Source organism: Balaenoptera ricei, chromosome 6 (assembly GCF_028023285.1).
Source record: "Balaenoptera ricei isolate mBalRic1 chromosome 6, mBalRic1.hap2, whole genome shotgun sequence".
Taxonomy (NCBI): Eukaryota; Metazoa; Chordata; class Mammalia; order Artiodactyla; family Balaenopteridae; genus Balaenoptera; species Balaenoptera ricei.
The window spans coordinates 32,864,273-32,934,750 of NC_082644.1; positions in this window are offsets into that span (position 1 = coordinate 32,864,273).

A 70,478-nucleotide genomic window follows, 5' to 3' on the forward strand; every position below is an offset into this window, starting at 1 on the left:
ACCCCGCTACTTGGCATATCAGGGCCCACCTTGGAAGTGAGAGCTCCCTTTGAGTTTCCCTTTAGCTATAAAACAGGACAGGATGCGCTCTGACTCGGAAACTAAAATACCCTGTCTCTTCGTGTAACCTCTTTTTCCTCTAACAGTCATGCCTGCAATGAGTATAAGCCTGACAACAACAGGGTTTTTAAGGGAGCTTCAAGGCGCATAAGAGGAGCTTTCAAGGTGGGAAAACAAGGCCAGTCCCATCAGGCACCATCTCCAGGTTGACACGCAGCGTAAGTGTCTCTGGCTTCTGGCAGGTCCAAAGAGACCTAGCTACCTCCCTGGCTCTTCCCTCATTCAACTTTTCTACACAGGGTGCTCTGCGTGTAGTGAAATGCCTAGACGAAAGAGTGCCCTAGGTCTCCTAGGGTCCTGTGCCTCTCCCAAAAGCCTGAATTGTTCCACAGAAAACAGTGTTGTAGTGGAAGTTGCAATGCAATCTGCCTTTAATCTTGAGATACGGTGACTTGTTATGAGGTCCTAGAAGGACTTGTAAGCAGAGAGTTTTTCTCAGTACAGCTGAGACTAGGGTCACGAGGACGATTTCCATGGTATGCTGGATTTTCTAGAACTGTGTTCATGAAACCTTTCTGTAGCTGGGGATACCTAGCTCCCCGAATGAAGCGTGCAGTGTGTTACCCTTTACTCCGCCTACCCATGGGCACCCTGACAGGCCTACGGGTCTGACTGTGGCCCAGCAAGCCCAGGGAAGCCTTGGAGTACTCAGTGTCCTTGTACGGAAACGAGTGCTGCCGCGAGGGCTCTACGAGTCCTGAAAAGCTTACTAGCGTTCAACTAAAGCAGAAGAGCGACTAAGGCCTCATGGAAGCCTTTGCACGCCTACTCCACTGCATGGCGTATCAGGGCCCTCCTTCGAAGCTAGGCCTCACTTTGAGTTTCCCTTTAGCTAGAGAACAGGACAGGATGAGCTCTGAATCAGAAACTGGAATACGTGTTTCTTCGTGAAACCTCTTTTTCCCTCTCACAGCCATGCCTGTCGTGAGTATAAGCCCGACACCAACAGTGTTTTTCAGTTAGCTTCTAGGCGCATAAAAGGAGCTTTCATGATGGGACAGCAAGGCTAGCCCCATCAGGTCCTGTTTCCAGATTGACACACAGCATAAGTAGCTGTGGTTTCTAAGAGGTCAAAAGAGACCTGGCTACCTACTTGGCTCTGCCCAGAATCAATATTTCTGCACAGGGTGTTGTACGTGTAGTGAAGTGCCTAGACAATAGACTGCCCTAGGTCTCTAAGAGCCCTGTGCATGTCCCAAAGCCTGAAGTGTTACACAGAACACTGTGCCGTAGTGGAAGTTGGAATGCAAGCCGTCTTTCTCCTTGAGATACGGTGACTTCAGGTACGAGGTCCTCGAAGGACTTCAAAGCAGAGAGTTTTACTCAGTACAGCTCAGAATCGGCCGATGAGGCAGACTTCCATGGTTTGCTGGCCTTGCTAGAACCGTGTTCCTGAGGCTGATGGTGAGCTGAGGAAATCTAGCTTTCCCAAGAAAGAGTGCAGTTTGTTATCTTTCACTCGGCCTAAAAAGGGGCACACTGAAGGGCCTACGGGTCTGAGTGTGGCCCAGCAAGCCCAGGGGAGTCCTGGGGTACTCAGAGTTCTTGTACGCAAATGGGTACTGACACGAGTGGGCCTGGAGTCCTGAGAAGAGTAGTACCTTTAAACTAATGCAGGACTGCGACTAAGGCCTCAAGGAAAATGCTGCACAACTACCCTTCTGGAGGGCAAATCAGAGCCTTAGGTCGAGGGTAGGGCGCACGTTGAGATTCCCCTTAGCTCTAGTGCAGGGCAGGATATGCTCCCCACCAGGGCCTGGAAGCACCCTCTTTCTTTGGAGAAAACTCATTTTCTTCCAGAGCCATGCCTGGAGTGAGGACAAGTCCGACAACCACAGTGTTTTTCAGGTAGCTTCAAGGCCGCATGAATGGAGCTTTCAAGACGGGAAAACAAGGCTTGTCTCCTAAGGCCGCCATTTCCAGGCTGACACGCAGAAGAAGCATCTGTGGTTTCTAGCAGGTCAAAAGAGACCTAGCTCCTCACTGGGTCCTTGGAGAATCAACTTTTCTCTGCAGGGTGTTCTGCGTGTAGCGAACTGCCTAAATAAAAGAATTCCCTAGGTGTCCTGGGCTCCTGGGCATCTTCCAAAAGCCTGCGGCGTTACACCAGAAAGTGTGCTCTAGTTGCACTTGGACCACAAGCCGACTCTCTCCTAGAGGTTGGTTGACTTCAGCTAGGAGCTGGTAGAAGGAACTGTAAGCAAAGAGTTTTCCTCAGTACAGCTCGGACTACTGTAAGCAGGCAGACTGGCATGGCATGCTGCACCTACTACAACCGTGTTCCTGAGGCTGTTGGTGAGCTGAGGAAATCGAGCTCCCCCGAGGGAGCGTGCATCATGCTGCCCTTCACTCGGCACAGACACGGGCACTCTGAAGGGCCTACGTGTCTGAATGTTGATCTTCAACTCAGGGGAGCCTGGGGGTTACTCAGTGTCTTTGTACGGAAACGGGTGCAGACGCAAGGGAGCAGGAGTCCTGAGAAGATTAGTACCGTGAAACTAATGCAGAAGTGCGACTAAGGCCTCATGGAAGCTGCGCACTCCTACCCTGCTGCATGGCATATCAGGGCCCTCCTTCGAAGTTAGGCCTCACGTTGAGATTCCCTTTAGCTATAGAACAGGACAGGATGAGCTCTGACCGAGAAACTGGGATACCCTGTTTCTTCGTGAAACCTTTTTTTCCCTCTCACAGCCATGCCTGCCGTGAGTATAAGGCTGACAACCACAGTGTTTTTAAGGGATCTTCAAGGCGCATAAGAGGAGCTTTCAAGGTGGGAAAACAAGGCCAGTCCCATCAGGCACCATCTCCAGGATGACACTCAGAGTAAGTGTCTCAGGGTACTGGCAGGTCAAAAGAGACCTAGCTAGCTCCCTGGCTCTTCCCTGATTCAACTTTTCTACACAGGGTGTTCTGCGTGTAGTGAACTGCCTAGACGAAAGAGGGCCCTAGGTCTCTGAGGGTCCGGTGCCTCTCCCAAAAGCCTGAAGTGTTCCACAGAAAACTGTGCTGTAGTGGAAGTTGCAATGCAAGCTGCCTTTCTCCTTGAGATACGGTGACTTAAGCTATGAGGTCCTAGAAGGACTTGTAAGCAGAGAGTTTTTCTCAGTACAGCTCAGACTAGGGCAACGAGGACGACTTCCACGGCATGCCTGACTTTCTAGAACCGTGTTCATGAAACCTTTCGGTAGTTGGGGATATCTAGCTCCCCGAGTAAAGCGTGCAGCGTGTTACCCTTCACTCGGCCTACCCAGGGGCATCCTGACGGGCCTACGGGTCTGACTGTGGCCCAGCAAGCCCAGGGAAGCCTTGGAGTACTCAGTGTCTTTGTATGGAAACGAGTGCTGCCGCGAGGCATTTAGGAGTCCTGAAAACCTTACTAGCGTTCATCTAACGCAGGAGAACTTCTAAGGCCTCATGGAAACTGTTGCACGCCTACCCCGCTACTTGGCATATCAGGGCCCACCTTGGAAGTGAGAGCTCCCTTTGAGTTTCCCTTTAGCTATAAAACAGGACAGGATGCGCTCTGACTCGGAAACTAAAATACCCTGTCTCTTCGTGTAACCTCTTTTTCCTCTAACAGTCATGCCTGCAATGAGTATAAGCCTGACAACAACAGGGTTTTTAAGGGAGCTTCAAGGCGCAGAAGAGGAGCTTTCAAGGTGGGAAAACAAGGCCAGTCCCATCAGGCACCATCTCCAGGTTGACACGCAGCGTAAGTGTCTCTGGCTTCTGGCAGGTCCAAAGAGACCTAGCTACCTCCCTGGCTCTTCCCTCATTCAACTTTTCTACACAGGGTGCTCTGCGTGTAGTGAAATGCCTAGACGAAAGAGTGCCCTAGGTCTCCTAGGGTCCTGTGCCTCTCCCAAAAGCCTGAATTGTTCCACAGAAAACAGTGTTGTAGTGGAAGTTGCAATGCAATCTGCCTTTAATCTTGAGATACGGTGACTTGTTATGAGGTCCTAGAAGGACTTGTAAGCAGAGAGTTTTTCTCAGTACAGCTGAGACTAGGGTCACGAGGACGATTTCCATGGTATGCTGGATTTTCTAGAACTGTGTTCATGAAACCTTTCTGTAGCTGGGGATACCTAGCTCCCCGAATGAAGCGTGCAGTGTGTTACCCTTTACTCCGCCTACCCATGGGCACCCTGACAGGCCTACGGGTCTGACTGTGGCCCAGCAAGCCCAGGGAAGCCTTGGAGTACTCAGTGTCCTTGTACGGAAACGAGTGCTGCCGCGAGGGCTCTACGAGTCCTGAAAAGCTTACTAGCGTTCAACTAAAGCAGAAGAGCGACTAAGGCCTCATGGAAGCCTTTGCACGCCTACTCCACTGCATGGCGTATCAGGGCCCTCCTTCGAAGCTAGGCCTCACTTTGAGTTTCCCTTTAGCTAGAGAACAGGACAGGATGAGCTCTGAATCAGAAACTGGAATACGTGTTTCTTCGTGAAACCTCTTTTTCCCTCTCACAGCCATGCCTGTCGTGAGTATAAGCCCGACACCAACAGTGTTTTTCAGTTAGCTTCTAGGCGCATAAAAGGAGCTTTCATGATGGGACAGCAAGGCTAGCCCCATCAGGTCCTGTTTCCAGATTGACACACAGCATAAGTAGCTGTGGTTTCTAAGAGGTCAAAAGAGACCTGGCTACCTACTTGGCTCTGCCCAGAATCAATATTTCTGCACAGGGTGTTGTACGTGTAGTGAAGTGCCTAGACAATAGACTGCCCTAGGTCTCTAAGAGCCCTGTGCATTTCCCAAAGCCTGAAGTGTTACACAGAACACTGTGCCGTAGTGGAAGTTGGAATGCAAGCCGTCTTTCTCCTTGAGATACGGTGACTTCAGGTACGAGGTCCTCGAAGGACTTCAAAGCAGAGAGTTTTACTCAGTACAGCTCAGAATCGGCCGATGAGGCAGACTTCCATGGTTTGCTGGCCTTGCTAGAACCGTGTTCCTGAGGCTGATGGTGAGCTGAGGAAATCTAGCTTTCCCAAGAAAGAGTGCAGTTTGTTATCTTTCACTCGGCCTAAAAAGGGGCACACTGAAGGGCCTACGGGTCTGAGTGTGGCCCAGCAAGCCCAGGGGAGTCCTGGGGTACTCAGAGTTCTTGTACGCAAATGGGTACTGACACGAGTGGGCCTGGAGTCCTGAGAAGAGTAGTACCTTTAAACTAATGCAGGACTGCGACTAAGGCCTCAAGGAAAATGCTGCACAACTACCCTTCTGGAGGGCAAATCAGAGCCTTAGGTCGAGGGTAGGGCGCACGTTGAGATTCCCCTTAGCTCTAGTGCAGGGCAGGATATGCTCCCCACCAGGGCCTGGAAGCACCCTCTTTCTTTGGAGAAAACTCATTTTCTTCCAGAGCCATGCCTGGAGTGAGGACAAGTCCGACAACCACAGTGTTTTTCAGGTAGCTTCAAGGCCGCATGAATGGAGCTTTCAAGACGGGAAAACAAGGCTTGTCTCCTAAGGCCGCCATTTCCAGGCTGACACGCAGAAGAAGCATCTGTGGTTTCTAGCAGGTCAAAAGAGACCTAGCTCCTCACTGGGTCCTTGGAGAATCAACTTTTCTCTGCAGGGTGTTCTGCGTGTAGCGAACTGCCTAAATGAAAGAATTCCCTAGGTGTCCTGGGCTCCTGGGCATCTTCCAAAAGCCTGCGGCGTTACACCAGAAAGTGTGCTCTAGTTGCACTTGGACCACAAGCCGACTCTCTCCTAGAGGTTGGTTGACTTCAGCTAGGAGCTGGTAGAAGGAACTGTAAGCAAAGAGTTTTCCTCAGTACAGCTCGGACTACTGTAAGCAGGCAGACTGGCATGGCATGCTGCACCTACTACAACCGTGTTCCTGAGGCTGTTGGTGAGCTGAGGAAATCGAGCTCCCCCGAGGGAGCGTGCATCATGCTGCCCTTCACTCGGCACAGACACGGGCACTCCGAAGGGCCTACGTGTCTGAATGTTGATCTTCAACTCAGGGGAGCCTGGGGGTTACTCAGTGTCTTTGTACGGAAACGGGTGCAGACGCAAGGGAGCAGGAGTCCTGAGAAGATTAGTACCGTGAAACTAATGCAGAAGTGCGACTAAGGCCTCATGGAAGCTGCGCACTCCTACCCTGCTGCATGGCATATCAGGGCCCTCCTTCGAAGTTAGGCCTCACGTTGAGATTCCCTTTAGCTATAGAACAGGACAGGATGAGCTCTGACCGAGAAACTGGGATACCCTGTTTCTTCGTGAAACCTTTTTTTCCCTCTCACAGCCATGCCTGCCGTGAGTATAAGGCTGACAACCACAGTGTTTTTAAGGGATCTTCAAGGCGCATAAGAGGAGCTTTCAAGGTGGGAAAACAAGGCCAGTCCCATCAGGCACCATCTCCAGGATGACACTCAGAGTAAGTGTCTCAGGGTACTGGCAGGTCAAAAGAGACCTAGCTAGCTCCCTGGCTCTTCCCTGATTCAACTTTTCTACACAGGGTGTTCTGCGTGTAGTGAACTGCCTAGACGAAAGAGGGCCCTAGGTCTCTGAGGGTCCGGTGCCTCTCCCAAAAGCCTGAAGTGTTCCACAGAAAACTGTGCTGTAGTGGAAGTTGCAATGCAAGCTGCCTTTCTCCTTGAGATACGGTGACTTAAGCTATGAGGTCCTAGAAGGACTTGTAAGCAGAGAGTTTTTCTCAGTACAGCTCAGACTAGGGCAACGAGGACGACTTCCACGGCATGCCTGACTTTCTAGAACCGTGTTCATGAAACCTTTCGGTAGTTGGGGATATCTAGCTCCCCGAGTAAAGCGTGCAGCGTGTTACCCTTCACTCGGCCTACCCAGGGGCATCCTGACGGGCCTACGGGTCTGACTGTGGCCCAGCAAGCCCAGGGAAGCCTTGGAGTACTCAGTGTCTTTGTATGGAAACGAGTGCTGCCGCGAGGCATTTAGGAGTCCTGAAAACCTTACTAGCGTTCATCTAACGCAGGAGAACTTCTAAGGCCTCATGGAAACTGTTGCACGCCTACCCCGCTACTTGGCATATCAGGGCCCACCTTGGAAGTGAGAGCTCCCTTTGAGTTTCCCTTTAGCTATAAAACAGGACAGGATGCGCTCTGACTCGGAAACTAAAATACCCTGTCTCTTCGTGTAACCTCTTTTTCCTCTAACAGTCATGCCTGCAATGAGTATAAGCCTGACAACAACAGGGTTTTTAAGGGAGCTTCAAGGCGCAGAAGAGGAGCTTTCAAGGTGGGAAAACAAGGCCAGTCCCATCAGGCACCATCTCCAGGTTGACACGCAGCGTAAGTGTCTCTGGCTTCTGGCAGGTCCAAAGAGACCTAGCTACCTCCCTGGCTCTTCCCTCATTCAACTTTTCTACACAGGGTGCTCTGCGTGTAGTGAAATGCCTAGACGAAAGAGTGCCCTAGGTCTCCTAGGGTCCTGTGCCTCTCCCAAAAGCCTGAATTGTTCCACAGAAAACAGTGTTGTAGTGGAAGTTGCAATGCAATCTGCCTTTAATCTTGAGATACGGTGACTTGTTATGAGGTCCTAGAAGGACTTGTAAGCAGAGAGTTTTTCTCAGTACAGCTGAGACTAGGGTCACGAGGACGATTTCCATGGTATGCTGGATTTTCTAGAACTGTGTTCATGAAACCTTTCTGTAGCTGGGGATACCTAGCTCCCCGAATGAAGCGTGCAGTGTGTTACCCTTTACTCCGCCTACCCATGGGCACCCTGACAGGCCTACGGGTCTGACTGTGGCCCAGCAAGCCCAGGGAAGCCTTGGAGTACTCAGTGTCCTTGTACGGAAACGAGTGCTGCCGCGAGGGCTCTACGAGTCCTGAAAAGCTTACTAGCGTTCAACTAAAGCAGAAGAGCGACTAAGGCCTCATGGAAGCCTTTGCACGCCTACTCCACTGCATGGCGTATCAGGGCCCTCCTTCGAAGCTAGGCCTCACTTTGAGTTTCCCTTTAGCTAGAGAACAGGACAGGATGAGCTCTGAATCAGAAACTGGAATACGTGTTTCTTCGTGAAACCTCTTTTTCCCTCTCACAGCCATGCCTGTCGTGAGTATAAGCCCGACACCAACAGTGTTTTTCAGTTAGCTTCTAGGCGCATAAAAGGAGCTTTCATGATGGGACAGCAAGGCTAGCCCCATCAGGTCCTGTTTCCAGATTGACACACAGCATAAGTAGCTGTGGTTTCTAAGAGGTCAAAAGAGACCTGGCTACCTACTTGGCTCTGCCCAGAATCAATATTTCTGCACAGGGTGTTGTACGTGTAGTGAAGTGCCTAGACAATAGACTGCCCTAGGTCTCTAAGAGCCCTGTGCATGTCCCAAAGCCTGAAGTGTTACACAGAACACTGTGCCGTAGTGGAAGTTGGAATGCAAGCCGTCTTTCTCCTTGAGATACGGTGACTTCAGGTACGAGGTCCTCGAAGGACTTCAAAGCAGAGAGTTTTACTCAGTACAGCTCAGAATCGGCCGAGGAGGCAGACTTCCATGGTTTGCTGGCCTTGCTAGAACCGTGTTCCTGAGGCTGATGGTGAGCTGAGGAAATCTAGCTTTCCCAAGAAAGAGTGCAGTTTGTTATCTTTCACTCGGCCTAAAAAGGGGCACACTGAAGGGCCTACGGGTCTGAGTGTGGCCCAGCAAGCCCAGGGGAGTCCTGGGGTACTCAGAGTTCTTGTACGCAAATGGGTACTGACACGAGTGGGCCTGGAGTCCTGAGAAGAGTAGTACCTTTAAACTAATGCAGGACTGCGACTAAGGCCTCAAGGAAAATGCTGCACAACTACCCTTCTGGAGGGCAAATCAGAGCCTTAGGTCGAGGGTAGGGCGCACGTTGAGATTCCCCTTAGCTCTAGTGCAGGGCAGGATATGCTCCCCACCAGGGCCTGGAAGCACCCTCTTTCTTTGGAGAAAACTCATTTTCTTCCAGAGCCATGCCTGGAGTGAGGACAAGTCCGACAACCACAGTGTTTTTCAGGTAGCTTCAAGGCCGCATGAATGGAGCTTTCAAGACGGGAAAACAAGGCTTGTCTCCTAAGGCCGCCATTTCCAGGCTGACACGCAGAAGAAGCATCTGTGGTTTCTAGCAGGTCAAAAGAGACCTAGCTCCTCACTGGGTCCTTGGAGAATCAACTTTTCTCTGCAGGGTGTTCTGCGTGTAGCGAACTGCCTAAATGAAAGAATTCCCTAGGTGTCCTGGGCTCCTGGGCATCTTCCAAAAGCCTGCGGCGTTACACCAGAAAGTGTGCTCTAGTTGCACTTGGACCACAAGCCGACTCTCTCCTAGAGGTTGGTTGACTTCAGCTAGGAGCTGGTAGAAGGAACTGTAAGCAAAGAGTTTTCCTCAGTACAGCTCGGACTACTGTAAGCAGGCAGACTGGCATGGCATGCTGCACCTACTACAACCGTGTTCCTGAGGCTGTTGGTGAGCTGAGGAAATCGAGCTCCCCCGAGGGAGCGTGCATCATGCTGCCCTTCACTCGGCACAGACACGGGCACTCCGAAGGGCCTACGTGTCTGAATGTTGATCTTCAACTCAGGGGAGCCTGGGGGTTACTCAGTGTCTTTGTACGGAAACGGGTGCAGACGCAAGGGAGCAGGAGTCCTGAGAAGATTAGTACCGTGAAACTAATGCAGAAGTGCGACTAAGGCCTCATGGAAGCTGCGCACTCCTACCCTGCTGCATGGCATATCAGGGCCCTCCTTCGAAGTTAGGCCTCACGTTGAGATTCCCTTTAGCTATAGAACAGGACAGGATGAGCTCTGACCGAGAAACTGGGATACCCTGTTTCTTCGTGAAACCTTTTTTTCCCTCTCACAGCCATGCCTGCCGTGAGTATAAGGCTGACAACCACAGTGTTTTTAAGGGATCTTCAAGGCGCATAAGAGGAGCTTTCAAGGTGGGAAAACAAGGCCAGTCCCATCAGGCACCATCTCCAGGATGACACTCAGAGTAAGTGTCTCAGGGTACTGGCAGGTCAAAAGAGACCTAGCTAGCTCCCTGGCTCTTCCCTGATTCAACTTTTCTACACAGGGTGTTCTGCGTGTAGTGAACTGCCTAGACGAAAGAGGGCCCTAGGTCTCTGAGGGTCCGGTGCCTCTCCCAAAAGCCTGAAGTGTTCCACAGAAAACTGTGCTGTAGTGGAAGTTGCAATGCAAGCTGCCTTTCTCCTTGAGATACGGTGACTTAAGCTATGAGGTCCTAGAAGGACTTGTAAGCAGAGAGTTTTTCTCAGTACAGCTCAGACTAGGGCAACGAGGACGACTTCCACGGCATGCCTGACTTTCTAGAACCGTGTTCATGAAACCTTTCGGTAGTTGGGGATATCTAGCTCCCCGAGTAAAGCGTGCAGCGTGTTACCCTTCACTCGGCCTACCCAGGGGCATCCTGACGGGCCTACGGGTCTGACTGTGGCCCAGCAAGCCCAGGGAAGCCTTGGAGTACTCAGTGTCTTTGTATGGAAACGAGTGCTGCCGCGAGGCATTTAGGAGTCCTGAAAACCTTACTAGCGTTCATCTAACGCAGGAGAACTTCTAAGGCCTCATGGAAACTGTTGCACGCCTACCCCGCTACTTGGCATATCAGGGCCCACCTTGGAAGTGAGAGCTCCCTTTGAGTTTCCCTTTAGCTATAAAACAGGACAGGATGCGCTCTGACTCGGAAACTAAAATACCCTGTCTCTTCGTGTAACCTCTTTTTCCTCTAACAGTCATGCCTGCAATGAGTATAAGCCTGACAACAACAGGGTTTTTAAGGGAGCTTCAAGGCGCAGAAGAGGAGCTTTCAAGGTGGGAAAACAAGGCCAGTCCCATCAGGCACCATCTCCAGGTTGACACGCAGCGTAAGTGTCTCTGGCTTCTGGCAGGTCCAAAGAGACCTAGCTACCTCCCTGGCTCTTCCCTCATTCAACTTTTCTACACAGGGTGCTCTGCGTGTAGTGAAATGCCTAGACGAAAGAGTGCCCTAGGTCTCCTAGGGTCCTGTGCCTCTCCCAAAAGCCTGAATTGTTCCACAGAAAACAGTGTTGTAGTGGAAGTTGCAATGCAATCTGCCTTTAATCTTGAGATACGGTGACTTGTTATGAGGTCCTAGAAGGACTTGTAAGCAGAGAGTTTTTCTCAGTACAGCTGAGACTAGGGTCACGAGGACGATTTCCATGGTATGCTGGATTTTCTAGAACTGTGTTCATGAAACCTTTCTGTAGCTGGGGATACCTAGCTCCCCGAATGAAGCGTGCAGTGTGTTACCCTTTACTCCGCCTACCCATGGGCACCCTGACAGGCCTACGGGTCTGACTGTGGCCCAGCAAGCCCAGGGAAGCCTTGGAGTACTCAGTGTCCTTGTACGGAAACGAGTGCTGCCGCGAGGGCTCTACGAGTCCTGAAAAGCTTACTAGCGTTCAACTAAAGCAGAAGAGCGACTAAGGCCTCATGGAAGCCTTTGCACGCCTACTCCACTGCATGGCGTATCAGGGCCCTCCTTCGAAGCTAGGCCTCACTTTGAGTTTCCCTTTAGCTAGAGAACAGGACAGGATGAGCTCTGAATCAGAAACTGGAATACGTGTTTCTTCGTGAAACCTCTTTTTCCCTCTCACAGCCATGCCTGTCGTGAGTATAAGCCCGACACCAACAGTGTTTTTCAGTTAGCTTCTAGGCGCATAAAAGGAGCTTTCATGATGGGACAGCAAGGCTAGCCCCATCAGGTCCTGTTTCCAGATTGACACACAGCATAAGTAGCTGTGGTTTCTAAGAGGTCAAAAGAGACCTGGCTACCTACTTGGCTCTGCCCAGAATCAATATTTCTGCACAGGGTGTTGTACGTGTAGTGAAGTGCCTAGACAATAGACTGCCCTAGGTCTCTAAGAGCCCTGTGCATGTCCCAAAGCCTGAAGTGTTACACAGAACACTGTGCCGTAGTGGAAGTTGGAATGCAAGCCGTCTTTCTCCTTGAGATACGGTGACTTCAGGTACGAGGTCCTCGAAGGACTTCAAAGCAGAGAGTTTTACTCAGTACAGCTCAGAATCGGCCGATGAGGCAGACTTCCATGGTTTGCTGGCCTTGCTAGAACCGTGTTCCTGAGGCTGATGGTGAGCTGAGGAAATCTAGCTTTCCCAAGAAAGAGTGCAGTTTGTTATCTTCCACTCGGCCTAAAAAGGGGCACACTGAAGGGCCTACGGGTCTGAGTGTGGCCCAGCAAGCCCAGGGGAGTCCTGGGGTACTCAGAGTTCTTGTACGCAAATGGGTACTGACACGAGTGGGCCTGGAGTCCTGAGAAGAGTAGTACCTTTAAACTAATGCAGGACTGCGACTAAGGCCTCAAGGAAAATGCTGCACAACTACCCTTCTGGAGGGCAAATCAGAGCCTTAGGTCGAGGGTAGGGCGCACGTTGAGATTCCCCTTAGCTCTAGTGCAGGGCAGGATATGCTCCCCACCAGGGCCTGGAAGCACCCTCTTTCTTTGGAGAAAACTCATTTTCTTCCAGAGCCATGCCTGGAGTGAGGACAAGTCCGACAACCACAGTGTTTTTCAGGTAGCTTCAAGGCCGCATGAATGGAGCTTTCAAGACGGGAAAACAAGGCTTGTCTCCTAAGGCCGCCATTTCCAGGCTGACACGCAGAAGAAGCATCTGTGGTTTCTAGCAGGTCAAAAGAGACCTAGCTCCTCACTGGGTCCTTGGAGAATCAACTTTTCTCTGCAGGGTGTTCTGCGTGTAGCGAACTGCCTAAATGAAAGAATTCCCTAGGTGTCCTGGGCTCCTGGGCATCTTCCAAAAGCCTGCGGCGTTACACCAGAAAGTGTGCTCTAGTTGCACTTGGACCACAAGCCGACTCTCTCCTAGAGGTTGGTTGACTTCAGCTAGGAGCTGGTAGAAGGAACTGTAAGCAAAGAGTTTTCCTCAGTACAGCTCGGACTACTGTAAGCAGGCAGACTGGCATGGCATGCTGCACCTACTACAACCGTGTTCCTGAGGCTGTTGGTGAGCTGAGGAAATCGAGCTCCCCCGAGGGAGCGTGCATCATGCTGCCCTTCACTCGGCACAGACACGGGCACTCCGAAGGGCCTACGTGTCTGAATGTTGATCTTCAACTCAGGGGAGCCTGGGGGTTACTCAGTGTCTTTGTACGGAAACGGGTGCAGACGCAAGGGAGCAGGAGTCCTGAGAAGATTAGTACCGTGAAACTAATGCAGAAGTGCGACTAAGGCCTCATGGAAGCTGCGCACTCCTACCCTGCTGCATGGCATATCAGGGCCCTCCTTCGAAGTTAGGCCTCACGTTGAGATTCCCTTTAGCTATAGAACAGGACAGGATGAGCTCTGACCGAGAAACTGGGATACCCTGTTTCTTCGTGAAACCTTTTTTTCCCTCTCACAGCCATGCCTGCCGTGAGTATAAGGCTGACAACCACAGTGTTTTTAAGGGATCTTCAAGGCGCATAAGAGGAGCTTTCAAGGTGGGAAAACAAGGCCAGTCCCATCAGGCACCATCTCCAGGATGACACTCAGAGTAAGTGTCTCAGGGTACTGGCAGGTCAAAAGAGACCTAGCTAGCTCCCTGGCTCTTCCCTGATTCAACTTTTCTACACAGGGTGTTCTGCGTGTAGTGAACTGCCTAGACGAAAGAGGGCCCTAGGTCTCTGAGGGTCCGGTGCCTCTCCCAAAAGCCTGAAGTGTTCCACAGAAAACTGTGCTGTAGTGGAAGTTGCAATGCAAGCTGCCTTTCTCCTTGAGATACGGTGACTTAAGCTATGAGGTCCTAGAAGGACTTGTAAGCAGAGAGTTTTTCTCAGTACAGCTCAGACTAGGGCAACGAGGACGACTTCCACGGCATGCCTGACTTTCTAGAACCGTGTTCATGAAACCTTTCGGTAGTTGGGGATATCTAGCTCCCCGAGTAAAGCGTGCAGCGTGTTACCCTTCACTCGGCCTACCCAGGGGCATCCTGACGGGCCTACGGGTCTGACTGTGGCCCAGCAAGCCCAGGGAAGCCTTGGAGTACTCAGTGTCTTTGTATGGAAACGAGTGCTGCCGCGAGGCATTTAGGAGTCCTGAAAACCTTACTAGCGTTCATCTAACGCAGGAGAACTTCTAAGGCCTCATGGAAACTGTTGCACGCCTACCCCGCTACTTGGCATATCAGGGCCCACCTTGGAAGCGAGAGCTCCCTTTGAGTTTCCCTTTAGCTATAAAACAGGACAGGATGCGCTCTGACTCGGAAACTAAAATACCCTGTCTCTTCGTGTAACCTCTTTTTCCTCTAACAGTCATGCCTGCAATGAGTATAAGCCTGACAACAACAGGGTTTTTAAGGGAGCTTCAAGGCGCAGAAGAGGAGCTTTCAAGGTGGGAAAACAAGGCCAGTCCCATCAGGCACCATCTCCAGGTTGACACGCAGCGTAAGTGTCTCTGGCTTCTGGCAGGTCCAAAGAGACCTAGCTACCTCCCTGGCTCTTCCCTCATTCAACTTTTCTACACAGGGTGCTCTGCGTGTAGTGAAATGCCTAGACGAAAGAGTGCCCTAGGTCTCCTAGGGTCCTGTGCCTCTCCCAAAAGCCTGAAGTGTTCCACAGAAAACAGTGTTGTAGTGGAAGTTGCAATGCAATCTGCCTTTAATCTTGAGATACGGTGACTTGTTATGAGGTCCTAGAAGGACTTGTAAGCAGAGAGTTTTTCTCAGTACAGCTGAGACTAGGGTCACGAGGACGATTTCCATGGTATGCTGGATTTTCTAGAACTGTGTTCATGAAACCTTTCTGTAGCTGGGGATACCTAGCTCCCCGAATGAAGCATGCAGTGTGTTACCCTTTACTCCGCCTACCCATGGGCACCCTGACAGGCCTACGGGTCTGACTGTGGCCCAGCAAGCCCAGGGAAGCCTTGGAGTACTCAGTGTCCTTGTACGGAAACGAGTGCTGCCGCGAGGGCTCTACGAGTCCTGAAAAGCTTACTAGCGTTCAACTAAAGCAGAAGAGCGACTAAGGCCTCATGGAAGCTGCTGCACGCCTACTCCACTGCATGGCGTATCAGGGCCCTCCTTCGAAGCTAGGCCTCACTTTGAGTTTCCCTTTAGCTAGAGAACAGGACAGGATGAGCTCTGAATCAGAAACTGGAATACGTGTTTCTTCGTGAAACCTCTTTTTCCCTCTCACAGCCATGCCTGTCGTGAGTATAAGCCCGACACCAACAGTGTTTTTCAGTTAGCTTCTAGGCGCATAAAAGGAGCTTTCATGATGGGACAGCAAGGCTAGCCCCATCAGGTCCTGTTTCCAGATTGACACACAGCATAAGTAGCTGTGGTTTCTAAGAGGTCAAAAGAGACCTGGCTACCTACTTGGCTCTGCCCAGAATCAATATTTCTGCACAGGGTGTTGTACGTGTAGTGAAGTGCCTAGACAATAGACTGCCCTAGGTCTCTAAGAGCCCTGTGCATGTCCCAAAGCCTGAAGTGTTACACAGAACACTGTGCCGTAGTGGAAGTTGGAATGCAAGCCGTCTTTCTCCTTGAGATACGGTGACTTCAGGTACGAGGTCCTCGAAGGACTTCAAAGCAGAGAGGTTTACTCAGTACAGCTCAGAATCGGCCGAGGAGGCAGACTTCCATGGTTTGCTGGCCTTGCTAGAACCGTGTTCCTGAGGCTGATGGTGAGCTGAGGAAATCTAGCTTTCCCAAGAAAGAGTGCAGTTTGTTATCTTTCACTCGGCCTAAAAAGGGGCACACTGAAGGGCCTACGGGTCTGAGTGTGGCCCAGCAAGCCCAGGGGAGTCCTGGGGTACTCAGAGTTCTTGTACGCAAATGGGTACTGACACGAGTGGGCCTGGAGTCCTGAGAAGAGTAGTACCTTTAAACTAATGCAGGACTGCGACTAAGGCCTCAAGGAAAATGCTGCACAACTACCCTTCTGGAGGGCAAATCAGAGCCTTAGGTCGAGGGTAGGGCGCACGTTGAGATTCCCCTTAGCTCTAGTGCAGGGCAGGATATGCTCCCCACCAGGGCCTGGAAGCACCCTCTTTCTTTGGAGAAAACTCATTTTCTTCCAGAGCCATGCCTGGAGTGAGGACAAGTCCGACAACCACAGTGTTTTTCAGGTAGCTTCAAGGCCGCATGAATGGAGCTTTCAAGACGGGAAAACAAGGCTTGTCTCCTAAGGCCGCCATTTCCAGGCTGACACGCAGAAGAAGCATCTGTGGTTTCTAGCAGGTCAAGAGAGACCTAGCTCCTCACTGGGTCCTTGGAGAATCAACTTTTCTCTGCAGGGTGTTCTGCGTGTAGCGAACTGCCTAAATGAAAGAATTCCCTAGGTGTCCTGGGCTCCTGGGCATCTTCCAAAAGCCTGCGGCGTTACACCAGAAAGTGTGCTCTAGTTGCACTTGGACCACAAGCCGACTCTCTCCTAGAGGTTGGTTGACTTCAGCTAGGAGCTGGTAGAAGGAACTGTAAGCAAAGAGTTTTCCTCAGTACAGCTCGGACTACTGTAAGCAGGCAGACTGGCATGGCATGCTGCACCTACTACAACCGTGTTCCTGAGGCTGTTGGTGAGCTGAGGAAATCGAGCTCCCCCGAGGGAGCGTGCATCATGCTGCCCTTCACTCGGCACAGACACGGGCACTCCGAAGGGCCTACGTGTCTGAATGTTGATCTTCAACTCAGGGGAGCCTGGGGGTTACTCAGTGTCTTTGTACGGAAACGGGTGCAGACGCAAGGGAGCAGGAGTCCTGAGAAGATTAGTACCGTGAAACTAATGCAGAAGTGCGACTAAGGCCTCATGGAAGCTGCGCACTCCTACCCTGCTGCATGGCATATCAGGGCCCTCCTTCGAAGTTAGGCCTCACGTTGAGATTCCCTTTAGCTATAGAACAGGACAGGATGAGCTCTGACCGAGAAACTGGGATACCCTGTCTCTTCGTGTAACCTCTTTTTCCTCTAACAGTCATGCCTGCAATGAGTATAAGCCTGACAACAACAGGGTTTTTAAGGGAGCTTCAAGGCGCATAAGAGGAGCTTTCAAGGTGGGAAAACAAGGCCAGTCCCATCAGGCACCATCTCCAGGTTGACACGCAGCGTAAGTGTCTCTGGCTTCTGGCAGGTCCAAAGAGACCTAGCTACCTCCCTGGCTCTTCCCTCATTCAACTTTTCTACACAGGGTGCTCTGCGTGTAGTGAAATGCCTAGACGAAAGAGTGCCCTAGGTCTCCTAGGGTCCTGTGCCTCTCCCAAAAGCCTGAATTGTTCCACAGAAAACAGTGTTGTAGTGGAAGTTGCAATGCAATCTGCCTTTAATCTTGAGATTCGGTGACTTGTTATGAGGTCCTAGAAGGACTTGTAAGCAGAGAGTTTTTCTCAGTACAGCTGAGACTAGGGTCACGAGGACGATTTCCATGTTATGCTGGATTTTCTAGAACTGTGTTCATGAAACCTTTCTGTAGCTGGGGATACCTAGCTCCCCGAATGAAGCGTGCAGTGTGTTACCCTTTACTCCGCCTACCCATGGGCACCCTGACAGGCCTACGGGTCTGACTGTGGCCCAGCAAGCCCAGGGAAGCCTTGGAGTACTCAGTGTCCTTGTACGGAAACGAGTGCTGCCGCGAGGGGTCTAGGAGTCCTGAATACCTTACTAGCGTTCAACTAAAGCAAGAGAGCGACTAAGGCCTCATGGAAGCCTTTGCACGCCGACTCCGCTACATGGCATATCAGGGCCCTCCTTCGAAGCGAGGGCTCACTTTGAGTTTCCCTTTAGCTATAAAACAGGACAGGATTAGCTCTGAATCAGAAACTGAAATACCCTGTCTCTTCGTGTATCCTCTTTTTCCCTCACACAGCCATGCCTGCAATGAATATAATGCTGACAACCACAGTGTTTTTATGGGAGCTTCAAGGCGCATAAGAGGAGCTTTCAAGGTGGGAAAGCAAGGCCAGTCCCATCAGGCACCATCTCCAGGTTGACACGCAGCGTAAGTGTCTCCGGCTTCTGGCAGGTCAAAAGAGACCTAGCTACCTCCCTGGCTCTTCCCTTATTCAACTTTTCTACATAAGGTGCTCTGCGGGTAGCGAACTGCTTAGATGAAAGACTGCCCTAGGACTCCTAGGGTCCTGTGCCTCTCCCAAAAGCCTGAAGTGTTCCACACAAAACTGTGCTGTAGTGGAAGTTGCAATGCAAGCTGCCTTTCTCCTGGAGATACGGTGACTTCAGGTATGAGGTCCTAGAAGGACTTGTAAGCAGAGAGTTTTTCTCAGTACCGCTCAGAGTAGGGCAACGAGGACGAATTCCATGGTATGCTGGACTTGCTAGGACCGCGTTCATGAAGCCGTTGGCGAGCTGGGGATATCTAGCTCGCCCAAGGAAGAGTGCAGCGTGTGACTCTTCACTCGACCTACGCAGGGCCACCCTGAATGGCCTACGGGTCTGAGTGTGGCCCAGCAAGCTCAGGGGAGCCTGGGGGTGCTCAGGGTCCTTGTACGGAAACGAGTGCTGCCGCGAGGGGGTCTACGAGTCCTGAAAAGCTTACTAGCGTTCAACTAAAGCAGAAGAGCGACTAAGGCCTCATGGAAGCTGCTGCACGCCTACTCCGCTGCATGGCATGTCAGGGCCCTCCTTCGAAGCTAGGCCTCACTTTGAGTTTCCCTTTAGCTAGAGAACAGGACAGGATGAGCTCTGAATCAGAAACTGGAATACGTGTTTCTTCGTGAAACCTCTTTTTCCCTCTCACAGCCATGCCTGTCGTGAGTATAAGCCCGACACCAACAGTGTTTTTCAGTTAGCTTCTAGCTTCTAGGCCCATAAAAGGAGCTTTCATGATGGGACAGCAAGGCTAGCCCCATCAGGTCCTGTTTCCAGATTGACACACCACATAAGTAGCTGTGGTTTCTAAGAGGTCAAAAGAGACCTAGCTACCTACTTGGCTCTTCCCAGAATCAATTTTTCTGCACAGGGTGTTGTACGTGTAGTGAAGTGCCTAGAGAATAGACTGCCCTAGGTCTCTAAGAGCCCTGTGCATGTCCCAAAGCCTGAAGTGTTACACAGAACACTGTGCCGTAGTGGAAGTTGGAATGCAAGCCGTCTTTCTCCTTGAGATACGGTGACTTCAGGTCTGAGGTCCTCGAAGGACTTCAAAGCAGAGAGGTTTACTCAGTACAGCTCAGAATCGGGTGAGGAGGCAGACTTCCATGGTTTGCTGGCCTTGCTAGAACCGTGTTCCTGAGGCTGATGGTGAGCTGAGGAAATCTAGCTTTCCCAAGAAAGAGTGCAGTTTGTTATCTTTCACTCGGCCTAAAAAGGGGCACACTGAAGGGCCTACGGGTCTGAGTGTGGCCCAGCAAGCCCAGGGGAGTCCTGGGGTACTCAGAGTTCTTGTACGCAAATGGGTACTGACACGAGTGGGCCTGGAGTCCTGAGAAGAGTAGTACCTTTAAACTAATGCAGGACTGCGACTAAGGCCTCAAGGAAAATGCTGCACAACTACCCTTCTGGAGGGCAAATCAGAGCCTTAGGTCGAGGGTAGGGCGCACGTTGAGATTCCCCTTAGCTCTAGTGCAGGGCAGGATATGCTCCCCACCAGGGCCTGGAAGCACCCTCTTTCTTTGGAGAAAACTCATTTTCTTCCAGAGCCATGCCTGGAGTGAGGACAAGTCCGACAACCACAGTGTTTTTCAGGTAGCTTCAAGGCCGCATGAATGGAGCTTTCAAGACGGGAAAACAAGGCTTGTCTCCTAAGGCCGCCATTTCCAGGCTGACACGCAGAAGAAGCATCTGTGGTTTCTAGCAGGTCAAGAGAGACCTAGCTCCTCACTGGGTCCTTGGAGAATCAACTTTTCTCTGCAGGGTGTTCTGCGTGTAGCGAACTGCCTAAATGAAAGAATTCCCTAGGTGTCCTGGGCTCCTGGGCATCTTCCAAAAGCCTGCGGCGTTACACCAGAAAGTGTGCTCTAGTTGCACTTGGACCACAAGCCGACTCTCTCCTAGAGGTTGGTTGACTTCAGCTAGGAGCTGGTAGAAGGAACTGTAAGCAAAGAGTTTTCCTCAGTACAGCTCGGACTACTGTAAGCAGGCAGACTGGCATGGCATGCTGCACCTACTACAACCGTGTTCCTGAGGCTGTTGGTGAGCTGAGGAAATCGAGCTCCCCCGAGGGAGCGTGCATCATGCTGCCCTTCACTCGGCACAGACACGGGCACTCCGAAGGGCCTACGTGTCTGAATGTTGATCTTCAACTCAGGGGAGCCTGGGGGTTACTCAGTGTCTTTGTACGGAAACGGGTGCAGACGCAAGGGAGCAGGAGTCCTGAGAAGATTAGTACCGTGAAACTAATGCAGAAGTGCGACTAAGGCCTCATGGAAGCTGCGCACTCCTACCCTGCTGCATGGCATATCAGGGCCCTCCTTCGAAGTTAGGCCTCACGTTGAGATTCCCTTTAGCTATAGAACAGGACAGGATGAGCTCTGACCGAGAAACTGGGATACCCTGTTTCTTCGTGAAACCTTTTTTTCCCTCTCACAGCCATGCCTGCCGTGAGTATAAGGCTGACAACCACAGTGTTTTTAAGGGATCTTCAAGGCGCATAAGAGGAGCTTTCAAGGTGGGAAAACAAGGCCAGTCCCATCAGGCACCATCTCCAGGATGACACTCAGAGTAAGTGTCTCAGGGTACTGGCAGGTCAAAAGAGACCTAGCTAGCTCCCTGGCTCTTCCCTGATTCAACTTTTCTACACAGGGTGTTCTGCGTGTAGTGAACTGCCTAGACGAAAGAGGGCCCTAGGTCTCTGAGGGTCCGGTGCCTCTCCCAAAAGCCTGAAGTGTTCCACAGAAAACTGTGCTGTAGTGGAAGTTGCAATGCAAGCTGCCTTTCTCCTTGAGATACGGTGACTTAAGCTATGAGGTCCTAGAAGGACTTGTAAGCAGAGAGTTTTTCTCAGTACCGCTCAGAGTAGGGCAACGAGGACGAATTTCATGGTATGCTGGACTTGCTAGGACCGTGTTCATGAAGCCATTGGCGAGCTGGGGATATCTAGCTCGCCCAAGGAAGAGTGCAGCGTGTGACTCTTCACTCGACCTACGTAGGGCCACCCTGAATGGCCTACGGGTCTGAGTGTGACCCAGCAATCCCAGGGGAGCCTCGGGGTACTCAGGGTCGCTATACGGAAACGAGTGCTGCCGCGAGGGCTCTACGAGTCCTGAAAAGCTTACTAGCGTTCAACTAAAGCAGAAGAGCGACTAAGGCCTCATGGAAGCTGCTGCACGCCTACTCCACTGCATGGCGTATCAGGGCCCTCCTTCGAAGCTAGGCCTCACTTTGAGTTTCCCTTTAGCTAGAGAACAGGACAGGATGAGCTCTGAATCAGAAACTGGAATACGTGTTTCTTCGTGAAACCTCTTTTTCCCTCTCACAGCCATGCCTGTCGTGAGTATAAGCCCGACACCAACAGTGTTTTTCAGTTAGCTTCTAGGCGCATAAAAGGAGCTTTCATGATGGGACAGCAAGGCTAGCCCCATCAGGTCCTGTTTCCAGATTGACACACAGCATAAGTAGCTGTGGTTTCTAAGAGGTCAAAAGAGACCTGGCTACCTACTTGGCTCTGCCCAGAATCAATATTTCTGCACAGGGTGTTGTACGTGTAGTGAAGTGCCTAGACAATAGACTGCCCTAGGTCTCTAAGAGCCCTGTGCATGTCCCAAAGCCTGAAGTGTTACACAGAACACTGTGCCGTAGTGGAAGTTGGAATGCAAGCCGTCTTTCTCCTTGAGATACGGTGACTTCAGGTACGAGGTCCTCGAAGGACTTCAAAGCAGAGAGTTTTACTCAGTACAGCTCAGAATCGGCCGATGAGGCAGACTTCCATGGTTTGCTGGCCTTGCTAGAACCGTGTTCCTGAGGCTGATGGTGAGCTGAGGAAATCTAGCTTTCCCAAGAAAGAGTGCAGTTTGTTATCTTTCACTCGGCCTAAAAAGGGGCACACTGAAGGGCCTACGGGTCTGAGTGTGGCCCAGCAAGCCCAGGGGAGTCCTGGGGTACTCAGAGTTCTTGTACGCAAATGGGTACTGACACGAGTGGGCCTGGAGTCCTGAGAAGAGTAGTACCTTTAAACTAATGCAGGACTGCGACTAAGGCCTCAAGGAAAATGCTGCACAACTACCCTTCTGGAGGGCAAATCAGAGCCTTAGGTCGAGGGTAGGGCGCACGTTGAGATTCCCCTTAGCTCTAGTGCAGGGCAGGATATGCTCCCCACCAGGGCCTGGAAGCACCCTCTTTCTTTGGAGAAAACTCATTTTCTTCCAGAGCCATGCCTGGAGTGAGGACAAGTCCGACAACCACAGTGTTTTTCAGGTAGCTTCAAGGCCGCATGAATGGAGCTTTCAAGACGGGAAAACAAGGCTTGTCTCCTAAGGCCGCCATTTCCAGGCTGACACGCAGAAGAAGCATCTGTGGTTTCTAGCAGGTCAAAAGAGACCTAGCTCCTCACTGGGTCCTTGGAGAATCAACTTTTCTCTGCAGGGTGTTCTGCGTGTAGCGAACTGCCTAAATGAAAGAATTCCCTAGGTGTCCTGGGCTCCTGGGCATCTTCCAAAAGCCTGCGGCGTTACACCAGAAAGTGTGCTCTAGTTGCACTTGGACCACAAGCCGACTCTCTCCTAGAGGTTGGTTGACTTCAGCTAGGAGCTGGTAGAAGGAACTGTAAGCAAAGAGTTTTCCTCAGTACAGCTCGGACTACTGTAAGCAGGCAGACTGGCATGGCATGCTGCACCTACTACAACCGTGTTCCTGAGGCTGTTGGTGAGCTGAGGAAATCGAGCTCCCCCGAGGGAGCGTGCATCATGCTGCCCTTCACTCGGCACAGACACGGGCACTCCGAAGGGCCTACGTGTCTGAATGTTGATCTTCAACTCAGGGGAGCCTGGGGGTTACTCAGTGTCTTTGTACGGAAACGGGTGCAGACGCAAGGGAGCAGGAGTCCTGAGAAGATTAGTACCGTGAAACTAATGCAGAAGTGCGACTAAGGCCTCATGGAAGCTGCGCACTCCTACCCTGCTGCATGGCATATCAGGGCCCTCCTTCGAAGTTAGGCCTCACGTTGAGATTCCCTTTAGCTATAGAACAGGACAGGATGAGCTCTGACCGAGAAACTGGGATACCCTGTTTCTTCGTGAAACCTTTTTTTCCCTCTCACAGCCATGCCTGCCGTGAGTATAAGGCTGACAACCACAGTGTTTTTAAGGGATCTTCAAGGCGCATAAGAGGAGCTTTCAAGGTGGGAAAACAAGGCCAGTCCCATCAGGCACCATCTCCAGGATGACACTCAGAGTAAGTGTCTCAGGGTACTGGCAGGTCAAAAGAGACCTAGCTAGCTCCCTGGCTCTTCCCTGATTCAACTTTTCTACACAGGGTGTTCTGCGTGTAGTGAACTGCCTAGACGAAAGAGGGCCCTAGGTCTCTGAGGGTCCGGTGCCTCTCCCAAAAGCCTGAAGTGTTCCACAGAAAACTGTGCTGTAGTGGAAGTTGCAATGCAAGCTGCCTTTCTCCTTGAGATACGGTGACTTAAGCTATGAGGTCCTAGAAGGACTTGTAAGCAGAGAGTTTTTCTCAGTACAGCTCAGACTAGGGCAACGAGGACGACTTCCACGGCATGCCTGACTTTCTAGAACCGTGTTCATGAAACCTTTCGGTAGTTGGGGATATCTAGCTCCCCGAGTAAAGCGTGCAGCGTGTTACCCTTCACTCGGCCTACCCAGGGGCATCCTGACGGGCCTACGGGTCTGACTGTGGCCCAGCAAGCCCAGGGAAGCCTTGGAGTACTCAGTGTCTTTGTATGGAAACGAGTGCTGCCGCGAGGCATTTAGGAGTCCTGAAAACCTTACTAACGTTCATCTAACGCAGGAGAACTTCTAAGGCCTCATGGAAACTGTTGCACGCCTACCCCGCTACTTGGCATATCAGGGCCCACCTTGGAAGTGAGAGCTCCCTTTGAGTTTCCCTTTAGCTATAAAACAGGACAGGATGCGCTCTGACTCGGAAACTAAAATACCCTGTCTCTTCGTGTAACCTCTTTTTCCTCTAACAGTCATGCCTGCAATGAGTATAAGCCTGACAACAACAGGGTTTTTAAGGGAGCTTCAAGGCGCATAAGAGGAGCTTTCAAGGTGGGAAAACAAGGCCAGTCCCATCAGGCACCATCTCCAGGTTGACACGCAGCGTAAGTGTCTCTGGCTTCTGGCAGGTCCAAAGAGACCTAGCTACCTCCCTGGCTCTTCCCTCATTCAACTTTTCTACACAGGGTGCTCTGCGTGTAGTGAAATGCCTAGACGAAAGAGTGCCCTAGGTCTCCTAGGGTCCTGTGCCTCTCCCAAAAGCCTGAAGTGTTCCACAGAAAACAGTGTTGTAGTGGAAGTTGCAATGCAATCTGCCTTTAATCTTGAGATACGGTGACTTGTTATGAGGTCCTAGAAGGACTTGTAAGCAGAGAGTTTTTCTCAGTACAGCTGAGACTAGGGTCACGAGGACGATTTCCATGGTATGCTGGATTTTCTAGAACTGTGTTCATGAAACCTTTCTGTAGCTGGGGATACCTAGCTCCCCGAATGAAGCGTGCAGTGTGTTACCCTTTACTCCGCCTACCCATGGGCACCCTGACAGGCCTACGGGTCTGACTGTGGCCCAGCAAGCCCAGGGAAGCCTTGGAGTACTCAGTGTCCTTGTACGGAAACGAGTGCTGCCGCGAGGGCTCTACGAGTCCTGAAAAGCTTACTAGCGTTCAACTAAAGCAGAAGAGCGACTAAGGCCTCATGGAAGCCTTTGCACGCCTACTCCACTGCATGGCGTATCAGGGCCCTCCTTCGAAGCTAGGCCTCACTTTGAGTTTCCCTTTAGCTAGAGAACAGGACAGGATGAGCTCTGAATCAGAAACTGGAATACGTGTTTCTTCGTGAAACCTCTTTTTCCCTCTCACAGCCATGCCTGTCGTGAGTATAAGCCCGACACCAACAGTGTTTTTCAGTTAGCTTCTAGGCGCATAAAAGGAGCTTTCATGATGGGACAGCAAGGCTAGCCCCATCAGGTCCTGTTTCCAGATTGACACACAGCATAAGTAGCTGTGGTTTCTAAGAGGTCAAAAGAGACCTGGCTACCTACTTGGCTCTGCCCAGAATCAATATTTCTGCACAGGGTGTTGTACGTGTAGTGAAGTGCCTAGACAATAGACTGCCCTAGGTCTCTAAGAGCCCTGTGCATGTCCCAAAGCCTGAAGTGTTACACAGAACACTGTGCCGTAGTGGAAGTTGGAATGCAAGCCGTCTTTCTCCTTGAGATACGGTGACTTCAGGTCTGAGGTCCTCGAAGGACTTCAAAGCAGAGAGGTTTACTCAGTACAGCTCAGAATCGGGTGAGGAGGCAGACTTCCATGGTTTGCTGGCCTTGCTAGAACCGTGTTCCTGAGGCTGATGGTGAGCTGAGGAAATCTAGCTTTCCCAAGAAAGAGTGCAGTTTGTTATCTTTCACTCGGCCTAAAAAGGGGCACACTGAAGGGCCTACGGGTCTGAGTGTGGCCCAGCAAGCCCAGGGGAGTCCTGGGGTACTCAGAGTTCTTGTACGCAAATGGGTACTGACACGAGTGGGCCTGGAGTCCTGAGAAGAGTAGTACCTTTAAACTAATGCAGGACTGCGACTAAGGCCTCAAGGAAAATGCTGCACAACTACCCTTCTGGAGGGCAAATCAGAGCCTTAGGTCGAGGGTAGGGCGCACGTTGAGATTCCCCTTAGCTCTAGTGCAGGGCAGGATATGCTCCCCACCAGGGCCTGGAAGCACCCTCTTTCTTTGGAGAAAACTCATTTTCTTCCAGAGCCATGCCTGGAGTGAGGACAAGTCCGACAACCACAGTGTTTTTCAGGTAGCTTCAAGGCCGCATGAATGGAGCTTTCAAGACGGGAAAACAAGGCTTGTCTCCTAAGGCCGCCATTTCCAGGCTGACACGCAGAAGAAGCATCTGTGGTTTCTAGCAGGTCAAAAGAGACCTAGCTCCTCACTGGGTCCTTGGAGAATCAACTTTTCTCTGCAGGGTGTTCTGCGTGTAGCGAACTGCCTAAATGAAAGAATTCCCTAGGTGTCCTGGGCTCCTGGGCATCTTCCAAAAGCCTGCGGCGTTACACCAGAAAGTGTGCTCTAGTTGCACTTGGACCACAAGCCGACTCTCTCCTAGAGGTTGGTTGACTTCAGCTAGGAGCTGGTAGAAGGAACTGTAAGCAAAGAGTTTTCCTCAGTACAGCTCGGACTACTGTAAGCAGGCAGACTGGCATGGCATGCTGCACCTACTACAACCGTGTTCCTGAGGCTGTTGGTGAGCTGAGGAAATCGAGCTCCCCCGAGGGAGCGTGCATCATGCTGCCCTTCACTCGGCACAGACACGGGCACTCCGAAGGGCCTACGTGTCTGAATGTTGATCTTCAACTCAGGGGAGCCTGGGGGTTACTCAGTGTCTTTGTACGGAAACGGGTGCAGACGCAAGGGAGCAGGAGTCCTGAGAAGATTAGTACCGTGAAACTAATGCAGAAGTGCGACTAAGGCCTCATGGAAGCTGCGCACTCCTACCCTGCTGCATGGCATATCAGGGCCCTCCTTCGAAGTTAGGCCTCACGTTGAGATTCCCTTTAGCTATAGAACAGGACAGGATGAGCTCTGACCGAGAAACTGGGATACCCTGTTTCTTCGTGAAACCTTTTTTTCCCTCTCACAGCCATGCCTGCCGTGAGTATAAGGCTGACAACCACAGTGTTTTTAAGGGATCTTCAAGGCGCATAAGAGGAGCTTTCAAGGTGGGAAAACAAGGCCAGTCCCATCAGGCACCATCTCCAGGATGACACTCAGAGTAAGTGTCTCAGGGTACTGGCAGGTCAAAAGAGACCTAGCTAGCTCCCTGGCTCTTCCCTGATTCAACTTTTCTACACAGGGTGTTCTGCGTGTAGTGAACTGCCTAGACGAAAGAGGGCCCTAGGTCTCTGAGGGTCCGGTGCCTCTCCCAAAAGCCTGAAGTGTTCCACAGAAAACTGTGCTGTAGTGGAAGTTGCAATGCAAGCTGCCTTTCTCCTTGAGATACGGTGACTTAAGCTATGAGGTCCTAGAAGGACTTGTAAGCAGAGAGTTTTTCTCAGTACAGCTCAGACTAGGGCAACGAGGACGACTTCCACGGCATGCCTGACTTTCTAGAACCGTGTTCATGAAACCTTTCGGTAGTTGGGGATATCTAGCTCCCCGAGTAAAGCGTGCAGCGTGTTACCCTTCACTCGGCCTACCCAGGGGCATCCTGACGGGCCTACGGGTCTGACTGTGGCCCAGCAAGCCCAGGGAAGCCTTGGAGTACTCAGTGTCTTTGTATGGAAACGAGTGCTGCCGCGAGGCATTTAGGAGTCCTGAAAACCTTACTAGCGTTCATCTAACGCAGGAGAACTTCTAAGGCCTCATGGAAACTGTTGCACGCCTACCCCGCTACTTGGCATATCAGGGCCCACCTTGGAAGTGAGAGCTCCCTTTGAGTTTCCCTTTAGCTATAAAACAGGACAGGATGCGCTCTGACTCGGAAACTAAAATACCCTGTCTCTTCGTGTAACCTCTTTTTCCTCTAACAGTCATGCCTGCAATGAGTATAAGCCTGACAACAACAGGGTTTTTAAGGGAGCTTCAAGGCGCAGAAGAGGAGCTTTCAAGGTGGGAAAACAAGGCCAGTCCCATCAGGCACCATCTCCAGGTTGACACGCAGCGTAAGTGTCTCTGGCTTCTGGCAGGTCCAAAGAGACCTAGCTACCTCCCTGGCTCTTCCCTCATTCAACTTTTCTACACAGGGTGCTCTGCGTGTAGTGAAATGCCTAGACGAAAGAGTGCCCTAGGTCTCCTAGGGTCCTGTGCCTCTCCCAAAAGCCTGAAGTGTTCCACAGAAAACAGTGTTGTAGTGGAAGTTGCAATGCAATCTGCCTTTAATCTTGAGATACGGTGACTTGTTATGAGGTCCTAGAAGGACTTGTAAGCAGAGAGTTTTTCTCAGTACAGCTGAGACTAGGGTCACGAGGACGATTTCCATGGTATGCTGGATTTTCTAGAACTGTGTTCATGAAACCTTTCTGTAGCTGGGGATACCTAGCTCCCCGAATGAAGCGTGCAGTGTGTTACCCTTTACTCCGCCTACCCATGGGCACCCTGACAGGCCTACGGGTCTGACTGTGGCCCAGCAAGCCCAGGGAAGCCTTGGAGTACTCAGTGTCCTTGTACGGAAACGAGTGCTGCCGCGAGGGCTCTACGAGTCCTGAAAAGCTTACTAGCGTTCAACTAAAGCAGAAGAGCGACTAAGGCCTCATGGAAGCTGCTGCACGCCTACTCCACTGCATGGCGTATCAGGGCCCTCCTTCGAAGCTAGGCCTCACTTTGAGTTTCCCTTTAGCTAGAGAACAGGACAGGATGAGCTCTGAATCAGAAACTGGAATACGTGTTTCTTCGTGAAACCTCTTTTTCCCTCTCACAGCCATGCCTGTCGTGAGTATAAGCCCGACACCAACAGTGTTTTTCAGTTAGCTTCTAGGCGCATAAAAGGAGCTTTCATGATGGGACAGCAAGGCTAGCCCCATCAGGTCCTGTTTCCAGATTGACACACAGCATAAGTAGCTGTGGTTTCTAAGAGGTCAAAAGAGACCTGGCTACCTACTTGGCTCTGCCCAGAATCAATATTTCTGCACAGGGTGTTGTACGTGTAGTGAAGTGCCTAGACAATAGACTGCCCTAGGTCTCTAAGAGCCCTGTGCATGTCCCAAAGCCTGAAGTGTTACACAGAACACTGTGCCGTAGTGGAAGTTGGAATGCAAGCCGTCTTTCTCCTTGAGATACGGTGACTTCAGGTACGAGGTCCTCGAAGGACTTCAAAGCAGAGAGTTTTACTCAGTACAGCTCAGAATCGGCCGATGAGGCAGACTTCCATGGTTTGCTGGCCTTGCTAGAACCGTGTTCCTGAGGCTGATGGTGAGCTGAGGAAATCTAGCTTTCCCAAGAAAGAGTGCAGTTTGTTATCTTTCACTCGGCCTAAAAAGGGGCACACTGAAGGGCCTACGGGTCTGAGTGTGGCCCAGCAAGCCCAGGGGAGTCCTGGGGTACTCAGAGTTCTTGTACGCAAATGGGTACTGACACGAGTGGGCCTGGAGTCCTGAGAAGAGTAGTACCTTTAAACTAATGCAGGACTGCGACTAAGGCCTCAAGGAAAATGCTGCACAACTACCCTTCTGGAGGGCAAATCAGAGCCTTAGGTCGAGGGTAGGGCGCACGTTGAGATTCCCCTTAGCTCTAGTGCAGGGCAGGATATGCTCCCCACCAGGGCCTGGAAGCACCCTCTTTCTTTGGAGAAAACTCATTTTCTTCCAGAGCCATGCCTGGAGTGAGGACAAGTCCGACAACCACAGTGTTTTTCAGGTAGCTTCAAGGCCGCATGAATGGAGCTTTCAAGACGGGAAAACAAGGCTTGTCTCCTAAGGCCGCCATTTCCAGGCTGACACGCAGAAGAAGCATCTGTGGTTTCTAGCAGGTCAAAAGAGACCTAGCTCCTCACTGGGTCCTTGGAGAATCAACTTTTCTCTGCAGGGTGTTCTGCGTGTAGCGAACTGCCTAAATGAAAGAATTCCCTAGGTGTCCTGGGCTCCTGGGCATCTTCCAAAAGCCTGCGGCGTTACACCAGAAAGTGTGCTCTAGTTGCACTTGGACCACAAGCCGACTCTCTCCTAGAGGTTGGTTGACTTCAGCTAGGAGCTGGTAGAAGGAACTGTAAGCAAAGAGTTTTCCTCAGTACAGCTCGGACTACTGTAAGCAGGCAGACTGGCATGGCATGCTGCACCTACTACAACCGTGTTCCTGAGGCTGTTGGTGAGCTGAGGAAATCGAGCTCCCCCGAGGGAGCGTGCATCATGCTGCCCTTCACTCGGCACAGACACGGGCACTCCGAAGGGCCTACGTGTCTGAATGTTGATCTTCAACTCAGGGGAGCCTGGGGGTTACTCAGTGTCTTTGTACGGAAACGGGTGCAGACGCAAGGGAGCAGGAGTCCTGAGAAGATTAGTACCGTGAAACTAATGCAGAAGTGCGACTAAGGCCTCATGGAAGCTGCGCACTCCTACCCTGCTGCATGGCATATCAGGGCCCTCCTTCGAAGTTAGGCCTCACGTTGAGATTCCCTTTAGCTATAGAACAGGACAGGATGAGCTCTGACCGAGAAACTGGGATACCCTGTCTCTTCGTGTAACCTCTTTTTCCTCTAACAGTCATGCCTGCAATGAGTATAAGCCTGACAACAACAGGGTTTTTAAGGGAGCTTCAAGGCGCATAAGAGGAGCTTTCAAGGTGGGAAAACAAGGCCAGTCCCATCAGGCACCATCTCCAGGTTGACACGCAGCGTAAGTGTCTCTGGCTTCTGGCAGGTCCAAAGAGACCTAGCTACCTCCCTGGCTCTTCCCTCATTCAACTTTTCTACACAGGGTGCTCTGCGTGTAGTGAAATGCCTAGACGAAAGAGTGCCCTAGGTCTCCTAGGGTCCTGTGCCTCTCCCAAAAGCCTGAATTGTTCCACAGAAAACAGTGTTGTAGTGGAAGTTGCAATGCAATCTGCCTTTAATCTTGAGATTCGGTGACTTGTTATGAGGTCCTAGAAGGACTTGTAAGCAGAGAGTTTTTCTCAGTACAGCTGAGACTAGGGTCACGAGGACGATTTCCATGTTATGCTGGATTTTCTAGAACTGTGTTCATGAAACCTTTCTGTAGCTGGGGATACCTAGCTCCCCGAATGAAGCGTGCAGTGTGTTACCCTTTACTCCGCCTACCCATGGGCACCCTGACAGGCCTACGGGTCTGACTGTGGCCCAGCAAGCCCAGGGAAGCCTTGGAGTACTCAGTGTCCTTGTACGGAAACGAGTGCTGCCGCGAGGGGTCTAGGAGTCCTGAATACCTTACTAGCGTTCAACTAAAGCAAGAGAGCGACTAAGGCCTCATGGAAGCCTTTGCACGCCGACTCCGCTACATGGCATATCAGGGCCCTCCTTCGAAGCGAGGGCTCACTTTGAGTTTCCCTTTAGCTATAAAACAGGACAGGATGCGCTCTGACTCGGAAACTAAAATACCCTGTCTCTTCGTGTAACCTCTTTTTCCTCTAACAGTCATGCCTGCAATGAGTATAAGCCTGACAACAACAGGGTTTTTAAGGGAGCTTCAAGGCGCAGAAGAGGAGCTTTCAAGGTGGGAAAACAAGGCCAGTCCCATCAGGCACCATCTCCAGGTTGACACGCAGCGTAAGTGTCTCTGGCTTCTGGCAGGTCCAAAGAGACCTAGCTACCTCCCTGGCTCTTCCCTCATTCAACTTTTCTACACAGGGTGCTCTGCGTGTAGTGAAATGCCTAGACGAAAGAGTGCCCTAGGTCTCCTAGGGTCCTGTGCCTCTCCCAAAAGCCTGAAGTGTTCCACAGAAAACAGTGTTGTAGTGGAAGTTGCAATGCAATCTGCCTTTAATCTTGAGATACGGTGACTTGTTATGAGGTCCTAGAAGGACTTGTAAGCAGAGAGTTTTTCTCAGTACAGCTGAGACTAGGGTCACGAGGACGATTTCCATGGTATGCTGGATTTTCTAGAACTGTGTTCATGAAACCTTTCTGTAGCTGGGGATACCTAGCTCCCCGAATGAAGCGTGCAGTGTGTTACCCTTTACTCCGCCTACCCATGGGCACCCTGACAGGCCTACGGGTCTGACTGTGGCCCAGCAAGCCCAGGGAAGCCTTGGAGTACTCAGTGTCCTTGTACGGAAACGAGTGCTGCCGCGAGGGCTCTACGAGTCCTGAAAAGCTTACTAGCGTTCAACTAAAGCAGAAGAGCGACTAAGGCCTCATGGAAGCTGCTGCACGCCTACTCCACTGCATGGCGTATCAGGGCCCTCCTTCGAAGCTAGGCCTCACTTTGAGTTTCCCTTTAGCTAGAGAACAGGACAGGATGAGCTCTGAATCAGAAACTGGAATACGTGTTTCTTCGTGAAACCTCTTTTTCCCTCTCACAGCCATGCCTGTCGTGAGTATAAGCCCGACACCAACAGTGTTTTTCAGTTAGCTTCTAGGCGCATAAAAGGAGCTTTCATGATGGGACAGCAAGGCTAGCCCCATCAGGTCCTGTTTCCAGATTGACACACAGCATAAGTAGCTGTGGTTTCTAAGAGGTCAAAAGAGACCTGGCTACCTACTTGGCTCTGCCCAGAATCAATATTTCTGCACAGGGTGTTGTACGTGTAGTGAAGTGCCTAGACAATAGACTGCCCTAGGTCTCTAAGAGCCCTGTGCATGTCCCAAAGCCTGAAGTGTTACACAGAACACTGTGCCGTAGTGGAAGTTGGAATGCAAGCCGTCTTTCTCCTTGAGATACGGTGACTTCAGGTACGAGGTCCTCGAAGGACTTCAAAGCAGAGAGTTTTACTCAGTACAGCTCAGAATCGGCCGATGAGGCAGACTTCCATGGTTTGCTGGCCTTGCTAGAACCGTGTTCCTGAGGCTGATGGTGAGCTGAGGAAATCTAGCTTTCCCAAGAAAGAGTGCAGTTTGTTATCTTTCACTCGGCCTAAAAAGGGGCACACTGAAGGGCCTACGGGTCTGAGTGTGGCCCAGCAAGCCCAGGGGAGTCCTGGGGTACTCAGAGTTCTTGTACGCAAATGGGTACTGACACGAGTGGGCCTGGAGTCCTGAGAAGAGTAGTACCTTTAAACTAATGCAGGACTGCGACTAAGGCCTCAAGGAAAATGCTGCACAACTACCCTTCTGGAGGGCAAATCAGAGCCTTAGGTCGAGGGTAGGGCGCACGTTGAGATTCCCCTTAGCTCTAGTGCAGGGCAGGATATGCTCCCCACCAGGGCCTGGAAGCACCCTCTTTCTTTGGAGAAAACTCATTTTCTTCCAGAGCCATGCCTGGAGTGAGGACAAGTCCGACAACCACAGTGTTTTTCAGGTAGCTTCAAGGCCGCATGAATGGAGCTTTCAAGACGGGAAAACAAGGCTTGTCTCCTAAGGCCGCCATTTCCAGGCTGACACGCAGAAGAAGCATCTGTGGTTTCTAGCAGGTCAAAAGAGACCTAGCTCCTCACTGGGTCCTTGGAGAATCAACTTTTCTCTGCAGGGTGTTCTGCGTGTAGCGAACTGCCTAAATGAAAGAATTCCCTAGGTGTCCTGGGCTCCTGGGCATCTTCCAAAAGCCTGCGGCGTTACACCAGAAAGTGTGCTCTAGTTGCACTTGGACCACAAGCCGACTCTCTCCTAGAGGTTGGTTGACTTCAGCTAGGAGCTGGTAGAAGGAACTGTAAGCAAAGAGTTTTCCTCAGTACAGCTCGGACTACTGTAAGCAGGCAGACTGGCATGGCATGCTGCACCTACTACAACCGTGTTCCTGAGGCTGTTGGTGAGCTGAGGAAATCGAGCTCCCCCGAGGGAGCGTGCATCATGCTGCCCTTCACTCGGCACAGACACGGGCACTCCGAAGGGCCTACGTGTCTGAATGTTGATCTTCAACTCAGGGGAGCCTGGGGGTTACTCAGTGTCTTTGTACGGAAACGGGTGCAGACGCAAGGGAGCAGGAGTCCTGAGAAGATTAGTACCGTGAAACTAATGCAGAAGTGCGACTAAGGCCTCATGGAAGCTGCGCACTCCTACCCTGCTGCATGGCATATCAGGGCCCTCCTTCGAAGTTAGGCCTCACGTTGAGATTCCCTTTAGCTATAGAACAGGACAGGATGAGCTCTGACCGAGAAACTGGGATACCCTGTCTCTTCGTGTAACCTCTTTTTCCTCTAACAGTCATGCCTGCAATGAGTATAAGCCTGACAACAACAGGGTTTTTAAGGGAGCTTCAAGGCGCATAAGAGGAGCTTTCAAGGTGGGAAAACAAGGCCAGTCCCATCAGGCACCATCTCCAGGTTGACACGCAGCGTAAGTGTCTCTGGCTTCTGGCAGGTCCAAAGAGACCTAGCTACCTCCCTGGCTCTTCCCTCATTCAACTTTTCTACACAGGGTGCTCTGCGTGTAGTGAAATGCCTAGACGAAAGAGTGCCCTAGGTCTCCTAGGGTCCTGTGCCTCTCCCAAAAGCCTGAATTGTTCCACAGAAAACAGTGTTGTAGTGGAAGTTGCAATGCAATCTGCCTTTAATCTTGAGATTCGGTGACTTGTTATGAGGTCCTAGAAGGACTTGTAAGCAGAGAGTTTTTCTCAGTACAGCTGAGACTAGGGTCACGAGGACGATTTCCATGTTATGCTGGATTTTCTAGAACTGTGTTCATGAAACCTTTCTGTAGCTGGGGATACCTAGCTCCCCGAATGAAGCGTGCAGTGTGTTACCCTTTACTCCGCCTACCCATGGGCACCCTGACAGGCCTACGGGTCTGACTGTGGCCCAGCAAGCCCAGGGAAGCCTTGGAGTACTCAGTGTCCTTGTACGGAAACGAGTGCTGCCGCGAGGGGTCTAGGAGTCCTGAATACCTTACTAGCGTTCAACTAAAGCAAGAGAGCGACTAAGGCCTCATGGAAGCCTTTGCACGCCGACTCCGCTACATGGCATATCAGGGCCCTCCTTCGAAGCGAGGGCTCACTTTGAGTTTCCCTTTAGCTATAAAACAGGACAGGATTAGCTCTGAATCAGAAACTGAAATACCCTGTCTCTTCGTGTATCCTCTTTTTCCCTCACACAGCCATGCCTGCAATGAATATAATGCTGACAACCACAGTGTTTTTATGGGAGCTTCAAGGCGCATAAGAGGAGCTTTCAAGGTGGGAAAGCAAGGCCAGTCCCATCAGGCACCATCTCCAGGTTGACACGCAGCGTAAGTGTCTCCGGCTTCTGGCAGGTCAAAAGAGACCTAGCTACCTCCCTGGCTCTTCCCTTATTCAACTTTTCTACATAAGGTGCTCTGCGGGTAGCGAACTGCTTAGATGAAAGACTGCCCTAGGACTCCTAGGGTCCTGTGCCTCTCCCAAAAGCCTGAAGTGTTCCACACAAAACTGTGCTGTAGTGGAAGTTGCAATGCAAGCTGCCTTTCTCCTGGAGATACGGTGACTTCAGGTATGAGGTCCTAGAAGGACTTGTAAGCAGAGAGTTTTTCTCAGTACCGCTCAGAGTAGGGCAACGAGGACGAATTCCATGGTATGCTGGACTTGCTAGGATCGCGTTCATGAAGCCGTTGGCGAGCTGGGGATATCTAGCTCGCCCAAGGAAGAGTGCAGCGTGTGACTCTTCACTCGACCTACGCAGGGCCACCCTGAATGGCCTACGGGTCTGAGTGTGGCCCAGCAAGCTCAGGGGAGCCTGGGGGTGCTCAGGGTCCTTGTACGGAAACGAGTGCTGCCGCGAGGGGGTCTACGAGTCCTGAAAAGCTTACTAGCGTTCAACTAAAGCAGAAGAGCGACTAAGGCCTCATGGAAGCTGCTGCACGCCTACTCCGCTGCATGGCATGTCAGGGCCCTCCTTCGAAGCTAGGCCTCACTTTGAGTTTCCCTTTAGCTAGAGAACAGGACAGGATGAGCTCTGAATCAGAAACTGGAATACGTGTTTCTTCGTGAAACCTCTTTTTCCCTCTCACAGCCATGCCTGTCGTGAGTATAAGCCCGACACCAACAGTGTTTTTCAGTTAGCTTCTAGCTTCTAGGCCCATAAAAGGAGCTTTCATGATGGGACAGCAAGGCTAGCCCCATCAGGTCCTGTTTCCAGATTGACACACCACATAAGTAGCTGTGGTTTCTAAGAGGTCAAAAGAGACCTAGCTACCTACTTGGCTCTTCCCAGAATCAATTTTTCTGCACAGGGTGTTGTACGTGTAGTGAAGTGCCTAGAGAATAGACTGCCCTAGGTCTCTAAGAGCCCTGTGCATGTCCCAAAGCCTGAAGTGTTACACAGAACACTGTGCCGTAGTGGAAGTTGGAATGCAAGCCGTCTTTCTCCTTGAGATACGGTGACTTCAGGTCTGAGGTCCTCGAAGGACTTCAAAGCAGAGAGGTTTACTCAGTACAGCTCAGAATCGGCCGATGAGGCAGACTTCCATGGTTTGCTGGCCTTGCTAGAACCGTGTTCCTGAGGCTGATGGTGAGCTGAGGAAATCTAGCTTTCCCAAGAAAGAGTGCAGTTTGTTATCTTTCACTCGGCCTAAAAAGGGGCACACTGAAGGGCCTACGGGTCTGAGTGTGGCCCAGCAAGCCCAGGGGAGTCCTGGGGTACTCAGAGTTCTTGTACGCAAATGGGTACTGACACGAGTGGGCCTGGAGTCCTGAGAAGAGTAGTACCTTTAAACTAATGCAGGACTGCGACTAAGGCCTCAAGGAAAATGCTGCACAACTACCCTTCTGGAGGGCAAATCAGAGCCTTAGGTCGAGGGTAGGGCGCACGTTGAGATTCCCCTTAGCTCTAGTGCAGGGCAGGATATGCTCCCCACCAGGGCCTGGAAGCACCCTCTTTCTTTGGAGAAAACTCATTTTCTTCCAGAGCCATGCCTGGAGTGAGGACAAGTCCGACAACCACAGTGTTTTTCAGGTAGCTTCAAGGCCGCATGAATGGAGCTTTCAAGACGGGAAAACAAGGCTTGTCTCCTAAGGCCGCCATTTCCAGGCTGACACGCAGAAGAAGCATCTGTGGTTTCTAGCAGGTCAAGAGAGACCTAGCTCCTCACTGGGTCCTTGGAGAATCAACTTTTCTCTGCAGGGTGTTCTGCGTGTAGCGAACTGCCTAAATGAAAGAATTCCCTAGGTGTCCTGGGCTCCTGGGCATCTTCCAAAAGCCTGCGGCGTTACACCAGAAAGTGTGCTCTAGTTGCACTTGGACCACAAGCCGACTCTCTCCTAGAGGTTGGTTGACTTCAGCTAGGAGCTGGTAGAAGGAACTGTAAGCAAAGAGTTTTCCTCAGTACAGCTCGGACTACTGTAAGCAGGCAGACTGGCATGGCATGCTGCACCTACTACAACCGTGTTCCTGAGGCTGTTGGTGAGCTGAGGAAATCGAGCTCCCCCGAGGGAGCGTGCATCATGCTGCCCTTCACTCGGCACAGACACGGGCACTCCGAAGGGCCTACGTGTCTGAATGTTGATCTTCAACTCAGGGGAGCCTGGGGGTTACTCAGTGTCTTTGTACGGAAACGGGTGCAGACGCAAGGGAGCAGGAGTCCTGAGAAGATTAGTACCGTGAAACTAATGCAGAAGTGCGACTAAGGCCTCATGGAAGCTGCGCACTCCTACCCTGCTGCATGGCATATCAGGGCCCTCCTTCGAAGTTAGGCCTCACGTTGAGATTCCCTTTAGCTATAGAACAGGACAGGATGAGCTCTGACCGAGAAACTGGGATACCCTGTTTCTTCGTGAAACCTTTTTTTCCCTCTCACAGCCATGCCTGCCGTGAGTATAAGGCTGACAACCACAGTGTTTTTAAGGGATCTTCAAGGCGCATAAGAGGAGCTTTCAAGGTGGGAAAACAAGGCCAGTCCCATCAGGCACCATCTCCAGGATGACACTCAGAGTAAGTGTCTCAGGGTACTGGCAGGTCAAAAGAGACCTAGCTAGCTCCCTGGCTCTTCCCTGATTCAACTTTTCTACACAGGGTGTTCTGCGTGTAGTGAACTGCCTAGACGAAAGAGGGCCCTAGGTCTCTGAGGGTCCGGTGCCTCTCCCAAAAGCCTGAAGTGTTCCACAGAAAACTGTGCTGTAGTGGAAGTTGCAATGCAAGCTGCCTTTCTCCTTGAGATACGGTGACTTAAGCTATGAGGTCCTAGAAGGACTTGTAAGCAGAGAGTTTTTCTCAGTACCGCTCAGAGTAGGGCAACGAGGACGAATTTCATGGTATGCTGGACTTGCTAGGACCGTGTTCATGAAGCCATTGGCGAGCTGGGGATATCTAGCTCGCCCAAGGAAGAGTGCAGCGTGTGACTCTTCACTCGACCTACGTAGGGCCACCCTGAATGGCCTACGGGTCTGAGTGTGACCCAGCAATCCCAGGGGAGCCTCGGGGTACTCAGGGTCGCTGTACGGAAACGAGTGCTGCCGCGAGGGCTCTACGAGTCCTGAAAAGCTTACTAGCGTTCAACTAAAGCAGAAGAGCGACTAAGGCCTCATGGAAGCTGCTGCACGCCTACTCCACTGCATGGCGTATCAGGGCCCTCCTTCGAAGCTAGGCCTCACTTTGAGTTTCCCTTTAGCTAGAGAACAGGACAGGATGAGCTCTGAATCAGAAACTGGAATACGTGTTTCTTCGTGAAACCTCTTTTTCCCTCTCACAGCCATGCCTGTCGTGAGTATAAGCCCGACACCAACAGTGTTTTTCAGTTAGCTTCTAGGCGCATAAAAGGAGCTTTCATGATGGGACAGCAAGGCTAGCCCCATCAGGTCCTGTTTCCAGATTGACACACAGCATAAGTAGCTGTGGTTTCTAAGAGGTCAAAAGAGACCTGGCTACCTACTTGGCTCTGCCCAGAATCAATATTTCTGCACAGGGTGTTGTACGTGTAGTGAAGTGCCTAGACAATAGACTGCCCTAGGTCTCTAAGAGCCCTGTGCATGTCCCAAAGCCTGAAGTGTTACACAGAACACTGTGCCGTAGTGGAAGTTGGAATGCAAGCCGTCTTTCTCCTTGAGATACGGTGACTTCAGGTACGAGGTCCTCGAAGGACTTCAAAGCAGAGAGTTTTACTCAGTACAGCTCAGAATCGGCCGATGAGGCAGACTTCCATGGTTTGCTGGCCTTGCTAGAACCGTGTTCCTGAGGCTGATGGTGAGCTGAGGAAATCTAGCTTTCCCAAGAAAGAGTGCAGTTTGTTATCTTTCACTCGGCCTAAAAAGGGGCACACTGAAGGGCCTACGGGTCTGAGTGTGGCCCAGCAAGCCCAGGGGAGTCCTGGGGTACTCAGAGTTCTTGTACGCAAATGGGTACTGACACGAGTGGGCCTGGAGTCCTGAGAAGAGTAGTACCTTTAAACTAATGCAGGACTGCGACTAAGGCCTCAAGGAAAATGCTGCACAACTACCCTTCTGGAGGGCAAATCAGAGCCTTAGGTCGAGGGTAGGGCGCACGTTGAGATTCCCCTTAGCTCTAGTGCAGGGCAGGATATGCTCCCCACCAGGGCCTGGAAGCACCCTCTTTCTTTGGAGAAAACTCATTTTCTTCCAGAGCCATGCCTGGAGTGAGGACAAGTCCGACAACCACAGTGTTTTTCAGGTAGCTTCAAGGCCGCATGAATGGAGCTTTCAAGACGGGAAAACAAGGCTTGTCTCCTAAGGCCGCCATTTCCAGGCTGACACGCAGAAGAAGCATCTGTGGTTTCTAGCAGGTCAAAAGAGACCTAGCTCCTCACTGGGTCCTTGGAGAATCAACTTTTCTCTGCAGGGTGTTCTGCGTGTAGCGAACTGCCTAAATGAAAGAATTCCCTAGGTGTCCTGGGCTCCTGGGCATCTTCCAAAAGCCTGCGGCGTTACACCAGAAAGTGTGCTCTAGTTGCACTTGGACCACAAGCCGACTCTCTCCTAGAGGTTGGTTGACTTCAGCTAGGAGCTGGTAGAAGGAACTGTAAGCAAAGAGTTTTCCTCAGTACAGCTCGGACTACTGTAAGCAGGCAGACTGGCATGGCATGCTGCACCTACTACAACCGTGTTCCTGAGGCTGTTGGTGAGCTGAGGAAATCGAGCTCCCCCGAGGGAGCGTGCATCATGCTGCCCTTCACTCGGCACAGACACGGGCACTCCGAAGGGCCTACGTGTCTGAATGTTGATCTTCAACTCAGGGGAGCCTGGGGGTTACTCAGTGTCTTTGTACGGAAACGGGTGCAGACGCAAGGGAGCAGGAGTCCTGAGAAGATTAGTACCGTGAAACTAATGCAGAAGTGCGACTAAGGCCTCATGGAAGCTGCGCACTCCTACCCTGCTGCATGGCATATCAGGGCCCTCCTTCGAAGTTAGGCCTCACGTTGAGATTCCCTTTAGCTATAGAACAGGACAGGATGAGCTCTGACCGAGAAACTGGGATACCCTGTTTCTTCGTGAAACCTTTTTTTCCCTCTCACAGCCATGCCTGCCGTGAGTATAAGGCTGACAACCACAGTGTTTTTAAGGGATCTTCAAGGCGCATAAGAGGAGCTTTCAAGGTGGGAAAACAAGGCCAGTCCCATCAGGCACCATCTCCAGGATGACACTCAGAGTAAGTGTCTCAGGGTACTGGCAGGTCAAAAGAGACCTAGCTAGCTCCCTGGCTCTTCCCTGATTCAACTTTTCTACACAGGGTGTTCTGCGTGTAGTGAACTGCCTAGACGAAAGAGGGCCCTAGGTCTCTGAGGGTCCGGTGCCTCTCCCAAAAGCCTGAAGTGTTCCACAGAAAACTGTGCTGTAGTGGAAGTTGCAATGCAAGCTGCCTTTCTCCTTGAGATACGGTGACTTAAGCTATGAGGTCCTAGAAGGACTTGTAAGCAGAGAGTTTTTCTCAGTACAGCTCAGACTAGGGCAACGAGGACGACTTCCACGGCATGCCTGACTTTCTAGAACCGTGTTCATGAAACCTTTCGGTAGTTGGGGATATCTAGCTCCCCGAGTAAAGCGTGCAGCGTGTTACCCTTCACTCGGCCTACCCAGGGGCATCCTGACGGGCCTACGGGTCTGACTGTGGCCCAGCAAGCCCAGGGAAGCCTTGGAGTACTCAGTGTCTTTGTATGGAAACGAGTGCTGCCGCGAGGCATTTAGGAGTCCTGAAAACCTTACTAGCGTTCATCTAACGCAGGAGAACTTCTAAGGCCTCATGGAAACTGTTGCACGCCTACCCCGCTACTTGGCATATCAGGGCCCACCTTGGAAGTGAGAGCTCCCTTTGAGTTTCCCTTTAGCTATAAAACAGGACAGGATGCGCTCTGACTCGGAAACTAAAATACCCTGTCTCTTCGTGTAACCTCTTTTTCCTCTAACAGTCATGCCTGCAATGAGTATAAGCCTGACAACAACAGGGTTTTTAAGGGAGCTTCAAGGCGCAGAAGAGGAGCTTTCAAGGTGGGAAAACAAGGCCAGTCCCATCAGGCACCATCTCCAGGTTGACACGCAGCGTAAGTGTCTCTGGCTTCTGGCAGGTCCAAAGAGACCTAGCTACCTCCCTGGCTCTTCCCTCATTCAACTTTTCTACACAGGGTGCTCTGCGTGTAGTGAAATGCCTAGACGAAAGAGTGCCCTAGGTCTCCTAGGGTCCTGTGCCTCTCCCAAAAGCCTGAATTGTTCCACAGAAAACAGTGTTGTAGTGGAAGTTGCAATGCAATCTGCCTTTAATCTTGAGATACGGTGACTTGTTATGAGGTCCTAGAAGGACTTGTAAGCAGAGAGTTTTTCTCAGTACAGCTGAGACTAGGGTCACGAGGACGATTTCCATGGTATGCTGGATTTTCTAGAACTGTGTTCATGAAACCTTTCTGTAGCTGGGGATACCTAGCTCCCCGAATGAAGCGTGCAGTGTGTTACCCTTTACTCCGCCTACCCATGGGCACCCTGACAGGCCTACGGGTCTGACTGTGGCCCAGCAAGCCCAGGGAAGCCTTGGAGTACTCAGTGTCCTTGTACGGAAACGAGTGCTGCCGCGAGGGCTCTACGAGTCCTGAAAAGCTTACTAGCGTTCAACTAAAGCAGAAGAGCGACTAAGGCCTCATGGAAGCTGCTGCACGCCTACTCCACTGCATGGCGTATCAGGGCCCTCCTTCGAAGCTAGGCCTCACTTTGAGTTTCCCTTTAGCTAGAGAACAGGACAGGATGAGCTCTGAATCAGAAACTGGAATACGTGTTTCTTCGTGAAACCTCTTTTTCCCTCTCACAGCCATGCCTGTCGTGAGTATAAGCCCGACACCAACAGTGTTTTTCAGTTAGCTTCTAGGCGCATAAAAGGAGCTTTCATGATGGGACAGCAAGGCTAGCCCCATCAGGTCCTGTTTCCAGATTGACACACAGCATAAGTAGCTGTGGTTTCTAAGAGGTCAAAAGAGACCTGGCTACCTACTTGGCTCTGCCCAGAATCAATATTTCTGCACAGGGTGTTGTACGTGTAGTGAAGTGCCTAGACAATAGACTGCCCTAGGTCTCTAAGAGCCCTGTGCATGTCCCAAAGCCTGAAGTGTTACACAGAACACTGTGCCGTAGTGGAAGTTGGAATGCAAGCCGTCTTTCTCCTTGAGATACGGTGACTTCAGGTACGAGGTCCTCGAAGGACTTCAAAGCAGAGAGTTTTACTCAGTACAGCTCAGAATCGGCCGATGAGGCAGACTTCCATGGTTTGCTGGCCTTGCTAGAACCGTGTTCCTGAGGCTGATGGTGAGCTGAGGAAATCTAGCTTTCCCAAGAAAGAGTGCAGTTTGTTATCTTTCACTCGGCCTAAAAAGGGGCACACTGAAGGGCCTACGGGTCTGAGTGTGGCCCAGCAAGCCCAGGGGAGTCCTGGGGTACTCAGAGTTCTTGTACGCAAATGGGTACTGACACGAGTGGGCCTGGAGTCCTGAGAAGAGTAGTACCTTTAAACTAATGCAGGACTGCGACTAAGGCCTCAAGGAAAATGCTGCACAACTACCCTTCTGGAGGGCAAATCAGAGCCTTAGGTCGAGGGTAGGGCGCACGTTGAGATTCCCCTTAGCTCTAGTGCAGGGCAGGATATGCTCCCCACCAGGGCCTGGAAGCACCCTCTTTCTTTGGAGAAAACTCATTTTCTTCCAGAGCCATGCCTGGAGTGAGGACAAGTCCGACAACCACAGTGTTTTTCAGGTAGCTTCAAGGCCGCATGAATGGAGCTTTCAAGACGGGAAAACAAGGCTTGTCTCCTAAGGCCGCCATTTCCAGGCTGACACGCAGAAGAAGCATCTGTGGTTTCTAGCAGGTCAAAAGAGACCTAGCTCCTCACTGGGTCCTTGGAGAATCAACTTTTCTCTGCAGGGTGTTCTGCGTGTAGCGAACTGCCTAAATGAAAGAATTCCCTAGGTGTCCTGGGCTCCTGGGCATCTTCCAAAAGCCTGCGGCGTTACACCAGAAAGTGTGCTCTAGTTGCACTTGGACCACAAGCCGACTCTCTCCTAGAGGTTGGTTGACTTCAGCTAGGAGCTGGTAGAAGGAACTGTAAGCAAAGAGTTTTCCTCAGTACAGCTCGGACTACTGTAAGCAGGCAGACTGGCATGGCATGCTGCACCTACTACAACCGTGTTCCTGAGGCTGTTGGTGAGCTGAGGAAATCGAGCTCCCCCGAGGGAGCGTGCATCATGCTGCCCTTCACTCGGCACAGACACGGGCACTCCGAAGGGCCTACGTGTCTGAATGTTGATCTTCAACTCAGGGGAGCCTGGGGGTTACTCAGTGTCTTTGTACGGAAACGGGTGCAGACGCAAGGGAGCAGGAGTCCTGAGAAGATTAGTACCGTGAAACTAATGCAGAAGTGCGACTAAGGCCTCATGGAAGCTGCGCACTCCTACCCTGCTGCATGGCATATCAGGGCCCTCCTTCGAAGTTAGGCCTCACGTTGAGATTCCCTTTAGCTATAGAACAGGACAGGATGAGCTCTGACCGAGAAACTGGGATACCCTGTTTCTTCGTGAAACCTTTTTTTCCCTCTCACAGCCATGCCTGCCGTGAGTATAAGGCTGACAACCACAGTGTTTTTAAGGGATCTTCAAGGCGCATAAGAGGAGCTTTCAAGGTGGGAAAACAAGGCCAGTCCCATCAGGCACCATCTCCAGGATGACACTCAGAGTAAGTGTCTCAGGGTACTGGCAGGTCAAAAGAGACCTAGCTAGCTCCCTGGCTCTTCCCTGATTCAACTTTTCTACACAGGGTGTTCTGCGTGTAGTGAACTGCCTAGACGAAAGAGGGCCCTAGGTCTCTGAGGGTCCGGTGCCTCTCCCAAAAGCCTGAAGTGTTCCACAGAAAACTGTGCTGTAGTGGAAGTTGCAATGCAAGCTGCCTTTCTCCTTGAGATACGGTGACTTAAGCTATGAGGTCCTAGAAGGACTTGTAAGCAGAGAGTTTTTCTCAGTACAGCTCAGACTAGGGCAACGAGGACGACTTCCACGGCATGCCTGACTTTCTAGAACCGTGTTCATGAAACCTTTCGGTAGTTGGGGATATCTAGCTCCCCGAGTAAAGCGTGCAGCGTGTTACCCTTCACTCGGCCTACCCAGGGGCATCCTGACGGGCCTACGGGTCTGACTGTGGCCCAGCAAGCCCAGGGAAGCCTTGGAGTACTCAGTGTCTTTGTATGGAAACGAGTGCTGCCGCGAGGCATTTAGGAGTCCTGAAAACCTTACTAGCGTTCATCTAACGCAGGAGAACTTCTAAGGCCTCATGGAAACTGTTGCACGCCTACCCCGCTACTTGGCATATCAGGGCCCACCTTGGAAGTGAGAGCTCCCTTTGAGTTTCCCTTTAGCTATAAAACAGGACAGGATGCGCTCTGACTCGGAAACTAAAATACCCTGTCTCTTCGTGTAACCTCTTTTTCCTCTAACAGTCATGCCTGCAATGAGTATAAGCCTGACAACAACAGGGTTTTTAAGGGAGCTTCAAGGCGCATAAGAGGAGCTTTCAAGGTGGGAAAACAAGGCCAGTCCCATCAGGCACCATCTCCAGGTTGACACGCAGCGTAAGTGTCTCTGGCTTCTGGCAGGTCCAAAGAGACCTAGCTACCTCCCTGGCTCTTCCCTCATTCAACTTTTCTACACAGGGTGCTCTGCGTGTAGTGAAATGCCTAGACGAAAGAGTGCCCTAGGTCTCCTAGGGTCCTGTGCCTCTCCCAAAAGCCTGAATTGTTCCACAGAAAACAGTGTTGTAGTGGAAGTTGCAATGCAATCTGCCTTTAATCTTGAGATACGGTGACTTGTTATGAGGTCCTAGAAGGACTTGTAAGCAGAGAGTTTTTCTCAGTACAGCTGAGACTAGGGTCACGAGGACGATTTCCATGGTATGCTGGATTTTCTAGAACTGTGTTCATGAAACCTTTCTGTAGCTGGGGATACCTAGCTCCCCGAATGAAGCGTGCAGTGTGTTACCCTTTACTCCGCCTACCCATGGGCACCCTGACAGGCCTACGGGTCTGACTGTGGCCCAGCAAGCCCAGGGAAGCCTTGGAGTACTCAGTGTCCTTGTACGGAAACGAGTGCTGCCGCGAGGGCTCTACGAGTCCTGAAAAGCTTACTAGCGTTCAACTAAAGCAGAAGAGCGACTAAGGCCTCATGGAAGCTGCTGCACGCCTACTCCACTGCATGGCGTATCAGGGCCCTCCTTCGAAGCTAGGCCTCACTTTGAGTTTCCCTTTAGCTAGAGAACAGGACAGGATGAGCTCTGAATCAGAAACTGGAATACGTGTTTCTTCGTGAAACCTCTTTTTCCCTCTCACAGCCATGCCTGTCGTGAGTATAAGCCCGACACCAACAGTGTTTTTCAGTTAGCTTCTAGGCGCATAAAAGGAGCTTTCATGATGGGACAGCAAGGCTAGCCCCATCAGGTCCTGTTTCCAGATTGACACACAGCATAAGTAGCTGTGGTTTCTAAGAGGTCAAAAGAGACCTGGCTACCTACTTGGCTCTGCCCAGAATCAATATTTCTGCACAGGGTGTTGTACGTGTAGTGAAGTGCCTAGACAATAGACTGCCCTAGGTCTCTAAGAGCCCTGTGCATGTCCCAAAGCCTGAAGTGTTACACAGAACACTGTGCCGTAGTGGAAGTTGGAATGCAAGCCGTCTTTCTCCTTGAGATACGGTGACTTCAGGTACGAGGTCCTCGAAGGACTTCAAAGCAGAGAGTTTTACTCAGTACAGCTCAGAATCGGCCGATGAGGCAGACTTCCATGGTTTGCTGGCCTTGCTAGAACCGTGTTCCTGAGGCTGATGGTGAGCTGAGGAAATCTAGCTTTCCCAAGAAAGAGTGCAGTTTGTTATCTTTCACTCGGCCTAAAAAGGGGCACACTGAAGGGCCTACGGGTCTGAGTGTGGCCCAGCAAGCCCAGGGGAGTCCTGGGGTACTCAGAGTTCTTGTACGCAAATGGGTACTGACACGAGTGGGCCTGGAGTCCTGAGAAGAGTAGTACCTTTAAACTAATGCAGGACTGCGACTAAGGCCTCAAGGAAAATGCTGCACAACTACCCTTCTGGAGGGCAAATCAGAGCCTTAGGTCGAGGGTAGGGCGCACGTTGAGATTCCCCTTAGCTCTAGTGCAGGGCAGGATATGCTCCCCACCAGGGCCTGGAAGCACCCTCTTTCTTTGGAGAAAACTCATTTTCTTCCAGAGCCATGCCTGGAGTGAGGACAAGTCCGACAACCACAGTGTTTTTCAGGTAGCTTCAAGGCCGCATGAATGGAGCTTTCAAGACGGGAAAACAAGGCTTGTCTCCTAAGGCCGCCATTTCCAGGCTGACACGCAGAAGAAGCATCTGTGGTTTCTAGCAGGTCAAAAGAGACCTAGCTCCTCACTGGGTCCTTGGAGAATCAACTTTTCTCTGCAGGGTGTTCTGCGTGTAGCGAACTGCCTAAATGAAAGAATTCCCTAGGTGTCCTGGGCTCCTGGGCATCTTCCAAAAGCCTGCGGCGTTACACCAGAAAGTGTGCTCTAGTTGCACTTGGACCACAAGCCGACTCTCTCCTAGAGGTTGGTTGACTTCAGCTAGGAGCTGGTAGAAGGAACTGTAAGCAAAGAGTTTTCCTCAGTACAGCTCGGACTACTGTAAGCAGGCAGACTGGCATGGCATGCTGCACCTACTACAACCGTGTTCCTGAGGCTGTTGGTGAGCTGAGGAAATCGAGCTCCCCCGAGGGAGCGTGCATCATGCTGCCCTTCACTCGGCACAGACACGGGCACTCCGAAGGGCCTACGTGTCTGAATGTTGATCTTCAACTCAGGGGAGCCTGGGGGTTACTCAGTGTCTTTGTACGGAAACGGGTGCAGACGCAAGGGAGCAGGAGTCCTGAGAAGATTAGTACCGTGAAACTAATGCAGAAGTGCGACTAAGGCCTCATGGAAGCTGCGCACTCCTACCCTGCTGCATGGCATATCAGGGCCCTCCTTCGAAGTTAGGCCTCACGTTGAGATTCCCTTTAGCTATAGAACAGGACAGGATGAGCTCTGACCGAGAAACTGGGATACCCTGTCTCTTCGTGTAACCTCTTTTTCCTCTAACAGTCATGCCTGCAATGAGTATAAGCCTGACAACAACAGGGTTTTTAAGGGAGCTTCAAGGCGCATAAGAGGAGCTTTCAAGGTGGGAAAACAAGGCCAGTCCCATCAGGCACCATCTCCAGGTTGACACGCAGCGTAAGTGTCTCTGGCTTCTGGCAGGTCCAAAGAGACCTAGCTACCTCCCTGGCTCTTCCCTCATTCAACTTTTCTACACAGGGTGCTCTGCGTGTAGTGAAATGCCTAGACGAAAGAGTGCCCTAGGTCTCCTAGGGTCCTGTGCCTCTCCCAAAAGCCTGAATTGTTCCACAGAAAACAGTGTTGTAGTGGAAGTTGCAATGCAATCTGCCTTTAATCTTGAGATTCGGTGACTTGTTATGAGGTCCTAGAAGGACTTGTAAGCAGAGAGTTTTTCTCAGTACAGCTGAGACTAGGGTCACGAGGACGATTTCCATGGTATGCTGGATTTTCTAGAACTGTGTTCATGAAACCTTTCTGTAGCTGGGGATACCTAGCTCCCCGAATGAAGCGTGCAGTGTGTTACCCTTTACTCCGCCTACCCATGGGCACCCTGACAGGCCTACGGGTCTGACTGTGGCCCAGCAAGCCCAGGGAAGCCTTGGAGTACTCAGTGTCCTTGTACGGAAACGAGTGCTGCCGCGAGGGGTCTAGGAGTCCTGAATACCTTACTAGCGTTCAACTAAAGCAAGAGAGCGACTAAGGCCTCATGGAAGCCTTTGCACGCCGACTCCGCTACATGGCATATCAGGGCCCTCCTTCGAAGCGAGGGCTCACTTTGAGTTTCCCTTTAGCTATAAAACAGGACAGGATTAGCTCTGAATCAGAAACTGAAATACCCTGTCTCTTCGTGTATCCTCTTTTTCCCTCACACAGCCATGCCTGCAATGAATATAATGCTGACAACCACAGTGTTTTTATGGGAGCTTCAAGGCGCATAAGAGGAGCTTTCAAGGTGGGAAAGCAAGGCCAGTCCCATCAGGCACCATCTCCAGGTTGACACGCAGCGTAAGTGTCTCCGGCTTCTGGCAGGTCAAAAGAGACCTAGCTACCTCCCTGGCTCTTCCCTTATTCAACTTTTCTACATAAGGTGCTCTGCGGGTAGCGAACTGCTTAGATGAAAGACTGCCCTAGGACTCCTAGGGTCCTGTGCCTCTCCCAAAAGCCTGAAGTGTTCCACACAAAACTGTGCTGTAGTGGAAGTTGCAATGCAAGCTGCCTTTCTCCTGGAGATACGGTGACTTCAGGTATGAGGTCCTAGAAGGACTTGTAAGCAGAGAGTTTTTCTCAGTACCGCTCAGAGTAGGGCAACGAGGACGAATTCCATGGTATGCTGGACTTGCTAGGACCGCGTTCATGAAGCCGTTGGCGAGCTGGGGATATCTAGCTCGCCCAAGGAAGAGTGCAGCGTGTGACTCTTCACTCGACCTACGCAGGGCCACCCTGAATGGCCTACGGGTCTGAGTGTGGCCCAGCAAGCTCAGGGGAGCCTGGGGGTGCTCAGGGTCCTTGTACGGAAACGAGTGCTGCCGCGAGGGGGTCTACGAGTCCTGAAAAGCTTACTAGCGTTCAACTAAAGCAGAAGAGCGACTAAGGCCTCATGGAAGCTGCTGCACGCCTACTCCGCTGCATGGCATGTCAGGGCCCTCCTTCGAAGCTAGGCCTCACTTTGAGTTTCCCTTTAGCTAGAGAACAGGACAGGATGAGCTCTGAATCAGAAACTGGAATACGTGTTTCTTCGTGAAACCTCTTTTTCCCTCTCACAGCCATGCCTGTCGTGAGTATAAGCCCGACACCAACAGTGTTTTTCAGTTAGCTTCTAGCTTCTAGGCCCATAAAAGGAGCTTTCATGATGGGACAGCAAGGCTAGCCCCATCAGGTCCTGTTTCCAGATTGACACACCACATAAGTAGCTGTGGTTTCTAAGAGGTCAAAAGAGACCTAGCTACCTACTTGGCTCTTCCCAGAATCAATTTTTCTGCACAGGGTGTTGTACGTGTAGTGAAGTGCCTAGAGAATAGACTGCCCTAGGTCTCTAAGAGCCCTGTGCATGTCCCAAAGCCTGAAGTGTTACACAGAACACTGTGCCGTAGTGGAAGTTGGAATGCAAGCCGTCTTTCTCCTTGAGATACGGTGACTTCAGGTCTGAGGTCCTCGAAGGACTTCAAAGCAGAGAGGTTTACTCAGTACAGCTCAGAATCGGGTGAGGAGGCAGACTTCCATGGTTTGCTGGCCTTGCTAGAACCGTGTTCCTGAGGCTGATGGTGAGCTGAGGAAATCTAGCTTTCCCAAGAAAGAGTGCAGTTTGTTATCTTTCACTCGGCCTAAAAAGGGGCACACTGAAGGGCCTACGGGTCTGAGTGTGGCCCAGCAAGCCCAGGGGAGTCCTGGGGTACTCAGAGTTCTTGTACGCAAATGGGTACTGACACGAGTGGGCCTGGAGTCCTGAGAAGAGTAGTACCTTTAAACTAATGCAGGACTGCGACTAAGGCCTCAAGGAAAATGCTGCACAACTACCCTTCTGGAGGGCAAATCAGAGCCTTAGGTCGAGGGTAGGGCGCACGTTGAGATTCCCCTTAGCTCTAGTGCAGGGCAGGATATGCTCCCCACCAGGGCCTGGAAGCACCCTCTTTCTTTGGAGAAAACTCATTTTCTTCCAGAGCCATGCCTGGAGTGAGGACAAGTCCGACAACCACAGTGTTTTTCAGGTAGCTTCAAGGCCGCATGAATGGAGCTTTCAAGACGGGAAAACAAGGCTTGTCTCCTAAGGCCGCCATTTCCAGGCTGACACGCAGAAGAAGCATCTGTGGTTTCTAGCAGGTCAAGAGAGACCTAGCTCCTCACTGGGTCCTTGGAGAATCAACTTTTCTCTGCAGGGTGTTCTGCGTGTAGCGAACTGCCTAAATGAAAGAATTCCCTAGGTGTCCTGGGCTCCTGGGCATCTTCCAAAAGCCTGCGGCGTTACACCAGAAAGTGTGCTCTAGTTGCACTTGGACCACAAGCCGACTCTCTCCTAGAGGTTGGTTGACTTCAGCTAGGAGCTGGTAGAAGGAACTGTAAGCAAAGAGTTTTCCTCAGTACAGCTCGGACTACTGTAAGCAGGCAGACTGGCATGGCATGCTGCACCTACTACAACCGTGTTCCTGAGGCTGTTGGTGAGCTGAGGAAATCGAGCTCCCCCGAGGGAGCGTGCATCATGCTGCCCTTCACTCGGCACAGACACGGGCACTCCGAAGGGCCTACGTGTCTGAATGTTGATCTTCAACTCAGGGGAGCCTGGGGGTTACTCAGTGTCTTTGTACGGAAACGGGTGCAGACGCAAGGGAGCAGGAGTCCTGAGAAGATTAGTACCGTGAAACTAATGCAGAAGTGCGACTAAGGCCTCATGGAAGCTGCGCACTCCTACCCTGCTGCATGGCATATCAGGGCCCTCCTTCGAAGTTAGGCCTCACGTTGAGATTCCCTTTAGCTATAGAACAGGACAGGATGAGCTCTGACCGAGAAACTGGGATACCCTGTTTCTTCGTGAAACCTTTTTTTCCCTCTCACAGCCATGCCTGCCGTGAGTATAAGGCTGACAACCACAGTGTTTTTAAGGGATCTTCAAGGCGCATAAGAGGAGCTTTCAAGGTGGGAAAACAAGGCCAGTCCCATCAGGCACCATCTCCAGGATGACACTCAGAGTAAGTGTCTCAGGGTACTGGCAGGTCAAAAGAGACCTAGCTAGCTCCCTGGCTCTTCCCTGATTCAACTTTTCTACACAGGGTGTTCTGCGTGTAGTGAACTGCCTAGACGAAAGAGGGCCCTAGGTCTCTGAGGGTCCGGTGCCTCTCCCAAAAGCCTGAAGTGTTCCACAGAAAACTGTGCTGTAGTGGAAGTTGCAATGCAAGCTGCCTTTCTCCTTGAGATACGGTGACTTAAGCTATGAGGTCCTAGAAGGACTTGTAAGCAGAGAGTTTTTCTCAGTACCGCTCAGAGTAGGGCAACGAGGACGAATTTCATGGTATGCTGGACTTGCTAGGACCGTGTTCATGAAGCCATTGGCGAGCTGGGGATATCTAGCTCGCCCAAGGAAGAGTGCAGCGTGTGACTCTTCACTCGACCTACGTAGGGCCACCCTGAATGGCCTACGGGTCTGAGTGTGACCCAGCAATCCCAGGGGAGCCTCGGGGTACTCAGGGTCGCTATACGGAAACGAGTGCTGCCGCGAGGGCTCTACGAGTCCTGAAAAGCTTACTAGCGTTCAACTAAAGCAGAAGAGCGACTAAGGCCTCATGGAAGCTGCTGCACGCCTACTCCACTGCATGGCGTATCAGGGCCCTCCTTCGAAGCTAGGCCTCACTTTGAGTTTCCCTTTAGCTAGAGAACAGGACAGGATGAGCTCTGAATCAGAAACTGGAATACGTGTTTCTTCGTGAAACCTCTTTTTCCCTCTCACAGCCATGCCTGTCGTGAGTATAAGCCCGACACCAACAGTGTTTTTCAGTTAGCTTCTAGGCGCATAAAAGGAGCTTTCATGATGGGACAGCAAGGCTAGCCCCATCAGGTCCTGTTTCCAGATTGACACACAGCATAAGTAGCTGTGGTTTCTAAGAGGTCAAAAGAGACCTGGCTACCTACTTGGCTCTGCCCAGAATCAATATTTCTGCACAGGGTGTTGTACGTGTAGTGAAGTGCCTAGACAATAGACTGCCCTAGGTCTCTAAGAGCCCTGTGCATGTCCCAAAGCCTGAAGTGTTACACAGATCACTGTGCCGTAGTGGAAGTTGGAATGCAAGCCGTCTTTCTCCTTGAGATACGGTGACTTCAGGTACGAGGTCCTCGAAGGACTTCAAAGCAGAGAGTTTTACTCAGTACAGCTCAGAATCGGCCGATGAGGCAGACTTCCATGGTTTGCTGGCCTTGCTAGAACCGTGTTCCTGAGGCTGATGGTGAGCTGAGGAAATCTAGCTTTCCCAAGAAAGAGTGCAGTTTGTTATCTTTCACTCGGCCTAAAAAGGGGCACACTGAAGGGCCTACGGGTCTGAGTGTGGCCCAGCAAGCCCAGGGGAGTCCTGGGGTACTCAGAGTTCTTGTACGCAAATGGGTACTGACACGAGTGGGCCTGGAGTCCTGAGAAGAGTAGTACCTTTAAACTAATGCAGGACTGCGACTAAGGCCTCAAGGAAAATGCTGCACAACTACCCTTCTGGAGGGCAAATCAGAGCCTTAGGTCGAGGGTAGGGCGCACGTTGAGATTCCCCTTAGCTCTAGTGCAGGGCAGGATATGCTCCCCACCAGGGCCTGGAAGCACCCTCTTTCTTTGGAGAAAACTCATTTTCTTCCAGAGCCATGCCTGGAGTGAGGACAAGTCCGACAACCACAGTGTTTTTCAGGTAGCTTCAAGGCCGCATGAATGGAGCTTTCAAGACGGGAAAACAAGGCTTGTCTCCTAAGGCCGCCATTTCCAGGCTGACACGCAGAAGAAGCATCTGTGGTTTCTAGCAGGTCAAAAGAGACCTAGCTCCTCACTGGGTCCTTGGAGAATCAACTTTTCTCTGCAGGGTGTTCTGCGTGTAGCGAACTGCCTAAATGAAAGAATTCCCTAGGTGTCCTGGGCTCCTGGGCATCTTCCAAAAGCCTGCGGCGTTACACCAGAAAGTGTGCTCTAGTTGCACTTGGACCACAAGCCGACTCTCTCCTAGAGGTTGGTTGACTTCAGCTAGGAGCTGGTAGAAGGAACTGTAAGCAAAGAGTTTTCCTCAGTACAGCTCGGACTACTGTAAGCAGGCAGACTGGCATGGCATGCTGCACCTACTACAACCGTGTTCCTGAGGCTGTTGGTGAGCTGAGGAAATCGAGCTCCCCCGAGGGAGCGTGCATCATGCTGCCCTTCACTCGGCACAGACACGGGCACTCCGAAGGGCCTACGTGTCTGAATGTTGATCTTCAACTCAGGGGAGCCTGGGGGTTACTCAGTGTCTTTGTACGGAAACGGGTGCAGACGCAAGGGAGCAGGAGTCCTGAGAAGATTAGTACCGTGAAACTAATGCAGAAGTGCGACTAAGGCCTCATGGAAGCTGCGCACTCCTACCCTGCTGCATGGCATATCAGGGCCCTCCTTCGAAGTTAGGCCTCACGTTGAGATTCCCTTTAGCTATAGAACAGGACAGGATGAGCTCTGACCGAGAAACTGGGATACCCTGTCTCTTCGTGTAACCTCTTTTTCCTCTAACAGTCATGCCTGCAATGAGTATAAGCCTGACAACAACAGGGTTTTTAAGGGAGCTTCAAGGCGCATAAGAGGAGCTTTCAAGGTGGGAAAACAAGGCCAGTCCCATCAGGCACCATCTCCAGGTTGACACGCAGCGTAAGTGTCTCTGGCTTCTGGCAGGTCCAAAGAGACCTAGCTACCTCCCTGGCTCTTCCCTCATTCAACTTTTCTACACAGGGTGCTCTGCGTGTAGTGAAATGCCTAGACGAAAGAGTGCCCTAGGTCTCCTAGGGTCCTGTGCCTCTCCCAAAAGCCTGAATTGTTCCACAGAAAACAGTGTTGTAGTGGAAGTTGCAATGCAATCTGCCTTTAATCTTGAGATTCGGTGACTTGTTATGAGGTCCTAGAAGGACTTGTAAGCAGAGAGTTTTTCTCAGTACAGCTGAGACTAGGGTCACGAGGACGATTTCCATGTTATGCTGGATTTTCTAGAACTGTGTTCATGAAACCTTTCTGTAGCTGGGGATACCTAGCTCCCCGAATGAAGCGTGCAGTGTGTTACCCTTTACTCCGCCTACCCATGGGCACCCTGACAGGCCTACGGGTCTGACTGTGGCCCAGCAAGCCCAGGGAAGCCTTGGAGTACTCAGTGTCCTTGTACGGAAACGAGTGCTGCCGCGAGGGGTCTAGGAGTCCTGAATACCTTACTAGCGTTCAACTAAAGCAAGAGAGCGACTAAGGCCTCATGGAAGCCTTTGCACGCCGACTCCGCTACATGGCATATCAGGGCCCTCCTTCGAAGCGAGGGCTCACTTTGAGTTTCCCTTTAGCTATAAAACAGGACAGGATTAGCTCTGAATCAGAAACTGAAATACCCTGTCTCTTCGTGTATCCTCTTTTTCCCTCACACAGCCATGCCTGCAATGAATATAATGCTGACAACCACAGTGTTTTTATGGGAGCTTCAAGGCGCATAAGAGGAGCTTTCAAGGTGGGAAAGCAAGGCCAGTCCCATCAGGCACCATCTCCAGGTTGACACGCAGCGTAAGTGTCTCCGGCTTCTGGCAGGTCAAAAGAGACCTAGCTACCTCCCTGGCTCTTCCCTTATTCAACTTTTCTACATAAGGTGCTCTGCGGGTAGCGAACTGCTTAGATGAAAGACTGCCCTAGGACTCCTAGGGTCCTGTGCCTCTCCCAAAAGCCTGAAGTGTTCCACACAAAACTGTGCTGTAGTGGAAGTTGCAATGCAAGCTGCCTTTCTCCTGGAGATACGGTGACTTCAGGTATGAGGTCCTAGAAGGACTTGTAAGCAGAGAGTTTTTCTCAGTACCGCTCAGAGTAGGGCAACGAGGACGAATTCCATGGTATGCTGGACTTGCTAGGACCGCGTTCATGAAGCCGTTGGCGAGCTGGGGATATCTAGCTCGCCCAAGGAAGAGTGCAGCGTGTGACTCTTCACTCGACCTACGCAGGGCCACCCTGAATGGCCTACGGGTCTGAGTGTGGCCCAGCAAGCTCAGGGGAGCCTGGGGGTGCTCAGGGTCCTTGTACGGAAACGAGTGCTGCCGCGAGGGGGTCTACGAGTCCTGAAAAGCTTACTAGCGTTCAACTAAAGCAGAAGAGCGACTAAGGCCTCATGGAAGCTGCTGCACGCCTACTCCGCTGCATGGCATGTCAGGGCCCTCCTTCGAAGCTAGGCCTCACTTTGAGTTTCCCTTTAGCTAGAGAACAGGACAGGATGAGCTCTGAATCAGAAACTGGAATACGTGTTTCTTCGTGAAACCTCTTTTTCCCTCTCACAGCCATGCCTGTCGTGAGTATAAGCCCGACACCAACAGTGTTTTTCAGTTAGCTTCTAGCTTCTAGGCCCATAAAAGGAGCTTTCATGATGGGACAGCAAGGCTAGCCCCATCAGGTCCTGTTTCCAGATTGACACACCACATAAGTAGCTGTGGTTTCTAAGAGGTCAAAAGAGACCTAGCTACCTACTTGGCTCTTCCCAGAATCAATTTTTCTGCACAGGGTGTTGTACGTGTAGTGAAGTGCCTAGAGAATAGACTGCCCTAGGTCTCTAAGAGCCCTGTGCATGTCCCAAAGCCTGAAGTGTTACACAGAACACTGTGCCGTAGTGGAAGTTGGAATGCAAGCCGTCTTTCTCCTTGAGATACGGTGACTTCAGGTCTGAGGTCCTCGAAGGACTTCAAAGCAGAGAGGTTTACTCAGTACAGCTCAGAATCGGCCGATGAGGCAGACTTCCATGGTTTGCTGGCCTTGCTAGAACCGTGTTCCTGAGGCTGATGGTGAGCTGAGGAAATCTAGCTTTCCCAAGAAAGAGTGCAGTTTGTTATCTTTCACTCGGCCTAAAAAGGGGCACACTGAAGGGCCTACGGGTCTGAGTGTGGCCCAGCAAGCCCAGGGGAGTCCTGGGGTACTCAGAGTTCTTGTACGCAAATGGGTACTGACACGAGTGGGCCTGGAGTCCTGAGAAGAGTAGTACCTTTAAACTAATGCAGGACTGCGACTAAGGCCTCAAGGAAAATGCTGCACAACTACCCTTCTGGAGGGCAAATCAGAGCCTTAGGTCGAGGGTAGGGCGCACGTTGAGATTCCCCTTAGCTCTAGTGCAGGGCAGGATATGCTCCCCACCAGGGCCTGGAAGCACCCTCTTTCTTTGGAGAAAACTCATTTTCTTCCAGAGCCATGCCTGGAGTGAGGACAAGTCCGACAACCACAGTGTTTTTCAGGTAGCTTCAAGGCCGCATGAATGGAGCTTTCAAGACGGGAAAACAAGGCTTGTCTCCTAAGGCCGCCATTTCCAGGCTGACACGCAGAAGAAGCATCTGTGGTTTCTAGCAGGTCAAGAGAGACCTAGCTCCTCACTGGGTCCTTGGAGAATCAACTTTTCTCTGCAGGGTGTTCTGCGTGTAGCGAACTGCCTAAATGAAAGAATTCCCTAGGTGTCCTGGGCTCCTGGGCATCTTCCAAAAGCCTGCGGCGTTACACCAGAAAGTGTGCTCTAGTTGCACTTGGACCACAAGCCGACTCTCTCCTAGAGGTTGGTTGACTTCAGCTAGGAGCTGGTAGAAGGAACTGTAAGCAAAGAGTTTTCCTCAGTACAGCTCGGACTACTGTAAGCAGGCAGACTGGCATGGCATGCTGCACCTACTACAACCGTGTTCCTGAGGCTGTTGGTGAGCTGAGGAAATCGAGCTCCCCCGAGGGAGCGTGCATCATGCTGCCCTTCACTCGGCACAGACACGGGCACTCCGAAGGGCCTACGTGTCTGAATGTTGATCTTCAACTCAGGGGAGCCTGGGGGTTACTCAGTGTCTTTGTACGGAAACGGGTGCAGACGCAAGGGAGCAGGAGTCCTGAGAAGATTAGTACCGTGAAACTAATGCAGAAGTGCGACTAAGGCCTCATGGAAGCTGCGCACTCCTACCCTGCTGCATGGCATATCAGGGCCCTCCTTCGAAGTTAGGCCTCACGTTGAGATTCCCTTTAGCTATAGAACAGGACAGGATGAGCTCTGACCGAGAAACTGGGATACCCTGTTTCTTCGTGAAACCTTTTTTTCCCTCTCACAGCCATGCCTGCCGTGAGTATAAGGCTGACAACCACAGTGTTTTTAAGGGATCTTCAAGGCGCATAAGAGGAGCTTTCAAGGTGGGAAAACAAGGCCAGTCCCATCAGGCACCATCTCCAGGATGACACTCAGAGTAAGTGTCTCAGGGTACTGGCAGGTCAAAAGAGACCTAGCTAGCTCCCTGGCTCTTCCCTGATTCAACTTTTCTACACAGGGTGTTCTGCGTGTAGTGAACTGCCTAGACGAAAGAGGGCCCTAGGTCTCTGAGGGTCCGGTGCCTCTCCCAAAAGCCTGAAGTGTTCCACAGAAAACTGTGCTGTAGTGGAAGTTGCAATGCAAGCTGCCTTTCTCCTTGAGATACGGTGACTTAAGCTATGAGGTCCTAGAAGGACTTGTAAGCAGAGAGTTTTTCTCAGTACCGCTCAGAGTAGGGCAACGAGGACGAATTTCATGGTATGCTGGACTTGCTAGGACCGTGTTCATGAAGCCATTGGCGAGCTGGGGATATCTAGCTCGCCCAAGGAAGAGTGCAGCGTGTGACTCTTCACTCGACCTACGTAGGGCCACCCTGAATGGCCTACGGGTCTGAGTGTGACCCAGCAATCCCAGGGGAGCCTCGGGGTACTCAGGGTCGCTATACGGAAACGAGTGCTGCCGCGAGGGCTCTACGAGTCCTGAAAAGCTTACTAGCGTTCAACTAAAGCAGAAGAGCGACTAAGGCCTCATGGAAGCTGCTGCACGCCTACTCCACTGCATGGCGTATCAGGGCCCTCCTTCGAAGCTAGGCCTCACTTTGAGTTTCCCTTTAGCTAGAGAACAGGACAGGATGAGCTCTGAATCAGAAACTGGAATACGTGTTTCTTCGTGAAACCTCTTTTTCCCTCTCACAGCCATGCCTGTCGTGAGTATAAGCCCGACACCAACAGTGTTTTTCAGTTAGCTTCTAGGCGCATAAAAGGAGCTTTCATGATGGGACAGCAAGGCTAGCCCCATCAGGTCCTGTTTCCAGATTGACACACAGCATAAGTAGCTGTGGTTTCTAAGAGGTCAAAAGAGACCTGGCTACCTACTTGGCTCTGCCCAGAATCAATATTTCTGCACAGGGTGTTGTACGTGTAGTGAAGTGCCTAGACAATAGACTGCCCTAGGTCTCTAAGAGCCCTGTGCATGTCCCAAAGCCTGAAGTGTTACACAGATCACTGTGCCGTAGTGGAAGTTGGAATGCAAGCCGTCTTTCTCCTTGAGATACGGTGACTTCAGGTACGAGGTCCTCGAAGGACTTCAAAGCAGAGAGTTTTACTCAGTACAGCTCAGAATCGGCCGATGAGGCAGACTTCCATGGTTTGCTGGCCTTGCTAGAACCGTGTTCCTGAGGCTGATGGTGAGCTGAGGAAATCTAGCTTTCCCAAGAAAGAGTGCAGTTTGTTATCTTTCACTCGGCCTAAAAAGGGGCACACTGAAGGGCCTACGGGTCTGAGTGTGGCCCAGCAAGCCCAGGGGAGTCCTGGGGTACTCAGAGTTCTTGTACGCAAATGGGTACTGACACGAGTGGGCCTGGAGTCCTGAGAAGAGTAGTACCTTTAAACTAATGCAGGACTGCGACTAAGGCCTCAAGGAAAATGCTGCACAACTACCCTTCTGGAGGGCAAATCAGAGCCTTAGGTCGAGGGTAGGGCGCACGTTGAGATTCCCCTTAGCTCTAGTGCAGGGCAGGATATGCTCCCCACCAGGGCCTGGAAGCACCCTCTTTCTTTGGAGAAAACTCATTTTCTTCCAGAGCCATGCCTGGAGTGAGGACAAGTCCGACAACCACAGTGTTTTTCAGGTAGCTTCAAGGCCGCATGAATGGAGCTTTCAAGACGGGAAAACAAGGCTTGTCTCCTAAGGCCGCCATTTCCAGGCTGACACGCAGAAGAAGCATCTGTGGTTTCTAGCAGGTCAAAAGAGACCTAGCTCCTCACTGGGTCCTTGGAGAATCAACTTTTCTCTGCAGGGTGTTCTGCGTGTAGCGAACTGCCTAAATGAAAGAATTCCCTAGGTGTCCTGGGCTCCTGGGCATCTTCCAAAAGCCTGCGGCGTTACACCAGAAAGTGTGCTCTAGTTGCACTTGGACCACAAGCCGACTCTCTCCTAGAGGTTGGTTGACTTCAGCTAGGAGCTGGTAGAAGGAACTGTAAGCAAAGAGTTTTCCTCAGTACAGCTCGGACTACTGTAAGCAGGCAGACTGGCATGGCATGCTGCACCTACTACAACCGTGTTCCTGAGGCTGTTGGTGAGCTGAGGAAATCGAGCTCCCCCGAGGGAGCGTGCATCATGCTGCCCTTCACTCGGCACAGACACGGGCACTCCGAAGGGCCTACGTGTCTGAATGTTGATCTTCAACTCAGGGGAGCCTGGGGGTTACTCAGTGTCTTTGTACGGAAACGGGTGCAGACGCAAGGGAGCAGGAGTCCTGAGAAGATTAGTACCGTGAAACTAATGCAGAAGTGCGACTAAGGCCTCATGGAAGCTGCGCACTCCTACCCTGCTGCATGGCATATCAGGGCCCTCCTTCGAAGTTAGGCCTCACGTTGAGATTCCCTTTAGCTATAGAACAGGACAGGATGAGCTCTGACCGAGAAACTGGGATACCCTGTTTCTTCGTGAAACCTTTTTTTCCCTCTCACAGCCATGCCTGCCGTGAGTATAAGGCTGACAACCACAGTGTTTTTAAGGGATCTTCAAGGCGCATAAGAGGAGCTTTCAAGGTGGGAAAACAAGGCCAGTCCCATCAGGCACCATCTCCAGGATGACACTCAGAGTAAGTGTCTCAGGGTACTGGCAGGTCAAAAGAGACCTAGCTAGCTCCCTGGCTCTTCCCTGATTCAACTTTTCTACACAGGGTGTTCTGCGTGTAGTGAACTGCCTAGACGAAAGAGGGCCCTAGGTCTCTGAGGGTCCGGTGCCTCTCCCAAAAGCCTGAAGTGTTCCACAGAAAACTGTGCTGTAGTGGAAGTTGCAATGCAAGCTGCCTTTCTCCTTGAGATACGGTGACTTAAGCTATGAGGTCCTAGAAGGACTTGTAAGCAGAGAGTTTTTCTCAGTACAGCTCAGACTAGGGCAACGAGGACGACTTCCACGGCATGCCTGACTTTCTAGAACCGTGTTCATGAAACCTTTCGGTAGTTGGGGATATCTAGCTCCCCGAGTAAAGCGTGCAGCGTGTTACCCTTCACTCGGCCTACCCAGGGGCATCCTGACGGGCCTACGGGTCTGACTGTGGCCCAGCAAGCCCAGGGAAGCCTTGGAGTACTCAGTGTCTTTGTATGGAAACGAGTGCTGCCGCGAGGCATTTAGGAGTCCTGAAAACCTTACTAACGTTCATCTAACGCAGGAGAACTTCTAAGGCCTCATGGAAACTGTTGCACGCCTACCCCGCTACTTGGCATATCAGGGCCCACCTTGGAAGTGAGAGCTCCCTTTGAGTTTCCCTTTAGCTATAAAACAGGACAGGATGCGCTCTGACTCGGAAACTAAAATACCCTGTCTCTTCGTGTAACCTCTTTTTCCTCTAACAGTCATGCCTGCAATGAGTATAAGCCTGACAACAACAGGGTTTTTAAGGGAGCTTCAAGGCGCATAAGAGGAGCTTTCAAGGTGGGAAAACAAGGCCAGTCCCATCAGGCACCATCTCCAGGTTGACACGCAGCGTAAGTGTCTCTGGCTTCTGGCAGGTCCAAAGAGACCTAGCTACCTCCCTGGCTCTTCCCTCATTCAACTTTTCTACACAGGGTGCTCTGCGTGTAGTGAAATGCCTAGACGAAAGAGTGCCCTAGGTCTCCTAGGGTCCTGTGCCTCTCCCAAAAGCCTGAATTGTTCCACAGAAAACAGTGTTGTAGTGGAAGTTGCAATGCAATCTGCCTTTAATCTTGAGATACGGTGACTTGTTATGAGGTCCTAGAAGGACTTGTAAGCAGAGAGTTTTTCTCAGTACAGCTGAGACTAGGGTCACGAGGACGATTTCCATGGTATGCTGGATTTTCTAGAACTGTGTTCATGAAACCTTTCTGTAGCTGGGGATACCTAGCTCCCCGAATGAAGCGTGCAGTGTGTTACCCTTTACTCCGCCTACCCATGGGCACCCTGACAGGCCTACGGGTCTGACTGTGGCCCAGCAAGCCCAGGGAAGCCTTGGAGTACTCAGTGTCCTTGTACGGAAACGAGTGCTGCCGCGAGGGCTCTACGAGTCCTGAAAAGCTTACTAGCGTTCAACTAAAGCAGAAGAGCGACTAAGGCCTCATGGAAGCCTTTGCACGCCTACTCCACTGCATGGCGTATCAGGGCCCTCCTTCGAAGCTAGGCCTCACTTTGAGTTTCCCTTTAGCTAGAGAACAGGACAGGATGAGCTCTGAATCAGAAACTGGAATACGTGTTTCTTCGTGAAACCTCTTTTTCCCTCTCACAGCCATGCCTGTCGTGAGTATAAGCCCGACACCAACAGTGTTTTTCAGTTAGCTTCTAGGCGCATAAAAGGAGCTTTCATGATGGGACAGCAAGGCTAGCCCCATCAGGTCCTGTTTCCAGATTGACACACAGCATAAGTAGCTGTGGTTTCTAAGAGGTCAAAAGAGACCTGGCTACCTACTTGGCTCTGCCCAGAATCAATATTTCTGCACAGGGTGTTGTACGTGTAGTGAAGTGCCTAGACAATAGACTGCCCTAGGTCTCTAAGAGCCCTGTGCATGTCCCAAAGCCTGAAGTGTTACACAGAACACTGTGCCGTAGTGGAAGTTGGAATGCAAGCCGTCTTTCTCCTTGAGATACGGTGACTTCAGGTACGAGGTCCTCGAAGGACTTCAAAGCAGAGAGTTTTACTCAGTACAGCTCAGAATCGGCCGATGAGGCAGACTTCCATGGTTTGCTGGCCTTGCTAGAACCGTGTTCCTGAGGCTGATGGTGAGCTGAGGAAATCTAGCTTTCCCAAGAAAGAGTGCAGTTTGTTATCTTTCACTCGGCCTAAAAAGGGGCACACTGAAGGGCCTACGGGTCTGAGTGTGGCCCAGCAAGCCCAGGGGAGTCCTGGGGTACTCAGAGTTCTTGTACGCAAATGGGTACTGACACGAGTGGGCCTGGAGTCCTGAGAAGAGTAGTACCTTTAAACTAATGCAGGACTGCGACTAAGGCCTCAAGGAAAATGCTGCACAACTACCCTTCTGGAGGGCAAATCAGAGCCTTAGGTCGAGGGTAGGGCGCACGTTGAGATTCCCCTTAGCTCTAGTGCAGGGCAGGATATGCTCCCCACCAGGGCCTGGAAGCACCCTCTTTCTTTGGAGAAAACTCATTTTCTTCCAGAGCCATGCCTGGAGTGAGGACAAGTCCGACAACCACAGTGTTTTTCAGGTAGCTTCAAGGCCGCATGAATGGAGCTTTCAAGACGGGAAAACAAGGCTTGTCTCCTAAGGCCGCCATTTCCAGGCTGACACGCAGAAGAAGCATCTGTGGTTTCTAGCAGGTCAAAAGAGACCTAGCTCCTCACTGGGTCCTTGGAGAATCAACTTTTCTCTGCAGGGTGTTCTGCGTGTAGCGAACTGCCTAAATGAAAGAATTCCCTAGGTGTCCTGGGCTCCTGGGCATCTTCCAAAAGCCTGCGGCGTTACACCAGAAAGTGTGCTCTAGTTGCACTTGGACCACAAGCCGACTCTCTCCTAGAGGTTGGTTGACTTCAGCTAGGAGCTGGTAGAAGGAACTGTAAGCAAAGAGTTTTCCTCAGTACAGCTCGGACTACTGTAAGCAGGCAGACTGGCATGGCATGCTGCACCTACTACAACCGTGTTCCTGAGGCTGTTGGTGAGCTGAGGAAATCGAGCTCCCCCGAGGGAGCGTGCATCATGCTGCCCTTCACTCGGCACAGACACGGGCACTCCGAAGGGCCTACGTGTCTGAATGTTGATCTTCAACTCAGGGGAGCCTGGGGGTTACTCAGTGTCTTTGTACGGAAACGGGTGCAGACGCAAGGGAGCAGGAGTCCTGAGAAGATTAGTACCGTGAAACTAATGCAGAAGTGCGACTAAGGCCTCATGGAAGCTGCGCACTCCTACCCTGCTGCATGGCATATCAGGGCCCTCCTTCGAAGTTAGGCCTCACGTTGAGATTCCCTTTAGCTATAGAACAGGACAGGATGAGCTCTGACCGAGAAACTGGGATACCCTGTTTCTTCGTGAAACCTTTTTTTCCCTCTCACAGCCATGCCTGCCGTGAGTATAAGGCTGACAACCACAGTGTTTTTAAGGGATCTTCAAGGCGCATAAGAGGAGCTTTCAAGGTGGGAAAACAAGGCCAGTCCCATCAGGCACCATCTCCAGGATGACACTCAGAGTAAGTGTCTCAGGGTACTGGCAGGTCAAAAGAGACCTAGCTAGCTCCCTGGCTCTTCCCTGATTCAACTTTTCTACACAGGGTGTTCTGCGTGTAGTGAACTGCCTAGACGAAAGAGGGCCCTAGGTCTCTGAGGGTCCGGTGCCTCTCCCAAAAGCCTGAAGTGTTCCACAGAAAACTGTGCTGTAGTGGAAGTTGCAATGCAAGCTGCCTTTCTCCTTGAGATACGGTGACTTAAGCTATGAGGTCCTAGAAGGACTTGTAAGCAGAGAGTTTTTCTCAGTACAGCTCAGACTAGGGCAACGAGGACGACTTCCACGGCATGCCTGACTTTCTAGAACCGTGTTCATGAAACCTTTCGGTAGTTGGGGATATCTAGCTCCCCGAGTAAAGCGTGCAGCGTGTTACCCTTCACTCGGCCTACCCAGGGGCATCCTGACGGGCCTACGGGTCTGACTGTGGCCCAGCAAGCCCAGGGAAGCCTTGGAGTACTCAGTGTCTTTGTATGGAAACGAGTGCTGCCGCGAGGCATTTAGGAGTCCTGAAAACCTTACTAGCGTTCATCTAACGCAGGAGAACTTCTAAGGCCTCATGGAAACTGTTGCACGCCTACCCCGCTACTTGGCATATCAGGGCCCACCTTGGAAGTGAGAGCTCCCTTTGAGTTTCCCTTTAGCTATAAAACAGGACAGGATGCGCTCTGACTCGGAAACTAAAATACCCTGTCTCTTCGTGTAACCTCTTTTTCCTCTAACAGTCATGCCTGCAATGAGTATAAGCCTGACAACAACAGGGTTTTTAAGGGAGCTTCAAGGCGCATAAGAGGAGCTTTCAAGGTGGGAAAACAAGGCCAGTCCCATCAGGCACCATCTCCAGGTTGACACGCAGCGTAAGTGTCTCTGGCTTCTGGCAGGTCAAAAGAGACCTAGCTACCTCCCTGGCTCTTCCCTCATTCAACTTTTCTACACAGGGTGCTCTGCGTGTAGTGAAATGCCTAGACGAAAGAGTGCCCTAGGTCTCCTAGGGTCCTGTGCCTCTCCCAAAAGCCTGAATTGTTCCACAGAAAACAGTGTTGTAGTGGAAGTTGCAATGCAATCTGCCTTTAATCTTGAGATACGGTGACTTGTTATGAGGTCCTAGAAGGACTTGTAAGCACAGAGTTTTTCTCAGTACAGCTGAGACTAGGGTCACGAGGACGATTTCCATGGTATGCTGGATTTTCTAGAACTGTGTTCATGAAACCTTTCTGTAGCTGGGGATACCTAGCTCCCCGAATGAAGCGTGCAGTGTGTTACCCTTTACTCCGCCTACCCATGGGCACCCTGACAGGCCTACGGGTCTGACTGTGGCCCAGCAAGCCCAGGGAAGCCTTGGAGTACTCAGTGTCCTTGTACGGAAACGAGTGCTGCCGCGAGGGCTCTACGAGTCCTGAAAAGCTTACTAGCGTTCAACTAAAGCAGAAGAGCGACTAAGGCCTCATGGAAGCCTTTGCACGCCTACTCCACTGCATGGCGTATCAGGGCCCTCCTTCGAAGCTAGGCCTCACTTTGAGTTTCCCTTTAGCTAGAGAACAGGACAGGATGAGCTCTGAATCAGAAACTGGAATACGTGTTTCTTCGTGAAACCTCTTTTTCCCTCTCACAGCCATGCCTGTCGTGAGTATAAGCCCGACACCAACAGTGTTTTTCAGTTAGCTTCTAGGCGCATAAAAGGAGCTTTCATGATGGGACAGCAAGGCTAGCCCCATCAGGTCCTGTTTCCAGATTGACACACAGCATAAGTAGCTGTGGTTTCTAAGAGGTCAAAAGAGACCTGGCTACCTACTTGGCTCTGCCCAGAATCAATATTTCTGCACAGGGTGTTGTACGTGTAGTGAAGTGCCTAGACAATAGACTGCCCTAGGTCTCTAAGAGCCCTGTGCATGTCCCAAAGCCTGAAGTGTTACACAGAACACTGTGCCGTAGTGGAAGTTGGAATGCAAGCCGTCTTTCTCCTTGAGATACGGTGACTTCAGGTACGAGGTCCTCGAAGGACTTCAAAGCAGAGAGTTTTACTCAGTACAGCTCAGAATCGGGTGAGGAGGCAGACTTCCATGGTTTGCTGGCCTTGCTAGAACCGTGTTCCTGAGGCTGATGGTGAGCTGAGGAAATCTAGCTTTCCCAAGAAAGAGTGCAGTTTGTTATCTTTCACTCGGCCTAAAAAGGGGCACACTGAAGGGCCTACGGGTCTGAGTGTGGCCCAGCAAGCCCAGGGGAGTCCTGGGGTACTCAGAGTTCTTGTACGCAAATGGGTACTGACACGAGTGGGCCTGGAGTCCTGAGAAGAGTAGTACCTTTAAACTAATGCAGGACTGCGACTAAGGCCTCAAGGAAAATGCTGCACAACTACCCTTCTGGAGGGCAAATCAGAGCCTTAGGTCGAGGGTAGGGCGCACGTTGAGATTCCCCTTAGCTCTAGTGCAGGGCAGGATATGCTCCCCACCAGGGCCTGGAAGCACCCTCTTTCTTTGGAGAAAACTCATTTTCTTCCAGAGCCATGCCTGGAGTGAGGACAAGTCCGACAACCACAGTGTTTTTCAGGTAGCTTCAAGGCCGCATGAATGGAGCTTTCAAGACGGGAAAACAAGGCTTGTCTCCTAAGGCCGCCATTTCCAGGCTGACACGCAGAAGAAGCATCTGTGGTTTCTAGCAGGTCAAAAGAGACCTAGCTCCTCACTGGGTCCTTGGAGAATCAACTTTTCTCTGCAGGGTGTTCTGCGTGTAGCGAACTGCCTAAATGAAAGAATTCCCTAGGTGTCCTGGGCTCCTGGGCATCTTCCAAAAGCCTGCGGCGTTACACCAGAAAGTGTGCTCTAGTTGCACTTGGACCACAAGCCGACTCTCTCCTAGAGGTTGGTTGACTTCAGCTAGGAGCTGGTAGAAGGAACTGTAAGCAAAGAGTTTTCCTCAGTACAGCTCGGACTACTGTAAGCAGGCAGACTGGCATGGCATGCTGCACCTACTACAACCGTGTTCCTGAGGCTGTTGGTGAGCTGAGGAAATCGAGCTCCCCCGAGGGAGCGTGCATCATGCTGCCCTTCACTCGGCACAGACACGGGCACTCCGAAGGGCCTACGTGTCTGAATGTTGATCTTCAACTCAGGGGAGCCTGGGGGTTACTCAGTGTCTTTGTACGGAAACGGGTGCAGACGCAAGGGAGCAGGAGTCCTGAGAAGATTAGTACCGTGAAACTAATGCAGAAGTGCGACTAAGGCCTCATGGAAGCTGCGCACTCCTACCCTGCTGCATGGCATATCAGGGCCCTCCTTCGAAGTTAGGCCTCACGTTGAGATTCCCTTTAGCTATAGAACAGGACAGGATGAGCTCTGACCGAGAAACTGGGATACCCTGTTTCTTCGTGAAACCTTTTTTTCCCTCTCACAGCCATGCCTGCCGTGAGTATAAGGCTGACAACCACAGTGTTTTTAAGGGATCTTCAAGGCGCATAAGAGGAGCTTTCAAGGTGGGAAAACAAGGCCAGTCCCATCAGGCACCATCTCCAGGATGACACTCAGAGTAAGTGTCTCAGGGTACTGGCAGGTCAAAAGAGACCTAGCTAGCTCCCTGGCTCTTCCCTGATTCAACTTTTCTACACAGGGTGTTCTGCGTGTAGTGAACTGCCTAGACGAAAGAGGGCCCTAGGTCTCTGAGGGTCCGGTGCCTCTCCCAAAAGCCTGAAGTGTTCCACAGAAAACTGTGCTGTAGTGGAAGTTGCAATGCAAGCTGCCTTTCTCCTTGAGATACGGTGACTTAAGCTATGAGGTCCTAGAAGGACTTGTAAGCAGAGAGTTTTTCTCAGTACAGCTCAGACTAGGGCAACGAGGACGACTTCCACGGCATGCCTGACTTTCTAGAACCGTGTTCATGAAACCTTTCGGTAGTTGGGGATATCTAGCTCCCCGAGTAAAGCGTGCAGCGTGTTACCCTTCACTCGGCCTACCCAGGGGCATCCTGACGGGCCTACGGGTCTGACTGTGGCCCAGCAAGCCCAGGGAAGCCTTGGAGTACTCAGTGTCTTTGTATGGAAACGAGTGCTGCCGCGAGGCATTTAGGAGTCCTGAAAACCTTACTAACGTTCATCTAACGCAGGAGAACTTCTAAGGCCTCATGGAAACTGTTGCACGCCTACCCCGCTACTTGGCATATCAGGGCCCACCTTGGAAGTGAGAGCTCCCTTTGAGTTTCCCTTTAGCTATAAAACAGGACAGGATGCGCTCTGACTCGGAAACTAAAATACCCTGTCTCTTCGTGTAACCTCTTTTTCCTCTAACAGTCATGCCTGCAATGAGTATAAGCCTGACAACAACAGGGTTTTTAAGGGAGCTTCAAGGCGCATAAGAGGAGCTTTCAAGGTGGGAAAACAAGGCCAGTCCCATCAGGCACCATCTCCAGGTTGACACGCAGCGTAAGTGTCTCTGGCTTCTGGCAGGTCCAAAGAGACCTAGCTACCTCCCTGGCTCTTCCCTCATTCAACTTTTCTACACAGGGTGCTCTGCGTGTAGTGAAATGCCTAGACGAAAGAGTGCCCTAGGTCTCCTAGGGTCCTGTGCCTCTCCCAAAAGCCTGAATTGTTCCACAGAAAACAGTGTTGTAGTGGAAGTTGCAATGCAATCTGCCTTTAATCTTGAGATACGGTGACTTGTTATGAGGTCCTAGAAGGACTTGTAAGCAGAGAGTTTTTCTCAGTACAGCTGAGACTAGGGTCACGAGGACGATTTCCATGGTATGCTGGATTTTCTAGAACTGTGTTCATGAAACCTTTCTGTAGCTGGGGATACCTAGCTCCCCGAATGAAGCGTGCAGTGTGTTACCCTTTACTCCGCCTACCCATGGGCACCCTGACAGGCCTACGGGTCTGACTGTGGCCCAGCAAGCCCAGGGAAGCCTTGGAGTACTCAGTGTCCTTGTACGGAAACGAGTGCTGCCGCGAGGGCTCTACGAGTCCTGAAAAGCTTACTAGCGTTCAACTAAAGCAGAAGAGCGACTAAGGCCTCATGGAAGCCTTTGCACGCCTACTCCACTGCATGGCGTATCAGGGCCCTCCTTCGAAGCTAGGCCTCACTTTGAGTTTCCCTTTAGCTAGAGAACAGGACAGGATGAGCTCTGAATCAGAAACTGGAATACGTGTTTCTTCGTGAAACCTCTTTTTCCCTCTCACAGCCATGCCTGTCGTGAGTATAAGCCCGACACCAACAGTGTTTTTCAGTTAGCTTCTAGGCGCATAAAAGGAGCTTTCATGATGGGACAGCAAGGCTAGCCCCATCAGGTCCTGTTTCCAGATTGACACACAGCATAAGTAGCTGTGGTTTCTAAGAGGTCAAAAGAGACCTGGCTACCTACTTGGCTCTGCCCAGAATCAATATTTCTGCACAGGGTGTTGTACGTGTAGTGAAGTGCCTAGACAATAGACTGCCCTAGGTCTCTAAGAGCCCTGTGCATGTCCCAAAGCCTGAAGTGTTACACAGAACACTGTGCCGTAGTGGAAGTTGGAATGCAAGCCGTCTTTCTCCTTGAGATACGGTGACTTCAGGTACGAGGTCCTCGAAGGACTTCAAAGCAGAGAGTTTTACTCAGTACAGCTCAGAATCGGCCGATGAGGCAGACTTCCATGGTTTGCTGGCCTTGCTAGAACCGTGTTCCTGAGGCTGATGGTGAGCTGAGGAAATCTAGCTTTCCCAAGAAAGAGTGCAGTTTGTTATCTTTCACTCGGCCTAAAAAGGGGCACACTGAAGGGCCTACGGGTCTGAGTGTGGCCCAGCAAGCCCAGGGGAGTCCTGGGGTACTCAGAGTTCTTGTACGCAAATGGGTACTGACACGAGTGGGCCTGGAGTCCTGAGAAGAGTAGTACCTTTAAACTAATGCAGGACTGCGACTAAGGCCTCAAGGAAAATGCTGCACAACTACCCTTCTGGAGGGCAAATCAGAGCCTTAGGTCGAGGGTAGGGCGCACGTTGAGATTCCCCTTAGCTCTAGTGCAGGGCAGGATATGCTCCCCACCAGGGCCTGGAAGCACCCTCTTTCTTTGGAGAAAACTCATTTTCTTCCAGAGCCATGCCTGGAGTGAGGACAAGTCCGACAACCACAGTGTTTTTCAGGTAGCTTCAAGGCCGCATGAATGGAGCTTTCAAGACGGGAAAACAAGGCTTGTCTCCTAAGGCCGCCATTTCCAGGCTGACACGCAGAAGAAGCATCTGTGGTTTCTAGCAGGTCAAAAGAGACCTAGCTCCTCACTGGGTCCTTGGAGAATCAACTTTTCTCTGCAGGGTGTTCTGCGTGTAGCGAACTGCCTAAATGAAAGAATTCCCTAGGTGTCCTGGGCTCCTGGGCATCTTCCAAAAGCCTGCGGCGTTACACCAGAAAGTGTGCTCTAGTTGCACTTGGACCACAAGCCGACTCTCTCCTAGAGGTTGGTTGACTTCAGCTAGGAGCTGGTAGAAGGAACTGTAAGCAAAGAGTTTTCCTCAGTACAGCTCGGACTACTGTAAGCAGGCAGACTGGCATGGCATGCTGCACCTACTACAACCGTGTTCCTGAGGCTGTTGGTGAGCTGAGGAAATCGAGCTCCCCCGAGGGAGCGTGCATCATGCTGCCCTTCACTCGGCACAGACACGGGCACTCCGAAGGGCCTACGTGTCTGAATGTTGATCTTCAACTCAGGGGAGCCTGGGGGTTACTCAGTGTCTTTGTACGGAAACGGGTGCAGACGCAAGGGAGCAGGAGTCCTGAGAAGATTAGTACCGTGAAACTAATGCAGAAGTGCGACTAAGGCCTCATGGAAGCTGCGCACTCCTACCCTGCTGCATGGCATATCAGGGCCCTCCTTCGAAGTTAGGCCTCACGTTGAGATTCCCTTTAGCTATAGAACAGGACAGGATGAGCTCTGACCGAGAAACTGGGATACCCTGTTTCTTCGTGAAACCTTTTTTTCCCTCTCACAGCCATGCCTGCCGTGAGTATAAGGCTGACAACCACAGTGTTTTTAAGGGATCTTCAAGGCGCATAAGAGGAGCTTTCAAGGTGGGAAAACAAGGCCAGTCCCATCAG